The sequence below is a fragment of the Emys orbicularis genome, chromosome 19 (genome assembly GCF_028017835.1).
Source record: "Emys orbicularis isolate rEmyOrb1 chromosome 19, rEmyOrb1.hap1, whole genome shotgun sequence".
Lineage (NCBI taxonomy): Eukaryota > Metazoa > Chordata > Testudines > Emydidae > Emys > Emys orbicularis.
Window position 1 is genome coordinate 3843730 of NC_088701.1, and position 61349 is coordinate 3905078.

The 61349-nt window shown below is 57.3% G+C and overlaps 2 protein-coding genes across 13 annotated transcripts; both read right to left on the reverse strand.

Annotated features, from left to right (window-relative positions):
* Window positions 1–1242: 1242 nt before the first annotated feature.
* Window positions 1243–25134, reverse strand: DENND1C (DENN domain containing 1C). Its single transcript, XM_065419437.1, has 23 exons — window positions 25013–25134; window positions 23698–23762; window positions 20761–20804; window positions 20167–20216; window positions 19187–19306; window positions 18593–18662; window positions 18375–18455; window positions 15679–15774; window positions 15294–15347; window positions 14368–14478; window positions 13818–13918; window positions 13000–13045; window positions 12386–12487; window positions 11649–11774; window positions 10432–10533; window positions 9495–9585; window positions 8739–8779; window positions 6544–6615; window positions 6180–6236; window positions 4092–4226; window positions 3209–3264; window positions 2527–2743; window positions 1243–2037 (listed from the first exon to the last, which is right to left on the reverse strand). The coding sequence occupies exons 1-23, from the start codon at window positions 25027–25029 to the stop codon at window positions 1243–1245; spliced, it is 2649 nt and encodes an 882-aa protein (XP_065275509.1). The 5' UTR covers window positions 25030–25134.
* Window positions 25135–33611: 8477 nt separating this feature from the next.
* Window positions 33612–44699, reverse strand: TUBB4A (tubulin beta 4A class IVa). 12 transcript variants are annotated; one of them, XM_065419702.1, is made up of 5 exons: window positions 44683–44699; window positions 43491–43554; window positions 37092–37200; window positions 36250–36360; window positions 33612–34737 (listed from the first exon to the last, which is right to left on the reverse strand). In XM_065419702.1, exons 2-5 carry the CDS (start codon window positions 43545–43547, stop codon window positions 33680–33682), a joined length of 1335 nt encoding a protein of 444 aa, XP_065275774.1. In that variant the 5' UTR covers window positions 43548–43554; window positions 44683–44699; the 3' UTR covers window positions 33612–33679. The 12 variants fall into 12 exon arrangements, with proteins under 12 accessions (XP_065275774.1, XP_065275765.1, XP_065275775.1 ...); XM_065419693.1 differs by lacking the exon at window positions 44683–44699 and having other exon boundaries at window positions 33612–34639; window positions 34712–34737; window positions 43491–43547; XM_065419703.1 differs by lacking the exon at window positions 44683–44699 and having other exon boundaries at window positions 33612–34039; window positions 34646–34737; window positions 43491–43547.
* Window positions 44700–61349: the final 16650 nt, after the last annotated feature.

The window sequence follows — 61349 nt, forward strand, 5'->3', positions numbered from 1 at the left end:
TGTGAGAGCCGGGAGCAAACGTCACCAGAGTTTGGCCCTTGCCCTTTGAAACTGCCGGAGTTGGGATCTCCCGGCCCCATACCCGCCCCCTGGTCAGTTCCGCCCCCTGCCACGGGGGTCACTCTGCCCAGTTTTGCATGGGCCAGCGGCTGCCCCTTACAACCTCCCTGTTCACCCAGCAGCAGGGGGGCTGGTCGCTGCCTGGGGTCCTGGGGCCCTGTGATAATACAAATCACTGCAGCAGGGGTGGGGCCCTGACATGGGACTAGCTGTTCACAGCTCAGGGTGGGCCCCTGGTTGCAGCTCTTTCCCCACCACCAGCCTTCTAGCCCTCAAATCTCTTCTTCAACTGTGACGCCTGAAGCAGGGCTGGGAGCCCTGTAGGGTTTAGGCTGCCATGGGAATCGATGGGAGTTAGGCACCTCCAGCCCTTTGAGGAGCCGGGCCTCTGACCCAGGGGGTTTAGGTGCCCCTGTTGCTAATCTTACCCCTTTTCTGCACCCAAATATGCAGCAATGTAGTTGAAGCTGTCCCCCGACGCTCGCCTAGAAAGGGAGGCTGGTCCTGCCAGGAAGGCCCTGCCTCAGACCCGCTGGGTGACCTTGGACAAGTCACGTCACCTCTCGTGCCTCAGTTTCCTTAGCTGTAGGAAGCCAGTCCTACAGAGCCATCGAGGAGCAGGAGGCAGGGTTACCTGCCCCTCTGGGTGCTGGCATGGCAGCTTTTTAAGCTGGGTTTATACAGTGTTGTGTTTTCCCTCCTCTGTGCAAATGTAACTTTTATTTTTTTGTAAAATAAACTAATTTTGGGATCAATTAAAAAAAAAGGGGGGGGGGACCGGGGCCCAGGCCCTCTCACCCTTGCTGATGATGCATTTTTGCAGGGGGCGGGATCCGGTCAGCCAAGGGAGGGGAAGCTGCAGATGCCCTCGAGCGCGGAGCCCCAAGGCGGGGAATGGGGAGGCAGCAGGAGGCTGGCTCTGGGGAGCGTTCAGCCCCACGGTGGGACGGCCGATTGAATAGCAACCAGCTGGTGGTTCCACCATAAGCATTTATTCAGAGCCCCCAGCAGGCCGGAGCCAGGGCAGCGTCTCCCCATTGTCCTGAGCCGAGCGGGGCAGTGCAGCTTTTGGGCCTCCTGGAGCAGCTCTGCCCGTAGCTCAGCCTGGGGGGCCCCTGGTGCAACAATGTCCATAGCTCAGCATGGGCCCCCGGGTGCAGCTCTCGCCACGCCGCCAGCCTTCTAGGACTCAAACCTCTTCTTCAGCTCCGATACCTTGGGCAGGGCCGGGGGCTGGGAGGCTTGGTCCAGCTCCGGCCAGGATGAGCTGGGCAGGGTGGCCCCCGCCCCCAGCGGAGGGACCCCGCCCCTGATGTCAGTTTGCCTACAGGCCTTGGCCTGGAACAGAGCCACAGCTGACTGGATCCTAGGGGAGGAGGGGCTATCGGGTGGGAGGTGGGGCTCTGCCCCAGAGGCGGGGCTATCCTGTTTGGGGTGGGGCTCTACCGCAGGGGCGGGGCTATCCTGTTGGGGGAGGGGCTCTGCCTCAGGGGCGGGGCTATCCTGCTTGGGGTGGGGCTCTGCCTCAGGGGCGGGGCTATCCTGCTTGGGGTGGGGCCCTGTAGTGGCTGCTTCAGGGTGGCCTCCTGTCCCCACTTCTTCAGGGGGCCCCAGAGAGCCAGTGGTTGGTGTCAGCTCTGCCCCAGCCCCTCCGCCCCCCAGCTCCTCCTCCCCGAGCTGGAAGGGCTTGTGCCAGGGCACCCTGAGCGTTGCTACCCTCTCAGTTGGCTGGGGAGGGCCCTCCTCATCCTCATTGATCCCACGGTCCCACATCCCGCTCGCCGGGCGCGTGGCCTTGGCGGGCAGCAGCAAAGCATGCTGGGAGTCCCCAGCCTCCTCCTCGGCCAGGGAGGCCTCCTCCGAAGAGGGGGATGCGAACTCCAGGGACGAGTTGTCCTCCTCGGCCAGCAGCCAGCACTCTTGGTCCCGGGCCTGGCACCCGCTCAGGTTCTCCTCACTGGGGTTCGTGTGCCTCAGCTGGAAGGGACAAGGAGCCAGGGTTGGTGCAGCAAGGGGCAGGGAGAGAGACCTAGGCTGGAGAGGGAGGGGCTAGAGAAGAGGGGCGGAGTTAGGGGAGGGGCTAGGAGAGGAAAAGTTGGGGAGGCAGTGGAATCAGGCAGCAGGGTCAGACAGGGATGGGGCAGAATCAGGAGGGAGAGGGGGGCCAAGAGAAAGACTTGGGTGGAGAGAAGTGGGGTGGCATGCAGGTGCACAGGGACATGTCCATGGGGGAGGGGCAGCCCAGAGAGATGCCTGTGGGGGAGGGGCAGCACAGGGAGGTGCCCGCGGGGGAGGGGCAGCACAGGGCGGCGCCCGGGGCAACACAGGAAGGTGCGTGGGGGGGAGGGGCACCACAGGGAGGTGCCCGCAGGGGAGGGGCGACACAGGGAGGTGCACAGGGGAGGGGCAGCGCCCGGGGCGACACAGGGAGGTGCGCGGCGGGGGGGGGGGGGGCGGGGAGCTCACCCTGGTGTAGCAGCTGCCCTCCTCCAGGTTGCAGAAGTCCAGGCTGCGGGTCCCGTAGAGCAGCCCCCGTCCACTGGGCGCCGCCAGGCTCAGCGTCTCGAAGATCTCGCCCAGCAGGTCAATCTCGCCCGTCTCCAGGAAGCTCTTGTCCATCTCCCCCCCATCAGGGATGGCATCGGGGCCTGGGGGAGCCTTGTGGCCTTCTGCCGGGGCATCCCTGAGACACATGGGGGAAGGGGGGGCTGGGCATTCATGTTACAGCCATGTGTGGAAACTGACATACAGAAAACATGGCAACAAGCTCGTGCACGAACATGACATCACATGTGGCAACACGCATGTCAACCGCCATGGGAACACAGCATCACGTCACACTCTCAGCCTGTGCCAGTACGCATGGAAATGAACACGTGGAATAGGCATGTCAGCCGTCACGCGTGGCCCAAGTGCCAACACACAGGCCCACCCACACACGTGACACACATGCTCATGTATTGAAGCTGGCCACCCACGCGGCCGTCTGCGTCAAAAGCCCCACGGAAAGTGGCAGGTGTGAAGCTGACCGCACGTGCCAGCACGCGTGTAAACACGCATGCCCTGCAGCCCACACCCCAGGCCATCTCTGCGCTCCCCCCAATATCTGCACTCCTCCCAGCCAGAGCCCCCCCCCACCCCCCGTTACCTCTGGGCCTCCAGCTCCATCCCGCTGCAGCGTTTATTGGGTCGCAGGGGTCGGGACTGCAAGGAAACACGGGTCAAAGTGGTGGATCCCCCTGCTCACCCCTGGGCAGTGCAACACCAAGCCCCTCCAGCATGAGGGGGTTGCTGGGGCCAGGACCTCCCTGCCCCCCAGGCCTTTCCCTGCCCACCGTTCCCTGATCTGTGCCAGCCTCCCCCCACGCTGGGCTAGGGTCGTTATCCAGGGCCACAGGTGAAGGAGGTGGGGAGGAAAGGCCCACAGCCAGGCAGAGCTCACCTTGCGCCCCCCCCCCCCAGATGCTACTCAGATGAGTAAGGGCTATCTGGGCGGGGGGAGCGATTCACTTCCCAAACTACCTGCTACGGGTTCCAGATGTTTCACATCTGCATGAGGATTACCCGCATGCTGCCGTTATTCCCACCAGATGTTCCACATCTGGGGAGCTGGACTATTTGTGCATGTTACCCGTGCCGGAGGTTCCACATCCAGGTGAGGCTTATCTGCATACCCCCATTATTCCCTCCAGATGTGTCACATCTGCATTAACTGCATACCCTCTTTACTCCCTTCCAGATGTTCCACATCTGCATTAATTGCATACTCCCATTATTCCCTCCAGATGTACCACATCTGCATTAACTGCGTACCCTGTTTCTTCCCTTCCAGATGCTTCACATTTGCATGAGGATTACCCGCATGCTGTTATTCCCACCAGATGTTGCACATCTGCACCGGGATCCACACCCCACCATTATTTCCTTCCCGATGTTCCACATCTGTGGGAGGACTATCTGTGCGTCCCCACCCCTGTCCAGATGCCCCCCCCCCTGGCCCCACCCCCTACAGAGGTTTCGCAGTCTCTGACCTTCCCGAAGTGCTGGGTGATGGGCAGCCGGCTTTGCAGGCACTCGGACTGGGTGCTCCGGGGCAGGATGGGGCCTGAGAGCTGGTCGCACTTCAGGGAGCCGCCTCGCTGCAGGGCTGAAGCCTGGCCCAAGTCCTGGAGGGGGGAACGAGGGCCGGGCAGGAGGACGGTGAGCAGACTCCCAGGCAAGGCTCATAGACTTATAGACTTTAAGGTCAGAAGGGACCATTATGATCTTCTAGGCTGACCTCCTGCACAACGCAGGCCACAGAAACTCACCCACCCACTGCTGTAACAAACCCCTAACCTATGTCTGAGCTATTGAAGTCCTCAACTTGTGGTTTAAAGCCTTCAAGGTGCAGAGAATCCTCCAGCAAGTGATCAGTGCCCCATGCTGCAGAGGAAGGCGAAAACCCCCCAGGGCCGCTGCCAATCTGCCCTGGAAGAAAATTCCTTCCCGACCCCAAATATGGCCATCAGCTAAACCCTGAGCATGTGGGCAAGACTCACCAGCCAGACACCCAGGAAAGAATTCTCTGTAGTAACTCAGATCCCACCCTATCTAACATCCCATCACAGGCCATTGGGCATATTTACCGCTAATGGTCAAAGATCAATTAATTGCCAAAATTAGGCCATCCCATCATACCATCTCTTCCATAAACTTATCAAGCTTAGTCTTGAAGCCAGATATGTCTTTTGCCCCCACTGCTCCCCTTGGAAGGCTGTTCCAGAACTTCACTCCTCTGATGGTTAGAAACCTTCGTCTAATTTCAAGTCTAAACTTCCTAATGTCCAGTTTATATCCACTTGTTCTTGTGTCCACATTGGTACTGAGCTTAAATAATTCCTCTCCCTCCCTGGTATTTATCCTTCTGATGTATTTATATAGAGCAATCGTATCTCCCCTTAGCCTTCTTTTGGTTGGGCTAAACAAGCCAAGCTCTTTGAGTCTCCTTTCATAAGACAGGTTTTCCATTCCTCGGATCATCCTAGTAGCCCTTCTCTCTACCTGTTCCAGTTTGAATTCATCCTTCTTAAACATGGGAGACCAGAACTGCCCACAATATTCCAGATGAGGTCTCACCAGTGCCTTGTATAATGGTACTAACACCTCCTTATCTCTACTGGAAAGACCTCGCCTGATGCATCCCAAGACCGCATTAGCTTTTTTCACAGCCGAAGAGTGACAGAGAAGAGCCAGGGCCAGCTTCCCCCATCTGATCTAGAGGGCGCCGTCCTAGAGGAGCTCGGTCTCAGTGGCCAACAAGGGGGGGCTGGTCTGGGGGTGACATGGAGGCCCAGCCCACTGGCAACTGGGTGGCAGTAAATGCCCCCACATGGCGAGGTGCTCTTGGCCACTGCTGACATGGGAGATGGGGCGGGATTCGAACCTGTGGCTTTGGAGCTCCAAACCCCAGTGCTATTAATAGGGGCTTCACGACATTTCAATCGGCCAGCTAGCCCGGCAGGTGAGGGCAAAGGTCACTGGGGTGGGGGCACATCTGGAGCTCAATGCATTTCGGGGGGGGGCATCACCCTATCCCTGTGGGACGAGGGCAGGAAGTAGACGGGCTACGCGAGGCCCCCATCCCAGCACCTCCCCAATCATCTCCGGAGCCTCAGCCCAAGGGAGTCCTGCTGCCAGGAGTTGCTGGCTCTAACCCCCTTGGACCAAGAGGTCTTCTTCTGCAGACCCTCAAGGGGGATCTCCAAGCAGAGCGTCATGGGGACTCCAGGTAGAATCTGCCCTGGCAGAAGACTAGAAAGTTTCCTTGGCCAGCTTACGATCTCTTATTACCCCTGATCCGAACCCTTAGCCCCCCTGTTGTCTCCTAACCCTTTCTCATCTACTACCTCAGACCTGAACCCCATTCACAATCTACTACCCTTAACCCTCCTTATGACCTGCCACTTCTAGCTCCTGCCCCACCCAATCCCCCAGGAAGCAGCTGACCAGAGGGGAGCTGGGGGGAGGGGGAATTTCCTCAGCAAGGGGGAATCCCTGGCTCCGAGTTGGGGGTTGGGGGTGGGGAGGCTGGGCGGGATCCCCCAGCCCAAAGAGGATTGGTGCAGTAGGAATCTTACCCTGTACCTCAAGCGACTTCGCATCTCCTTCAGCCTGTCTCGGGCATGGCTCTTGGCCTAGAGGAGAGAAGAAAGAGGGGTGACCAGGCAGGAGGCCATTCCTGGCTCTTTATGGTGTTATACAACTGTCCACTCAGAGATCCTGGCACAGACACATGACTGCATCCCCCTGGAAACCCCCCCCACAGAGACATGACTGCATCCCCCTGCGATACCCCAGCCCCGGGAATCCCCCGCACCGAGCCACGACTGCATCCCCCTGCGATACCTCTGCCCCCGGGAACTCCCCCCCACACGGCTAAGATCCGCCTGCTATCAGAGCCCAGTGAACAGGGAAGACCGTGTAGCCAGTTGGTGACCTTACGTATTTGTACATATTCCTGACGGCTGGGTTTGTCTTGCTCTTCATAGTGTGGATCAGGGCCCCTCCGCCTTTCTGGCAAGACAAAGCACAGAGACATTGCTTTGGAGCGACCCCTGTAGGCCCCTGGTGCCTCCTGCAGTCCTTTGCTTTGTCTTTCCCCCTGACACAAGTAACCTGACCTTCCTGCCACTAGAGGGAGCCTGTGGGTGACTACAGTTGCGGCAGGAGTCACCAGGTGGCGCTGTCGCACACAATCTTTCTCTTAGCAGCGTTCAAGACACGCCGCATTGTTGCTAGTTTTGCAATGGTTTTTTCTCCGGTGGGAGCTGTTGCAAGCAGTGGGGGGTTGTTCTCTTCCATGGTCCTCCTAACTAGAATCAGCTGGAGGCCGGTGCTGTGACATGTGGTCTCAGCAGGCGAGCGAACGGTCAGTCATGGGAAGACACACACTGCGCATGGCAGTTAATTTGGGGGCCGTGCTAAGGTCCGGGGAGCAGGAGCTGGGACAGCAGCTGGACAGTTTGCTCCATCTTGGTCTCTGACTGGCATCGATTCTTGAGGCAGCGTTGCACCCTGGGCAGGGAGTTTTGCAATGGGCTGGGATTCCTGAACGAGGGGATCGGCCTGCGTGCAGCTGGTGACACCTCTGTTCCAAGACTGGTGTATAGAGTGTAAATAAACTAGTTGCAAATATGCCCAGACTCCATATCACTGATTTCTCCTCCAATTGGAAGCTGGCATGTCAGGTGTTCGGCATCTGCTACCTCTCAAGAGAGAGGCAACCGTAGAACATAATATTGTCAGTGCATCTAAGCCACTGATGGCCCCTAAGGAGAAAGGAAGAACTTAGGGCTTGACCTTCTGTCACGGAGTTGGGGGAGACACCCCCGGCTTCCTGCGATTCACAGCCAGGCAGTAAAACAGAAGGTTTATTAGATGACAGGAACACAGTCCACAGACAGGTCTTGCAGGTACAGACAACAGGAGCCCCTCAGTCAGGTCCATCTGTCTGGCCTCCCCTCCATTTTCCCAGCCAGCTCCAAACTGAAACTCTCCAGCCCCTCCTCTCCCTTTGTCTCTTTCCCAGGCCAGGAGATAACCTGATCTCTTTGTTCTTCAACACCTTTAGTTGGCACCTTTGCAGGGGAGGGACCCAGGCCATTAGTTGCCAGGAGACAGGGTGTCGGCCATTCTCTGTACAGACACCATCACACTGGCCCCCTAGGGCTCTGCAACAATCACACACCCCTAGACACTCGAGAAATGCATAGGGGAAACTGAGGCACCCACACAGCACTCAGGGAAAACATTAAGAACATTCCGACTTCGTCACATCTCTATCCCACTTCGTCACAGCTTCTCAATCCACTATGGACACTCCAATGACTTCTGTGGAGCCGCTCCTGATTTAACACTAATGGGATCAGAATCAAGCTACTAATTCGGAGGTGGTGTGTTAGGAAGCACGTGTAAGTTACACGCCCGGGGAGTTAATTTACACCGCGCGCAGTAAATTAAAGTAGGGGAGCAGCTACTTTCGGTCACCTCTTCTGTGACTTATTCACCTGCTCTTTCCCAGCCCGCAGGATAGCGGGGGTTAGATCTTGGCCCCTCTGTTGTCAATGGGTCCGTCCTTTCATGGTGTAAAATGCATCAGTTGAACCTCAAATCTAATTCCCCCTGACATCAATTGCAAAATTCCCCTTGATTTCCAGGGGGGTCTGGATTTGGGCCCAGTTTGACCCATTTACTGACAGGGAACTTAACATGTTGCCTCGGAATAATTTGGCCCTTTGCCGCTAGCCGGCAAACTAGAAGCTGCAGGTAATACTTAATGCAGCTAGGTTGGCATCATCACCATTTTACAGAGGGGGCAAACTGAGGCACAGAAAGGGGCAGTGACTCCCCCCAATCCCCCAGGTTATATTGCAAGTTAGTGGCAGGGTTGAATAGAACCCAGGTGTCCGGGCTCCCACTCCCCTCCCAGAGTTAGGAATGGAACTCAGGAGCACTAAATCCCAGCCCCTCTGCTCTAGCCACTACACCCCACTCCCCTCCCAGAGCTGGGGATAGAACCCAGGAGTCCTGGTTCTCAGTCCTGCACTCACACCACTTCACAAGTCTCTCCAGTGGACCTCACAAGCTGCTACCAGGCCTCGCTACCCCGTACACAGATCAAGCAGGCAGCTCCATACCTTGAGGCTCTCCACCCACAGCTGGTACGACCTCAGGTTACCTGCACGGGGACATGAAAGGGACAGATGTAAATTCCCAGGCCATTAGTGACTCAGGGCCCTAGGTGGGGTCCTTACCCCGCCCCCCCCCCCCCCCCCGAGCCTGACCCCCGCCCTGGTGAGGAGGTGAATATTGCCAGGCTGGCCCTACCATCACTGCCAAACCCCGGTGAATTCTGGGGGAACCCTGGGTGGCACCACCGTTAAAGGGTCACATCTGTGGGTGTAACCCACACACCTCCTGGGCGTGGTGTTCTGTCCCATCTAGTGGCACCGAGACCACTTAGAGAGAGAGAGAGAAAATGAGTCTGCTACAGCCTTAGCTAACAGCCAGTGGGCTTTTAGCTCATGCGGTAGAGCAGGGGTTCTCAAACTGGGGTCAGGACCCCTCAGGGGGTCATGAGGTTTTTACATGGGGGGGGGTTGTGAGCTGTCAACCTCCACCCCAAACCCGCTTGCCTCCAGCATTTATAATGGTGTTAAATATATTAAAAAGTGTGTAATTTATTGTGTGGGGGGGTCGCACTCAGAGGCTTGCTGTGTGAAATGGGTCGCCAGTAAAAAAGTTTGAGACCCCCTGAGGTAGAGGCTCATGCACTAAGCTCCAGAGATCCCTGGTTCGATCCCACCCGCTGACGGTCGCTGTATACACACTGGGGGCACTGCGCCTCTATTGCTCCCTGGGGGAGGTGCGGTCAGTGGCTGCACCCTCCTTACCCGCCGCCAACCCGCTGTTGGTGATTTCCTGCTCAAACACATCCGAAAAGCCCACGCCGGCGTTCAGCTTCTCCAGGCGCTCGTCGATGAACTGAAAAGTGGGTGGCGCGGGGGAGAAGCGGGTGCAAGGGGAGTCGGGGAGAGCGCACAGAGCACATGGAGAAGGGGGAACCATTAGAGGGGAGCATGTGGGGCAGATGGAGAGGGGGGGACCATTAGAAAGGAGCAAGGGGGCCAGATGGAGGGGAGAACCATTAGAGGAGAGCACATGGCAGGGACAGTGGGGGGACCATTAGATGGGAGTATGGGGGGCAGATAGAGAAGGGGAACCATTAGAGAGGAGTACGGGGCAGATGGAGAAGGTGGAACCATTAGAGAGAGCACACGGCAGGGGCAGATGGGGGAATGATTAGAGGAGAGCATGGGGGGGGCAGATGGGGGGAAACCATTAGAGGGGAGCATGGGGGGGCAGATGGAGAGGGGGAAACCATTAGAGGGAGCATGGGGGGGGGCAGATGAAGAGGGGGGAACCATTAGAGGGGAGCATGGGGGGGCAGATGGAGAGGGGGGGAACCATTAGAGGGGACATTACAGGGAGAGCACATGATACAGTGGGAGCATAAATTATTATGAGGGCCATGGGGGGAGAGAGCGGCCATTCGTTAATGGCTTTTGTGGTGATGTGACACCTTAAAGCCCTAGAAAATATGACCCGGGATGGGGTGGCCCAACCAACCCCCCATCCCAGGCCCCCTCCGCCCCTCAAACTCTCCTAGATGCACCCCTCACCCCTCCAGGAGAGAAGGTCACACACATGGGGAGGGGGCTGGGCACATCATTCCCACTGGACGGGGGCTGCCAATGTACCTGGGGGTCTCAGATCCAGGCCTCAGAATTCCTGGGCCCCCCACCCCCAGGCCGAGGCTCCCCCCTTTACCTGTTTGAAGAGCTGCAGGTGCACGGCGTTGTGCAGGAACTCCCGCATGGTGCTGGACTTGTGGTTGAGGAAGGACTCTTGGCAGAACGAGATGGGCTGGCCCTGGGGGAGGAGGGCACAAAGAGGGTGAATGGGAGGGGGGAGGTTGGGGCCCAGCTCAGAGACACTGGCTCTGTGCCCCGCTCTGCGGGGGGAGGGAGGTCTGGAGTGGGGCCCCAGATCGGGAAAGCCAGGTTGCTCTAGGCACTGGGGATTGGCAGCTAGCCCAAAGCACCTAAGGGCAATGACCTAAGGGGGGGAGGGATAGCTCAGTGGTTTGAGCATTGGCCTGCTAAACCTAGGGTTGTGAGTTCAATCCTTGAGGTGACCACTTAGGGATCTGGGGCAAGATCAGTACTTGATCCTGCTAGTGAAGGCAGGGGGCTGGACTCGATGACCTTTCAAGGTCCCTTCCAGTTCTAGGAGATGGGAATCTATGAATAAACCATGGGGTAGTTACTGGGCCAGCCGGGCGCTTCAGCTGCCCTGGATGGTTCCTCAGCGTTTCTGGAGAACTCACCCCCCCCCCCCCAGAGCAGCTGCTTTGCAACATAAAATCCTTGGGGGTCACTCAGGGCTAGCGCCTCCCCCTGCACAGAGAAACCCACAGCGGCCACTGGATTTCCAGGGAATCCTCCCCGGGAGGGGGGCATTAGAGGGACACAGAAGGGGGAGGGTTTGGGGGTTTCCCCTACCGATCCTGGGGATCCCTGAGCAAGGAAACCCCCCAACGGGGAGAAGACAGACACTTAGAAGTGCTCTATGCTACTCTGCCGGCCTCCCCGCCCATGGCAGCACGGCTGCTTACAGGTGTGCAGACACTCGCATGGTGGGGCCTGGAAAAAAGGGGGAACTCATGGGCTGCCATACAGAGAAGGGGGAACCCTTGGAGGGGAACGCATGGGACACGGACCATCTTCTTGTTCGGTGTCTGTACAGTGCCTGGCACAATGGGGTCCTGCCCTTGACTGGAATTTCCTGGTGCTACCGTGATACACCTAATATACAGCAACTAGCACAACGGGGTCCTGGCCCAGTATTGGGGGTCCCAGATACCAATAATAAATGTCTAGCCACAAGGGGGAGACATTGAGCCCCCGACTCTATCCTATCTTACGCTTCATGTTCTCCCGCCCTGTGAGCTGCCCTCAATGGGCGGGGAGGGAAGCCAGCCTCACCGGGGTGCAAAGCAGCGCGTCGCGGTAGCCGCCGAAGAGCAGCGCCTGGGCTCGGAGGAAGGCTCGGGCCACCCCGTCGCCAGTGGTGGCCGACTGCTTCTTCAGCTGGAGCTTCAGCAGAGACACCTGGGAGAGGAGGGACCCACATGAGCGAGGTTGGGGAGGGGCAGCTGTGTGATCCAGGCCCTAGACCCCAGGGGGCTTTGGGGTACACTCAGGCCGAGATGGACCCCTGGATTAGATGGGAGAGTCCATGAGAGCGGGGAGGGAGGGAGATCCCACAGCGTCCGGCAGATCACGCTCCTCCCATCTCCTGGGGTCCCTCTGGAAAGGGACGGAAGGATCTGTCCATGGGATCTCCAGAGATCACGTTGCCACTAGAGAAGGAAGACGACTTCCATCTCTGGCTGGGGAACCTCCTTCCTCACGCAGCCAAAGGGCATCGTCTGCACTGGGGCTGAGATCTCCGGGCTGCCAAGCCACGAGATGCCGGGGGGAGTGGAGAGACCCCCCCATACCCAGGGTGTTAGGAGGGGGCATAGAACAGGAGAGAAGGGGGCTCTGGGGAGATCCAGGCCACAGGGTGACAGCTTTGGATGCAGCCCAGCGTGGGGCCTGCCAAGGATCATGGAGGTTGAATGTGGGGGTCACCTTCAGGGCGGGAGCAGGGGGAGGGTTTCACCCAGCTGCTTGTGCTGGAGACAGGGGACGGCAGCAGGGGACGGGTGGGGACTGACCACGTCGCTTGGGAGATTCTCCAGGTCCTGGAAGGGTGACTCCAGCGTGTTGGTGTCGATGTTGAGGATCACGACGTCCTCCAGGGCCTTGTCCCGCACCCTCTGCCAGGAGAGGACACATCCAGAGGGGAAGGGGCTGGAGCTGGAGCCGGCCTCGGCGCTCAGCACCTCCCCACCAGGCAGCCAGGCTTGCCGTCCACCGGCGACCTCAGGCCACCAGGACGGCCCTTCCCCCAGGGAAACCCGCTCCGGCAGGCAACCCACAAGGGGCACCCGGCTTCACTCCAGCTCCGGGACCCCCAGCCGCTCCTTGCAGATGGCAGCTTTGACACGAGATCCAAATTAAACATCCAGGGGATCGGACCCACCCCCTGTGCAAAGGCTGAGTAAATCCCCCCCATGAAGCTGTGGGACCCCTTTCTCCACACAAGCCCGCCCCCCTCCCCCAGTCCCCGATCTCCTCCTGGGAACGGATGGAGCTCCCCCCTGCATCCTGGGGGTTCCCCCGCATTCAGGCCTCCTGCAGCCCCAGCTTGCACTGGGACTCACCCCCCTTCCCAGCCTGCAGTGCAGGCTGCACTCCCCAGGGGGCGCCGGGGAGGGGCAGGACTCACCTCCATGAGGCTGGAGTGGACACCGATGAGGTAGGGCATAGGGGCGCTGCGGGAAGGGAGGGAGGCTGATGAGACGCAGACAAATGAAGCATAAACTGCCCAGCCCCGGTAGCACCTTTGCCTCAAAGCAGAGACTATAGGGCTCAATGCACGAGATCAGCCCCCCAAAACTCGCTCCCTATAGCACAGTGCCCCCAAGCGCCACCCCGGAACACTGGGGCCGGCACAGACCATGAGGGGAGAGCGCCCCCTACAGAGCCCCCACCCCGCTCCCTGCAGCACAGCGCCCCCTAGTGCCAGTCTGGGGTACTGGGGCCAACACTGACCGCGAGGGGAGAGCGCCCCCTACAGAGCCCCACCCCGCTCCCTGCAGCACAGCGCCCCCTAGTGCCAGTCTGGGGTACTGGGGCCAACACTGACCGCGAGGGGAGAGCGCCCCCTACAGAGTCCCCACTCTGCTCCCTGCAGCACAGCGCCCCCCTAGTGCCAGTCTAGGGCACTGGGCCAGCACTGACCGCCAGGGGAGAGCGCCCCCTACAGATCCCCCACCCCGCTCCCTGCAGCACAGCGCCCCCTAGTGCCAGTCTGGGGTACTGGGGCCAACACTGACCATGAGGGGAGAGCGCCCCCTACAGAGTCCCCACTCTGCTCCCTGCAGCACAGCGCCCCCTAGTGCCAGTCTAGGGCACTGGAACCAGCACTGACCACAAGGGGAGAGCGCCCCCTCCCACCTCCCTGAAGCATGCTGGTGGTCCCCCCTCCAAGAGTCGACCTGGCCCGCTCCTGCTCAGCCCACCAGAGGCTGCCCGTGCCCTTACCAGCAGTAGTCGAGCAGGTGTGGGGGCAGCGTGGGGATGTAGATGTGCTGCCAGTACATGGGGTAGAGCATGGCGGAGGAGGCCTGGACGCAGGCTGTGAGCTGGGGACAGACACACACACAGCCTTAGACTCTGCTCCAGTGGGGGGAGAGGGGGCAACGAGCCAGGGGGGGAACGGAGAGACCTGGGGGAGGCAGGAGCCTGAAGAAATGCCCCGTGTTGGTGGCTGGGGGGGGGGGGGGTCACAAGTCCTGGCCCTGGGCCGTAGCGGGCTGTGTGCGTGGGCCAGGGCACCTCCCCCTGACCAACCCCCCCAGGGCCCCTGCCAAGGCATGTCCCCGCACCCCCACTGCATGCATGTGTCAGGGCACATCCTCACCCCCCCTCTTCATGCTTGTGCCAGGGCACATCCTCAACCCCCTCCTTCATGCATGTGCCAGGGCACATCCTCACCCCCCCTCTTCATGCTTGTGCCAGGGCACATCCCTGCAACCCCCCCAGTGGGCGTGTGCCCGTGCACAGCTGAGTGCCCCCCCCCGGCACCCCTCACCGTGCTGAGCTTGCGGGAGGTGAGCAGGATGCGCCGCTCGTAAAGCATGCTCCCGTACAGCTGCAGCATGTTGGGCACATCCACGGCCACCACGAACTCCGTCAGGTTCCTCTGCGGGCAGAGGCCGGGGCAGAAGTTAGAGATGCCAGGCTCCCCCCTCTTCCCCGGCTACCCCTTCATCCCATCTCCCCCTCTGTCCTTCCCGCCGCAGTGCACTCCCCCCTTCAACACAATGCGTGCCCCTCTCCCTCCTGCAGTGCGGTGTGCTCTCCCCTCCCCCACTCTGCAGTGTACTGCACTTTCCTCCTCCCCCCTTTGCAGCGCAGTGAGCACCTGCTCCCCCTCCTGCAGCACAGTGCACTCTCCCGCTCCTGCAGTGTAGTGTGCTCTGCCACTCCCCTCATTCTGCAGTGAAGTGCACTCTCCCCCTCCTGCAGTGTAGTGTGCTCTTCCACTCCCACCATTCTGCAGTGAAGTGTGCTCTCTCCCTCCTGCAGTGCACTGCACTTTCCCCCTCCCGTCTCTGCAGTGAAGTGAGCACCCGCTCCCCCTCCTGCAGCACAGTGCACTCTCCCCCTCCTGCAGCGCAGTGCACTCTCCCCCTCCTGCAGTGTAGTGTGCTCTTCCACTCCCACCATTCTGCAGTGCAGTGAGCTCTCCCCCTCCTGCAGTGTAGTGTGCTCTCCCCTCTCCCCACTCTGCAGCACACTGTGCTCTCCCCCTCGGTCCCCTGCCCACCCCACCCTGCCGCGCAGCGTAGTGCACCCCCTCCTCTCCCTGCACTGCTCACGTTCAGTCTCCCTGCAGTGTTATCCCCCCAACCCCACTCAGTACCAGGGCACCTCCTCATTCCACTGCCTCTGCTCTTCGCACCCCTGAATCAGCCCCCAAACCCGCCCATCCCGGTAGGGGGCGCAGGGACTTACGCTCTCTGGGATGGTAGGCAGGCTGCCGAGGTCCGGGGCAATGAAGTAGGAGGGCTGTAATGGAGAGGGGGGGTGGCGTTAGCACGGCCCCCGCCACCGGGGGGGCCGTGCTGCGGAGTTAGTGCTGTTCATCCAAGCCACACAGGGTTAATCATCGTTAAGCTCGTAATTAGTTGGCGGCTGAGTTTGCTCCCCTGGTTAGAGAGGGGAGAAGATTCGGGGGTCCTCTTCTTCCAGGTGCACAGTTTGCCCCTCCTCCCCAGGTGCCACCAGTTAGGGGTGATCATACTGCCCGGCGGGGGGGGGGAACCATGCACTGTCAGGGATCGCTCGGTTAGTCGGCACACTCCGGCTGGTTAAAATCGGGCGGAGTTTTCCGACTCACCGACTCGGTCCCGCCTGCCGGATCCCGGCTCCGGTCTCTGTGTCGGCCATTCAAAAAGCTGCCGGTGCTTATTCTCAGTTTGTTCAACTTCTGGTCCTTGCGGGACAATGAGGGGATAAAAATATAGAGACGCGCGTGCGCATCACCAGCAGGACAACCGTGCACCTTAGCGTGATGAGCGGGCTTGGTTGGTGGGGTCCGGAGGATTAAGAGATTTTAATGCCAAAATGCCATAAAACTTCCCCCAAATAATTCCCAGATCAGACCTTTTAGAAAAACAAGCAATAAGAACATGAGCCATGGTCCATCTAGCCCAGTATCCTGTCTCCGACAGTGGCCAGAGATTCAGGGGGAGTGTACAAAACAGGACAATTTTGGAGAAATACACCCCTGTCGTCCCCTCCTGATTTCTGGGAGTCAGATTTAGGGTCACCCCAAGCATGGGGTTACATAGAATATCAGGGTTAGAAGGGACCTCAGGAGGTCATCTAGTCCAACCCACTGCTCAAAGCAGGGCCAATCCCCAGACAGATTTTTGCCCCCAATCCCTAAGAGGCCCCCTCAAGGATTGAATGCACAACCCTGCGTTTAGCAGGCCAAGGTGTAAACCACTGAGCTATCCCTCCCATCCCTGACCTTGGCTAATAGTCGTTGATGGACCTATCCTCCATGAACTTCTCTAGTTCCTTTTGAAACCCAGTTATGCTTGTGGCCACCACAACATCCCAAGGCAGTGAGTTCCACCGGTTAATTGTGCGTTGCATGGAAAAAATACTTCCTCTTGCTTGGACTAAATCTGCTGCCTGTTCATTTCATCGCGTGACCCCTGGTTTTTGTATTGTGGGAAAAGCTAAATATCAGTTCTCCATTCACTTGTTTCCACACATGTACGCCTTATTTCCAGTCTGAACCTGGCTAGCCTCAACTCCCGGGCACTGGATCTTGTTAGCCCTTTTGCCCCTAGATTGAAGAGCCATGATTTTTCAATGGAAAATTGGGTTTTCGACTAAATGGATTCCCCGCTCCCCCCCAGAAAGCATCTGCTTCCTCTGGAAAGTGTCGCTATCTTGTCAAAATACCCCAAACTGAAATATTTTGGCCCCAAACCAAAATATGTCAACTCAAAACGGCACCTTGGTGTCTTGTGGAAGTTGTAGTTTGGGTATCTCGTGCTACCGTTCTCCACTGTAGGAAGGACTCTGTGGTTTGACTACACCTCCCAGGATGCACCACAGCCAGGGACTCCTAGGTCACACCCCTGCCCTTCACTACGCAGGGAGAAGGTGGGTTTCAGAGTAGCAGCCGTGTTAGTCTGTATCCGCAAAAAGAACAGGAGTACTTGTGGCACCTTAGAGACTAACAAATTTATTAGAGCATAAGCTTTCGTGGGCTACAACCCGTGGTGCATCCTGGGAGATGTAGTCCAACCAGGGAGCTGGCCCATAGAGAATGGGTGCATGAGGCACTTGAACTACAACTCCCACAAGGCCCCTCAGCACTAGTTTGAATTGAAATATTTTGGTTTTCGGCCAAAAAGTCGAATATTTTCGGCAGAAAACTTTAGAGGAAAAGCTAAAAAGTTTCGATTGGTAAAATTTTGCTAAGGGGGGGAAAAAAATCAGCAACTTACTTTCCAAGTAGCTGCAAGTTTTACCCTGCTCCAAAGCTGAGCCAAACAGAAGGTGGGAATCCCAGAATCCGGGTGTTCAATTCCCACCTCTCCAGAGTCTGGCATGGGCCAGATCTCATCCCCCCAGTCCATATTCTCCCCCAGGGGATCTGGTTCAAAATCACCATCCTCCCTGTAGGTGCCTCTCTCTTCACAGCTCATCTCAGCTCTGCCTCAGTACCACAGACGTAGGGCCCTCCCAAATTCACAGCCGTGAAAAATGAGTCACGGACCGTGAAATCTGGTCTCCCCCAAGAAATTTGGCTATTGTAGGGGGGTCGCGGTATTGCCACCCTTGCTTCTGCGCTGCCTTCAGAACTGGGTGGCCAGAGTGAAGTCTGTTGGCCAGGAGCCCAGCTCTGAAGGCAGCGCCCCACCATCAGCAGCACAGAAGTGAGGGGGAAGGGCTGGTCTACAGGTGGGTGACCATCCAGGGCATCATGCTTGGGGATGGAGGGGCACTATACCCTTCCCCCCCCACGCACACACACACAGAGCCAGTCCAAGGCCCCTTTAACCCTTGAGCATTGGCCCGGAGCCAGGGAGGGCCAGGGTTGGGGGTACCCCAGGTGGGGGCTCCTACCGTGCACTAGTCTCCAGTTGCTAGTCCTGGCCTGGCTGGGGAAGGACCAGACTTCCTCTTCCCCTGCATGGACCACTCCCGGGGCCAGGTCAGACCCACCTATGGGAACCCCTCCCCTGCCCCTGACTGTAGGAAGCTCCGCGGCTGCTGGCTGGGAACCCAGCTCTGAAGGCAGCGCTGCCCCCAGCAGCAGCTCAGAAGTGAGGGTGGCAACCCCCTACAATAGCCTTGCGACCCCCACCACAACCACTTCTGGGTCGGGACCCCCACGATTTTAACACCACGAAATTTCAGATTTACATATCGGAAACCGTTACATTGACGATCCTGCGACCGTGAAATTTACAAAAATGGATCATGAATTTGGTAGCGCCCTATACAGATGGATCATGGACCGGGAGGGAAGGCAGCGCCCCTAGTGAGAGAGACTGAGCTGATACTTACAAATTCTAGGTTCACGGGGCTGTTCAGCTGGGGCACCGGGTGGCAATAGAGGGCGGAGAGGAGCTCGGTCAGTTCATTCAGCTGATGGGGAGAGAGGAAAGATGAAACGGATCTGTCCAAATGGAGCTGGGGTCGAGGGAGTGACAAGATGACCAGGACGTAGCGAGACTGGGGGGTGGAGGTAGCCACCGAAAAGGACCCACGAGTCCTAGGCTCACCTGCTCCTTGGCTAAATGGTCGGCAATGTTGTTGAGGATCTTGTAGAAAACTTCAAACCACGGCAGGTAACTAAAAAAAGGAGAAGCCGGGGGACAGTTTATTGTCTGTGTTATGGTAGCCACTAGGCGACCCATCCTGCCAGGCGCTGAACAGACCCCGAGTGAGAGAGAGTCTGTGCCCCAAAGAGCTCAGGGTCTGAAGAGACAAAGGAAGGGCCGTTCCTCCTGAGGTACAGAGCGATGAAGTGACTGAGATGCAGCTGCTTCTGGGGTGGGGCGCAAGGGCTGTTTATACAGGGATCCTTTGCTCAGTGCTGAGATGCGGCCGCCTCTGGGGTGGGGCGCGGGGGCTGTTTATACAGGGATCCTTCGCCCGGTGCTGAGTGAAGAAGAACCCTAAATCCAGGGTTCCACTGGAACAGAAGCAATTGACGGAGCAGGAATTTGGGGGCTGATATATTGGCCGGGATCGTAGTTTTATATCTGCTCTGAAATACGCAGCCTGGTGTCCCCTAGTGTGCCTAACACTAACAGGGAGGGGAGAGCGCCCCCTGGCGGAGCCCCCACCCCATGCCCAGCCGCACGGTGCGGTACCTGAGGATGCAGAGGCAGGTCCGGAAGCCCCCGGCCAGGCGGCAGAACCCGAAGCGCTGGTTCCCCTCCAGGTCGGTCAGGGCGAAGGTGAAGTTCTGCACCACAGAGCTCTCTTTTACCCTGCGGGGGCAGGGGGGGCAGCCGGTGAGACCGATGGGAGAGGAGGAAGCTAATGGCCGACCCCAGCCCCCTGCCATCTGGCCTAGGCCAAAGCATCGGGCATTGGTGACAGGAACTTTCCCAGGACAACACCCAGAGCGGGGGGGGGGGGGGGGGGGGGGAAGGGGGGGGTTGGGAGCCAGGACTCCTGGGTTCTACCCCCAGCTCTGGGAGGGGAGTGGGGTCTAGTGGTTAGAGCCGGGGGCTGGGAGCCAGGACTCCTGGGTTCCATCCCTGGCTCTGGGAGAGGAGTGGGACCTAGTGCTTAGACCTGGGGGCTGGGAGCCAGGACTCCTGGGTTCTCTCCCCAGCTCTGGGAGGGAAGTGGGGTCTAATGGTTCGAATACCACTGCTGGGCCCAACCATGGTGCATTGGGCTCACTGGGCCCGATCCTGCCAGGTGCTTAGCACCTTCCTCTCCCTTTTATCCTCCTTCCGAGGGGGGGGGGGGGGGGAGGCTGGCCCTCAGCCCTCACTGCTTTCTGCATTAGACACCGCCCAGGCGACGCCTATGACCTGACCCCGGCTACATTCCCCCGAGAGCCATGAGCCACTGGCCGCAGGGTGGAACGGCTGGTGTCCCCAAGGGAAGTTCAAGCACCTGATCAGATTGGTCCGAATGCCACTGGATCAAGATGCCTCCAGGCTTCACCACAGCTGCCCCCCGCCCCCACCAGCCCAGATTGGACAGGGGCAATTGGGCCTCATGGGATGGCTTTCAGCTGGGACCATGCCTTATTTATTGGGCGGAGGAGACCCCAGGACAGATCTCACCCCCCGTGCACACGCACAAACCGACGTGCACCCGCGCAGCCGTGTACCTCTCTATGTCGAAGGGGAAGCAGAATTTGGGCAGCATCTGGATGGATTCCTGGAGAAGGCAAGGTGAAAATTACACATACCCCCCTGAGTGCAGAGATCACAGGGACCCAGCACACCAGGGTGGGGGCGAAGGCCAGATCGTCTTTATTTCCCGTCGGCTCTTTGCCCCCGTCTGGAGGGAAAATCCCCTAGGACCAAAAAGCCCCATCAAACACCCCAGCCCTTGCAACAGACGAGAAGCCAGGACTGAGTTGCGAGGAATTTAAGGGGGATTCTTTTGACCCAGGCTACTGGACGCAGACAGCCCCTGTGGTTCTTGCTGGTTTAATCCGCAGACAGGCCCATGAGTCTGATCTGGGATGGCAGGGCTACATGGGCCCATGGGTCTGAGCAAGGGGGGAGAGAGCAGGCTATGATCTCTGGGCAGGGGGGATCCTGGGTTAGATGGGCATTGGGCAGATTAAGCCCAGATCCATGGCTCCGGGCCCACACACCAGCCTGACCCCAACGCACGGTGGGGTGAGCGGCTGATGCTCAACTGGCCCAGGGGAAACATGGCACTTGGCAGAGGGGCGCAGAAGCGAGGCACAGACCTGGTCATCGAACTCCTCCGGGAACTGCCTCAGCACCTGGGGGTCTGTGGGGAAAGCAGAGATAGAGCCGCATGACACCCCTGCCCCCCAGACCCCCAAGCCCCTGCCAACGCTCCCTGAGCCCCACAACCTCCCTCACCAGTGGGGAGTAGGGAGAGGAAGTGACTTGTCCAAAGACAGTGGCAGAGCCAGGAATAGAACCAGGGAGTCCTGGCTCTCCCACTCTAATCACTAGACCCCACTCCCCTCCCAGAGCCAGGAATAGAACCCAGGAGTCTTGGCTCTCAGCTCCCCCTAAACCCCCAACCATTTCATAAAGGCCACCAATCAGCACCACTGGATGGTAATGACTTTAGGATACTACTAGAGTGGCCTGGATTTGAACTTGTAACCCAGAGAGGAAATGCCCCGTCTCCCTGCCAGTCTCCCTGCCCAGGGAACAGAGCAGAGCTGGCACCCCCTAGAGGAGAGCAGCTCCACATCTCATCCCGCCCCCGCACCCAACCAGTCCCACCAGCTAAGAGCAGGGAAAGGTCCCGTATGCCATTCCCCAACCTCCTGGAGCCAACCAGGCCTCCAGAACCACCACCCTTGAGAAGAAAGGCCCTGTAGCTAGTGCGGCAGGGAGGCGGGATACCAGGCTGGGTGGGCCCATGGGTCTGACTGGGGTAACAGGGGGGAGGGATACCAGGCTAGACGGGCCCATGGGTCTGACTGGGGTACCAGAGGGGTGGGAAACCAGGCTGGGTGGGCCCATGGGTCTGACTGGGGTAACAGGGGGGAGGGATACCAGGCTAGATGGGCCCATGGGTCTGACTGGGGTATCAGGGGGGTGGGAAACCAGGCTGGGTGGGCCCATGGGTCTGACTGGGGTACCAGGGGGGCGGGATACCAGGCTAGATGGGCCCATGGGTCTGACTGGGGTAACAGGGGGGCGGGATACCAGGCTGGGTGGGCCCATGGGTCTGACTGGGGTACCAGACTAGGTGGGCCCACTGCTCGGAGCTGCTTGGGCCATGGGGGTAGGACACTGGAGGGGACTCAGGCTGGGAGTGGCCGTCCCAGCAGCTGGGGCCTGTTTGGTTCTGAAGGTCCAAGGAGGCGCGTGATGCACACAGGTCCCTGGGGGAGCCGTGGGCTCGGGGGACGTCGGTCTCTGCACCTGGATTCTTTAGTGGACCATCCCCCACCCCCAGAGCAGCCTCCCACTGAGACATGCTAGCTGCCTCCACCTCCCGCCTCGCCACTTCCTGTGGCTGCTGAGAGCGGCCCAGACGGAAGGGCCCTTCGGCTCTGCGTGGGGGTGGGGGGCGCACCTCTGAACCCCGGCCTTGCCCTGGCCTTGGAGCCGGCTCCCTCCCCCCGCAGGAGGATGGGGAAGGGGTTTCTGATTTCCCAGGACCTCACAGTGACCCCCACTGTGAGCCGGGCTCTAATGCCTGACAGGCTGTTTATACAGCAATTCTTCACCCAGTGCCAAGATGCAACCACCTCTGGGGTACCGTGTGGCAGCTGTTTACCTAGGGATCCCTTGCCTGGTGCTGAGATGCAGCCACCTCTGGGGGGGAGTGCGGGGGCTTTTTACACAGGGATCCCTGCCCGGTGCTGAGATACAGCCACTTTGGGGGTGGGACACAGGGGGCTGGTTATACAAGGATCCCTCACCCGGCGCTGAGATGCAGCTGCCTCTGGGGTGGGACGCAGGGGGTTGTTTACACAGGGATCCCTCGCCTGGTGCTAAGAGGCAGCCACCTCTGGAGTGGGACGCAGGGGGCTGTTTACACAGGGATCCTTCGCCCGGCGCTGAGGGGCAGCCATTTCTGGGGTAGGATGCAAGGGCTGTTGAACAGCCAGCTATAGCAGTTTAGGACAGGAAGTGAATAACAGTTTCCAGGGCAAGAAAACTGCAGGAGGATGTAGGGAGGCAGAACAGAATAATCTACAGACAGGATGTGGGATAAACACCTCAGCTCTTGCACACACAACACACACACACACCGTGCTAGGGAAACTATCAACTCTATCACCACACTGGGGCAGTGGGGCCCACAGGGACTGCAAGGGGACGGCGCCCCCTACTGAGCCCCCCAACCCAATTCCTGCAGCATCCTGCCCTCCAAGCACCATGCTGGGGTTATAGTGACTCCAAGGGACGTACGCCCCCCCCCCCACTGTTCCCCTGCCACCCAGCAGCACCCCCAGGACTCTCATCCTACCACGGGCTTTGCTGGACCCTGCTTGGCTCAGGGGAAATCCCAACCCGAGGTCAGACAGCTGGAGGCTCTTCGTGTCTCCCCGGAACTGCAGATGCCAAACCCATCCCAAATGCTGTCCTTCGTGACGACAACCCCACATAAACGCCATGGGACGGCCCTTATTTCCGGGGGTCTTTAGGCTCACAGAGCAATGGAAGAGACGCAACCACAACTGCTCTAACCACTAGACCCCACTCCTAGGAAAGAACCCAGGAGTCCTGACTCTCAGTCCCCTCCCCTGCCCCCACTTAGACAGCTACACTCCAGAACCCTCCCAGAGCTAGGATAGAACCCTGGCGTCCTGACTCCCACAGCCACCCTCTGCTCTAACCATTAGACATCACGCCCCTCCTGGAGTTGGAAATAGAACCCAGGAGTCCTGGCTCTGAGCACCACCCCGTTCAATTCCCCTCCCAGAGCTGGGGATAGAGCCCAGGAATTTTGACTCCCAGCCCCCCTGCTCTAACCATGAGCCCCTGAGGATAGAACCCAGGAGTCCTGACTGCCAGATCCACTTTTAGCCCCAGGGAAGGTAGGCTGGATTTGAACCAACGACCTGAAGTTAAGACTCCTGTGTCCATTTGCCTCAGCCCTTCCCTTTGCATCCCACCCCCCCATGAACACAGATAAACCCCACACAACCCGCCCGCCCCGGCGCTGGCCTCTGGGCTCAGGGACTTACCGTCATCTGCAGATGTGGGGCAGGCTGCCTCGAAGAACAAATCAAATGTCTTCTGGGGATTTTCCCTGGTGGGGGGAGAAGAAAGGAACCTATAGCCACTGGCCAGGCTAATGACTGAGAACGCACACAGCTCAGTGCACAGGTAGCTGTCACAGGACCATGCCGATTTGCTCAGCAAGCTTAGGCCTGTATGCACTGGGGCGCTGGGGGGAAACCCTTTCAGGAAGGGCCCAATTTAGGCTGCTCAGACTTCTTGTCTCCTGGGGGGGGACACACGACTTTTAATGCACAGGCCAGGCACAGCTGGGGGTTGGGCACCCCTTAGGGGGACCTGGCTAAGGACCCCGGCGATGGATCCAGACTCCACATGGAATGGGAACCCCTCATATGGAGATAAGGCACATTACTGAGAGCTGGGACCCCTGGCTTCTAGGCCCAGCTCTGGGAGGGGAGTTGGGTGTAGTGGTGGTGGGGGGGAGGGGTTGGGATTCTGGACTCTTGTGTTCTAATTCACTCCTGCTCTGCCCCGACTGCCGGAGTGACTTGGGAAAGTCACTCCCTTTCTCTGGGCCTCAGTTTCCCCCCGTAAGAGGGGGCCGTTAACGCTGACCCGCCTCTCTGAGGTTAGGCTGAATTCATCCGTAAGCAGGATGAATCTTTGGCTAGAAGAAGCCAAAGGACAGCAACAGGATTAGCTGACACAGCTCCACAAGTGGGCTAAAAAACCACCCCTGATGCGCCCCATAATCCTGCCTAGAGGATGGAGGAGAACTCCCCTCCCAACTGCGGACGACCCCCACCCCTGGCTCCCGCAGTCCTGCCCAGGAGAACCCAGGGCTGCTCACCTGCCTGGCTAGCTCAAACCTGGGCACGGTTGCCCGGCTGCTGAACAGCGCTGGAAAGAGATGGACCCCAAAGCTGGCACAGCCCAGCCTGCAGCAGGGCCAGCACCCTGCCAAGCTAGGGATCCCTGACCCTGCCACCCCTTTGCAGCGGCCAGTTCTCCATGGCGTCCACCCGCCCGAGCCTCCAACCCACCGAAGGGAGAAATCTTCCATCCCCTCAGTCTCACTCCCTTCGTGGGGGCCTGAGGCATTGAACCCAGCGAAGACGGGGTGTCTTAAAGGGGTTCCGTCTGCCCCCCTCGGTGTCCGCTCAGGATCAAAGGTCAATTTCACTTTCTCCACTGATCAGGTAACGATCCAGCAGGTGCGAGGCTGGGGGGGGGGCTCCTCTGAGGGGGCTGAAAATCCCTTCTGCTAAAGCCCAGGCCCTGCGTGAGGTCGGCGCCCAGAGAAAATCAAAGGGGTCTTACTTTATCCGTGAGCCCATGATTCTCACTGCTCATTCCCCGTCACGGTCTCATCCCAGGCTGGCTGCCTCCCACGGGGGTGGTGCCCGCGGCACCTCTGGAGGGTAGATTTCAAGGCCGGGTTGGGTATTAAAAAAAAACAAGAAAAAAAACTCTCTCTCCTTTTTTTTTTTTTTTTTACGGTGCATCTACAAAAATATGAAAAAATCGCTCTCCTGTTGCTTCAGAGCTTCCTGTGTGGCTTTTCGTTAGAGGAAGTCTGAGCGCCGTGACACCCAATGGGGGCCCGGCAGGCTGGGGCGGCTGGGGGGAGGGTGCATTGTGTCGCCTGATGGGGAGGCAGGGAGGTCCAGGTTTGCCCTTGTTGTAGGCGGCGTCTCTGATATGTTGCCCTGCTCGCCGAAGCCCCGGCCGCAGATCGCAGCAGATCCCACGTGCTGAGCAGGCCGGGGCATTGCAGGGGGCACTCGCCACCACTCTAGTCAATGCTGGCACTAGGGGGCGCTGTGCTCCTGGGAGTGTGGTGGGGAACTCAGTGGAGGGCGGTCTCCTCTGGCAGTCAGCGCAGATCCCAATGCCCCAGTGTGGCACTAGGGGGCGCTGTGCTGCAGGGTGGGGTGGGGCCAGTAGGGGGTTCTTTCCGCCTTAGTGCCGACTCCGGTTCCCACCACTAGAGGGCGCTGTGCTGCAGGGTGGGGGGGGTCAGTAGGGGGTTCTCTCCCCCTTAGTGCCGACTCTGGTTTCCAGCACTAGGGGGCGCTGTGCTGCAGGGTGGGGGTGGGTCATTAGGGGGTTCTTTCCCCCTTAGTGCCGACTCCGGTTCCCAGCACTAGGGGGCGCTGTGCTGCAGGGTGGGGGTGGGTCACTAGGGGGTTCTTTCCCCCTTAGTGCCGACTCAGGTTCCCAGCACTAGGGGGCGCTGTGCTGCAGGGTGGGGGGGGTCACTAGGGGGTTCTTTCCCCCTTAGTGCCGACTCCGGTTCCCAGCACTAGGGGGCGCTGTGCTGCAGGGTGGGGGTGGGTCAGTAGGGGTTTCTTTCCCCCTTAGTGCCGACTCCGGTTCCCAGCACTAGGGGGCGCTGTGCTGCAGGGTGGGGGTGGGTCACTAGGGGGTTCTTTCCCCCTTAGTGCTGACTCCGGTGTCCCAGCACTAGGGGGCGCTGTGCGGCAGGAAACAGTGTGTGGGGCTCCGTGGGAGGCGCTCTCCCCTCTCAATCAGTGCTGACGGCAATGCGGGGGGGGCACTAGGGGGCGCTGTGCTGCAGGGAATGGAGTGGGGGGCTCTGCAGGGGGCGCTCTCGCCTCCGAGCAATGATGACCCCAATGACCCCTCGCTCACTTTCAAATTCTCATGGAGAGAAGGCAGCAGGTAATTTTTACCTCCATGTGGGAAGAGGCGCAGGGGGTTCTGTCGCTCGTTGTGCCGGTGAATAACACCACCTAGCTCTTTCCCTCCGTAGCTCTCAAAGGACGTCAGGTCAGTATCATCACCCCTGTCTGACGGGTGGGGAAACTGAGGCACAAAGTGGTGGATGCCCAAGGTCCTCCAGCGGGCCAGGGGCAGAGTCAGGAATCCAACCCAGGCCTCCTGAGTCCCCGTCGGATGCTCTAGCCACTAGGCCGTACGGCCTCGAAACACATTGAAAGCGGCACTGACTCGAGGATGGAGCTGTGCCAGTCTCTCCGCCCGGAGGCGGGCGTACAGCCGGAGGAACCCCTCCCTTCCCCGTCTGCAGGTCAGCAGACGGCTGGTATGACATGCAGGTCTGGACGGACATCTGGGGCGAGCTGACCGTACAGTGTATGGGAGCCCGATCCTGCTCAGAGCATGTGGGAACAGAGGAGTTCCCCCCAACCATAGCTTAGCCCCCCACAGCTCAGTCCCTAGGCCCCTGGTAGGGCCCCCACAAACAATTCTGCAGGCAACTCGGGGTTAATTTAAAGGGACACTACCTTTTACACCTACTTCTGTTTGGGACACTAGCCCGGTCAGTTTCACTTTCTGTGCCTAGACAGCAAATTCATTTCCTGGATTATTTGTGGCCTAGTGGTTAGAGCAGGGGGGCCTGGGAGTCAGGACTCCTGGGTTCTCTCCCCAGCTCTGGGTGGGGAGAGGGTGGTTAGAGCAGAGGAGCTGGGGGTGGTGTCTCATGGTTAGAGCAGGAAGACGGGGAATCAGGACTCCTGTGTTTTATTTCCAGCTCTGGAAGGAGAGGTGGGTCTAGTGGTTAGAGCGTGGCGGGGGGGGGGGGGGGGAGGGCTGGGAGTCAGGACTCCAGGGTTCTCTCCCCAGCTCTGGGAGGGGAGAGGGGTCTAGTGGAGGGGGGCTGGGAGTCAGGACTCCAGGGTTCTCTCCCCAGCTCTGGGAGGGGAGAGGGGTCTAGTGGAGGGGAGCTGGGAGTCAGGACTCCAGGGTTCTCTCCCCAGTCTGGGTGAGGAACAGGGTCTAGTGGTGAGGTAAGAGAATCAGGACTCCAGGGTTCGAGCCATTTACAGGGCAATATGCAGGCCCCAGTCCACCCAGGCCCTATTGACTTAAATGGGACCTCGGCCTGTGTGGAGTTCACTGGGGCCTGAGGTCTGGTGCACCCTGGGCTTGATCCAAAGCTGTAGCTGGACCGTTACAGTCCCCTCATGCGGACACAGTTTACGATGCCCTGACGCAGCTTAGCCGGGAGCCCTTGTGCCGAGACTGGAACCCAGGAGTCCTGGGCATCAAACCTGGTGAGCTGCAATGGGGAAGTTAGGCTATCGTGGTGTAGAGGGGTCGGCACAAGTGGCTGCACTCCCAGTGCTGACAAGACAGCAGACGAGGGATCCTCAACCTTCACCATAGCACGCAGGATCCCTCTCTGAAGGACACCCTAGCCCCTTTTAGCTGGGATCTAGGGTGGGGGGGGGGGTTGCGAAATCTGGGATAAGAACCCCCACATTAGATCATCTGACACATGCAGAAATGGGATTTTTCCAGTGTTGCGAACTCTGGCAAGATCTGCTGTTTTTTCTTAAAGCCCCAGCTCCCGGAGTCACGTGAATGTGGGGGAAAGTACATTTCTAGCCCTCTCACTCATTGAGAAAAGTTTTCAAATGCCACTTGAGTATGACCTAAATAAAATAGAACCCAGAGGTCCTGACTCCCTGCGTTAACCTGCTGCCCCCACTCCCCTCCCGGCACCGGGAATAGAACCCAGGAGTCCTGACTCCCTGCGCTGCCCCCAGACCCCTCCCGGCACCAGGAATAGAACCCAGGGGTCCTGACTCCCTGCGCTGCCCCCATACCTCTCCCGGCACCGGGAATAGAACCCAGGGGTCCTGACTCCCTGCACTGCCCCCATACCCCTCCCGGCACCGGGAATAGAACCCAGGAGTCCTGATCATCCACTAACCACTAAACCCAACTCCCCTCCCAAAGCCAGGACTAGAACCCGGAGTCCCAGCCCACCCTGCTCTAACCCACTACCCCCCACTCCTCTCTCCGAGCTGAGAACTGAACCCAGGAGTCCTGATTCTCACCCCCACCAGACCCCCAGCTATGGGCCGTCTCCCAGCTGCAGAGAACCAGTCATTCCACCACCACCCTCTTCCTGGTTGTCCTGAAACAACCCCTGAGGATCAGCCCACCCGCGCCTGGGCCCCTTTGCACTGAATCGCATAGCAGCAGGGGAGGGGGGGAATCTGTGCTGCAGGTGGGTCACGTGCCCCCCCCCCCCGAGTGTATGGGGGGGGGGGTGCCTTTGCAATCAGCCAGATCCTGTGCGCATGGCTGATTGCATGGAGACCCTGCCATGGAGACAAATGCCACTTTGTTCTGCGGCTGGGCGAGGCCTGGCGCTGACCTCATTCGCTGCGGCTGGCGGGGGGGGTGCGGGGGGGGGGAAGAGCTGGCTCCCTGCAGCACTCCCCTCCCCCCTCAATATGACACTGACCTAGATTGATCTACCAGCGCCATTCACACCCCCATCCCTTCCATGCCCGAGCCAGCTGTCTGCAGAGAGATGCCTCCGGTGCCCACGCTGCACCTGTGTGTGATGTACCTCGCCTGGTGATCGGTGTGAGACATGCGCCCGTGTCTGTGCGTGGCACCCAGGCGCTGTGTGTGTGAGACGTGTTTTGGGCCAGAGCGGTGTGTCTGGGGCATACATGTCAGTATCATGTGGGGCACGGCTGTTGTGCCCCTGTGGGGGATTGGAGCATGTGCTTTCTCTGTGCGTGTGATGGGTGTGTTTGTGCGTCGCACCTGTGTGTGATGGGCATTGTGTGTCCGGGTGGTACCTGTATGTGGTGTGTGTTTAGTACCGGGGCCTGAGGGGGGGGTTGTGTCTGAGCGCTGTTTCGGTGATGGGTGTAGGGTGTTAGTGTGTGTCGGTGGTGTATATGTGTGACTCTTTCTGTGTGTGTGTGTGTGTGTGAGTAGGTTGGTGGGGTGTGTGCGTCCCCCTTTCTCTAATCACTAGACGCCACTTCCCTTCCAGAGCTGGGATTAGAACACAGCAGTTCAAGAATCCCAATCCCTCCCACCAACTGCCAGACCCCTTTCGCGCCCCTCAGCTGGGTTAGAACCCAAGAGACCTGACGCCCAGCCCCTCTGCTCTAACCACTAGACATCACTCCCCTCTCAGAGCTAGGAATGGAACTGAGGAGTCCTGATTCCCAGCCCCGTCCCACCCGCTCTAACCACTAGACCCCACTCCCCTGCCAGAGTTGGGAACAGAACCCAGGAGTCCTGACTCCCAGCCCCCCTGCTGTAATCTCTATCAACCTGTGGGTCCGCAGACTATGTCTAAGATTTCCAAAGGGGTCCGCACCTCCATCCAACATTTTGTAGGGGTCTGTAAATGAAAAAAGATTGAAAACCATTGCTCTAGGCCTCATGCCCCTCCCAGAGCTGGGGAGAGAACCCAGGAGTCCTGGCTCCCAGCCCCCCTGCTCTAACCACTAGACCCCACTCCCCTCCCAGAGTTGGGAGCAGAACCCAGGAGTCCTGACTCCCCGTCCACTGCTTTAATCACTACACAGCTAACTTTCCAGAGGCGGCCCGTAAAGACAGTCAGCGGCTACAAAGCTGTGACGGGGCTGGGGACACATATTGGGGGGCCGTGGACACTAGTTAATGCCCGACAGCAGCACAAAGCATCTAAACTCGGTACGTGTGTGTGAGCTCCAAAGGGGAGTGCAGGTCATGGGAACATTGGCTGAACATCAGGGCCTGGGAGAGTTTGTGGCTGGTTGCACAATCCCCACCTGATTAGCGACGTGGCGGGCGGAAACAGAGTCATGCAATGCGCTCCAAGCTGGGCGTTTCGTTCTCACATGCGTCTAGGAACAAAGGCCTTCATCCTCAAAGCTAGTGAGGTGTCTAAGTCCCCTGGGTCTCACTGGGAGTTAGGCACCTAAATACATTTGAGGATTTGAGCCAAAATCTCCTCTCCTGGCTCCGACAATTATTTATTCGTATTGTGGGGGCGCCTGGGGGCCTCAGGCAAAGATCAAGGTGCCCATCGCATGAGGTGCTGGACCAACGCAGAGCAAACGTGTGCTAGAAAGGAGGAGAATCAGGGTGAAGACCGTGTGGCCTGGCGTTTCTGGGCTAAGACCCAGCCTTGTCTGGTGAATTACAATAGAGTTGAAAGGTCCCGTTAGAGCTGGGGGAAACTCGGGGAGTTTTCTGCTGGGTGAGAAGTTCCAGCAGCTTTCCTCCGGAATGGGCGGTTTCCTGCCAAATTTCCTTTGGGAATGGACCATTCGTAGATCCGAAACGCAGGCCTGAATGCATTCCTGAGTGAACCGGGGCAGAGCTTTTAGAAAAACGTCCAGTCTTGATTCAAAAATTGCCAGGAACGGAGATTTTGCCCCGGCCCTTTTAGGTTGTTCCCATAGTTCATTCCCTGCCGGTTAAAATATCGGCCTTATTTCCAGTTGGGATTTGTCTGAGATTGTCGCCCCTTAACCTGCTCTGTGTTAAACTGAATAGATCCTGCTCCTGTCTGTTTTCCAATCTTTTCATCCTTCTCATGGCTCTTAGTCAGAAAACTTTCAACCAGGACAAGGACTCAGCTGAGCAGACACACAGCGAGAGACAGTCCCTGCCCCCGCTGAGCTCAGGGCCCCATTGTGCCAGGCGCTGCATGGACACAGCGAGAGACAGTCCCTGGCCCAGCTGAGATCAGGGCCCCGTTGTGCCAGGCGCTGTACGGACACAGCGAGAGACAGTCCCTGCCCCAGCTGAGATCAGGGCCCCATTGTGCCAGGCGCTGCACGGACACAGCGAGAGAGTCTGTTTGCGATCATTAAACACACACTCACACACACAGGTGAGGCCTAGGTGCTTATAGCCCGCTGCTCACAGCCCGCTGCTCTGGGTGGCTTTTGATGACTTAGGACACAGTGAGCCGTGCCCTAGAGCTCACCACCTATTTAAAGGGATGCGGCCCCGTTCCTTGTTGCTACACGGTCCCTGCCCCAAAAATGTACAGTCTAACTAGACTCAGGCTGCCAGGGGAGACTGAATGACAGAGGAGGGACGTGCTGTGCCCCCGGTCACAAGGCAGGCCCAGAACCCAGGTGTCCTGACTGTTAGAGCAGGGCCCTATTTAGCCCATGCTGCTTCTGGACAGCTGCTAGCTCACCCCTAGAAACTGTCACCTTTCTTCTCCTTCTGCTGCAATGCACAGCTTGGCTGGAAGGCAACATGGTCCAGTGGGTAGGGGGTTGAACTGTGTTAAGGTCACCTGGGTTCTAGCCCCACTGACCTGAGGTGAGTTACTTCACCCTTCTGGGCATCAGTTTCCCCCGGCACCCTGAGTTTATTTAGACTGTAAACTCTTGTCCATGCAGTGCCTGGCACAACAGGGCCCTGATCCCAGTCGGGGTCTGTGCAGCACCTGGCACAATGCGGGGCCCTGATCTCAGCTGGGGCCACCTTGTTCTTTTCCCCAATCCAGGCTGCGTCACTGACCCCATAGCCTATCCCCTGGTGGACAGAACCTGTCCCTCCACTCCTAAGCCCCACGGTTCTCCCTGCCTCCCTCCGCCTGGAACAGGTGTGCCGCAGTCCTGGGGCCACCCTAACCCAGCCTTCTGCACCCCATGCCAGTGGGGCTCTACCATGACCACAGGGGATGGAGGTCCCCTGGAGCCTGCAAGACAGGTCAGTTCCCTGCTCTACCAGACTCCATGTGATCTTGAACCATCCTCCATTCACCAAGGGGGAGAGGGATAGCTCAGTGGTTTGAGCATTGGCCTGCTAAACCCAGGGTTGTGAGTTCAATCCTTGAGGGGGCCACTTAAGGATCTGGGGCAAAATCAGTACTTGGTCATAAGGCAGGTGAAGGCAGGGGGCTGGACTCGACTCAATGACCTTTCAGGGTCCATTCCAGCTCTATGAGATAGGTGTATCTCCATATACACCATAGTGATAGCTTCAGAGCACCCATGGGTGCTATTTGGCCCACCCATTAGGATGGCATTGAAGCACCTAAGAGAACATGGTCCAGCGGTTAGTGCTGCAGCATGAGTAAGTCTATGAGGGACAACAACCCAGACTTTGTGAAAGTGGAGTTGAGTCCACAGCCTTGGTTCCATCCACCTCCCACCCTACAGAACGGGGGCTCATGTTGTTGACTGAAGCCAAGAAGGCCAGACATGACCATTATGCAGAGAGGGAGGTGAAAATTGGCTTTCCCATCCCATAGGGAATGTTGGAGATTAAAAAGATTCCCATTGCACAGGAGGAGGAAAATCAGGACCTTTGATGTTTTCTGCACACACAAAAAAAAACCCAAAGACCCTCCCCCCAGAAGAGTCCATAGCTTGGCCCTGTCTCACCCGCATCTCTGGGGAGCGCACTACGATCTCTTGAAGGTCTTGATATGGACAAATCAGCATATTCCAACCAAAAATGGAAGTCCAAACCTTCCCCACCACCTCTGGGTATTTATTAATTGCATTCTATCAATCCAGAAGTGCTGTGATCCTTCACTCGAATATAGGCCCCCCGCAGCCCCCAAGCATCCTGTAGTGTGCCCATTTGTGGGTGATCTTTGCGAGAAAGAGGCCAGCATGCTTGCACTTGAATATTATTTAATATTTTATTGTGGAAACATACAGACAAACTGTTTCGAAAGCAGAAAGATCTCGGGCGGGGGATTAGGATTAGGGGGGATTCCCACCCTGGAGATCAATTCCTCACCCTGCCCCTTCCCACAACCCCCCCCCCCTCCATGAGTTCCATGATCCTCTAGTTTTATTTTAAGCCCAGCACAACAACAAACAAAAAATAACAGAGCAGGTGACGAGTTAGTGCATACTCATCTCTGGAAAGAAAGAGAGAAATCACATGACGTGAAGACAGAATTCACTGCAGGAGAGCTGTGTTTCTGGAGGGTGAGATGCGGAGGATGAAAAGGGAAGAGACTGACAGTGTTTTTACCTAGACCTATTACCACTTGCTGCCATTCCCAAACAAGGCCGACAAACCCTCCCACTGCTACACCGACACCTTGAACTTCCCCAACCTACCAGTAGGGGGCAGGGTTTGCACCAAGCTCTTATCTGTTTCTAGCTGGGTGGAGAACGTTCAAGCCTATGCCAGCAGGGGCAACGTGGTCCATTGGTTCAGTAGGACTGGTGGGCACAAGGTGCGTGTGTCAGGGGACAGAGGGAATGGGAAGGTCTATGCCACTTCTTCCTCTGCTTCCTCTTCGAACTCGCCTTCCTCAGCCGTGGCGTCCTGGTACTGCTGGTACTCGGAGACCAGGTCGTTCATGTTGCTCTCCGCCTCGGTGAACTCCATCTCGTCCATGCCCTCGCCCGTGTACCAGTGGAGGAAAGCCTTGCGGCGGAACATGGCAGTGAACTGCTCCGAGATGCGCTTGAAGAGCTCCTGGATGGCCGTGCTGTTGCCAATGAAGGTGGCGGCCATCTTGAGCCCACGGGGTGGGATGTCGCACACGGCCGTCTTGACGTTGTTGGGGATCCACTCCACGAAGTAGCTGCTGTTCTTGTTCTGCACGTTCAGCATCTGCTCGTCCACCTCCTTCATGGACATGCGGCCGCGGAAGACGGCCGCCACCGTCAGGTAGCGCCCGTGGCGGGGGTCACAGGCGGCCATCATGTTCTTGGCGTCAAACATCTGCTGGGTCAGCTCCGGCACGGTCAAGGCCCGGTACTGCTGGCTGCCGCGGCTGGTCAAGGGGGCAAAGCCGGGCATGAAGAAGTGGAGGCGAGGGAAGGGCACCATGTTGACAGCCAGTTTACGGAGGTCGGCGTTGAGCTGCCCGGGGAAACGGAGGCAGGTGGTGACGCCGCTCATGGTGGCCGAGACCAGGTGGTTGAGGTCGCCGTAGGTGGGGGTGGTGAGCTTGAGGGTGCGGAAGCAGATGTCGTACAGGGCCTCGTTGTCGATGCAGTAAGTCTCGTCCGTGTTCTCCACCAACTGGTGGACAGACAGGGTGGCGTTGTAGGGCTCCACCACCGTGTCCGAGACCTTGGGCGACGGCACCACACTGAAGGTGTTCATGATGCGGTCGGGGTACTCCTCCCGGATCTTGCTGATCAGCAGCGTGCCCATGCCCGAGCCGGTGCCGCCGCCCAGCGAGTGGGTCAGCTGGAAGCCCTGCAGGCAGTCACAGCTCTCTGCCTCCTTCCTCACCACATCCAGCACCGAATCCACCAGCTCGGCCCCCTCCGTGTAGTGCCCCTTGGCCCAGTTGTTACCAGCTCCGCTCTGACCTAGGCAGCAAGGAAGGTGGGGAGGGGGGTCTAGTTACATTCCTGGAGCACTAAGGGTTGCATGGCTTGGGGGGATGGGAGTTTCCACCCTCTACCAAGCCAACCCTAGATAGGAGGACATGGTCTCCGTTGAAGGCCACTGTGTTGAGTTTAGCAGATCTCATCCCTGGTGGCTTTATGGCTGATACCAGGGCTGAGTTCCACCAAACTCAACACATGGGCCACCCGGACAGCTCTTTGTGTGCACACACTGCCAGACACAACCAGCCCCTTCAGCAGGCTGGGGCAGAGGACCAAGGAGACTGGATTGCCCGTGACAGGACAGGAAGGAAGCACACAGACTGGCGGGGAGCCGGGGGACACAGCACCCCCACCTGGTGCTGCAGCCTCACAACTGCGCACTAACTTCTCCAGCCAAGACTGGCTCTGGTGTTTCAACTTGGGCACCCCAAAGAGGCCCAATTCAGACAGCACCAAGCACCCACCCGCTGGAGCTCCAGCCCCTTCAGGGCGCCACAAAGGTTGGGCCTGCCGAAAAAGTACCGAAGTTTAAGATACTGCCCCTTTCCCATGACTTCAGCTGCTTAGCTGGGTCGGGGTAGCCCAGCCTCTCGCTAGCCCCATCTGGGCCTCATCCCCTACTCAGAAGCCTGGGCATGTCACTGGAGACCTGGGGTAACCCTGCAGCTTTCAGATCCTGCACCATCTGGTCCTGCATGGATGGGATCCAGACACTGGCAAAAATCCATAGTTGAATGAATCAGCCAACGCCTTGGGGCTCTACAATTCCTTCCTGAAGATGCAGGTGGTGTAGGTGGGGGTTGTTAATTAAAGTGCCTTGCCCAGTAATTAAAAGCAATTCACACATGCTCTGAGCTTCTTCAGCAAGTTCTACCCCACCCAGGTCCCTTGGGAGAGATTGTCTCTTCTCTGGGGAGGAAGTCGGTTTTCTGAGAACCCGGGAGTCCTGGCTTCCCCCTGCCCCCAGCCACTGCTCTCACCACTAGGCTACGCTGCTGTCCAGAACCAGCACAAGAACCCAAGGGGTCAAGCGGGAGAGGGACAGGGGGGTGGTACCCCAAGCCCCACCTATAATCCAAGCCCCACTTTTCCTAACCATCTCCTTGTCGCCCCTTCTTGGTGGGGACGGGGAGCGCAGGGACAGCAGCCATCACCCACCACCTGGGAGACAAGAGGCTGAGTTGGGAATAGACTGGCCGCCCCATCCCGCCTTGTGGGGGGGAAGTCAGTCTCCTCCATGGGTAGCTCGTGGGGTCAGGTTCATTAAGCTACCCTCTAGGGACTCCCATTGTCCCTGAAACACAGGTCCCACTGAGAGGGACCCCCCTGCCAAGCGGTGGAGGAACTAGCCAATTCTAGATGGAGCTATTTGGGGAAGAAACATGCAGGGGACCTCAGCTCTTCCTGCATTGATGGGGACCCTGGACCCTAACCCCCCCCCCCCCGCCCCTCCCGCCCGTGACCCCAGTTCCTCAGTGCTGCCCACCTTACCGAAAACAAAGTTGTCAGGCCTGAAGATCTGCCCAAAAGGACCAGATCGGACAGAGTCCATGGTCCCGGGTTCCAGGTCCACCAGGACTGCCCTGGGCACGTACTTCCCACCTGGGGTGGGGAAGAGAGAGAGATCAGACGCTTTCAGGAGGCCGGGTTGTGTCACCCATCTGCCCTGGGAGCGTCTAGCTGGTGGGTGGGGCCAAGCCCCGAGTTCCGGGATTGCCTCAGTAGGCCAAAGCCCAAGGTGTGTGTATTGGGGGGGGGGGTTCCTCTCCTCCCCAAGCAATGGATTGCTACAGATGCAGCCAGAACAGCTGCTGAGACCCCCCCCCCCCCAAACTCTCCACTGCGGGCGGGTGCCGCCAGCGATTTGCTTCTCACTTTGAAAACATCGCTGTGTGTCAGAGACTCAAAACCGACGAGGAAAGCTCATTTGGCCTCGTATCCACCCCCACAAAACCTGGGCACCAGCTATTTGACGAGGAGAGGAAACGAAGCACTCGAGTGATCTGATAGGTCATAGCAGGGGAGAGAACCCAGGAGTCCAGCTTCCCAGCCCCCCTGCTGTGACCACTGGACCCCACTCCCCTCCCAGAGCTGGGGATAGGACCCAGGAGTCCTGACTCCCTGGTCCCATGTTCCACCCACTAGGGTGCACTCCCACCAGGCCACCTCCCTCCCAGCGGGACATAAAGCTTCCTGGCTAGTTCCTTTGTTAAAGCACCCACCGGGAAGCCATATGTTAAGAGGGGAGATCCCTCTAGACCCACCATTCACAGACAGGTTGCGGTTAGAGACCCCCACCCCCACAATTCCACCCACCCCTCTGGACTCTGTACCTGAAGCCTCATTGTAATAAACGTTGATCCTCTCCAGCTGCAGGTCGCTGTCTCCATGGTAGGTACCAGTGGGGTCTATGCCATGCTCATCGCTGATGACTTCCCAGAACTGCGGGGAGGAAGGGGTTAAAAAAGTTACATAATCAAACCCTTCCGCAAGCAGTTGCAGCCTGGATCTAGCCTAGCAGCGGGGCTCGCTGCAGAGAAACCCACCCAAGCTTATGCAACACTAACTCGCCACAAGAGAGACGAATTCCTTCCTGACCACCAGCTGGTGACTGGATTGTGCCCTGAAGCATGATCATTAAACCTGCTCTAGCCAGGTCTGCCTCAGCTTGATAGCTGCTGCAGCAGCCCCCCTCCTCTGTGAGAAGGTGGAACTAGATACCGGTCAGATCATCCCCTTCTCTCCCCCCCCCCCCCCCGCCCGCCGAGTTATTAGCATCTGCCTGCCTCAGATCCTTTTAGGAAAACTGATCGAATGCCTGGGTCTATGGCACCTTCATTGTAAGGAGCGTATTGTATTTGCTTTCAATGGTCTCTGCACCTCAGTCGGGGAGATGAGAGTGTAATTTATTTATCAAGCTGTCATCCTAGCTAGGCTAACCGCAGGTGGCATTTGCACCAGTTACAAGGCGGTTTTATCTGTCACTTTCCACAAGCTGGGTTAGTACTTCACTCAGAACCAGCTTGCTGGGGGGGAAAAAGGGGATGGGGTGGAGAAATTGGCTTACCCCATCTCCCCAGGACAAGTGTCTGACTTATTTAAAATTCCGGAAGTACTAAAGACCTCAAACCCAAGGAAATCGGGGCTCCAACTGGGCTAGGGTACGTACGTACACACACACACACACACACACACACACACACACACACACACACACTTACAAGCTAGAACAGACACTGTAGAGAAAGGGTTATCTCCCTTACATACAGATGGGGAAACTGAGGCAGAGAGAGAGCTTAAGGGCCATGTTTTCAAGGGAGTTTAGAGCTAGATTTTTCAAGGGCTCTGCTCCCATTTAGGGTGCTTAAAATCCAGACTGTCAGGAGAATTCACCGCCCATCACGGTTGGGTTTTGAGAACTCAGAGAACTGGCTTCAGTTCCCGTCTCTCATCCCAGCCCACCACGGAGCCATCTCTGCCTTTTCATTGCCAGGGAGGGATGCGAGACTGTCTGAGCTGGTCGGTTTCAGGCCATCTCTGGAAGATGGTTTGCGAGCACGCTCCCCTGGGTTCTTGGGATTTGGTCAGTCGTGGAACAGGGCCCCTGGAAGTGTTGGTCTATCATACAGTTGGGTGCTTGGGTTAAGCACCTGTGAACCCAGGGGAATTTGCAGGGTACTGGGACATCCCGCAGACTAGGGCAACAGATTGCATTGGTGCCACTCTCTAGCACCACGCAGCTGTCCAGGGCCTCCTGGAAGGTACAAGCTCCCCTTTTGTGGCATCAGCTTAAAATACAGTAGTTTTCAACTGGCTGACACCCCCGCTACAATAAAGGGATCAACCCACCTGCACTCTCAGGCAGAACTGGAGGGAGGGTGGAGGACCCAGGACTCTGTCCTGGCTCCCCCGCTTCTCTCACCACTAGAATAGTCCCAGCTCAAGAATCCAGGAGTCCAACTCCCAGTCCCAGTCTCTAGCCATGAAACCCAGTTTCCTCCCAGTTAGGAGAGCAGTACCCAGGAATCCGGATTCTCAGCCCCGCCCCCTTCTCTAGCTCCCCTCCCGGAGCCAGGTATAGAACCCAGCCATCCGACCACACTTTCCCCCCCTCCCTCTAGTCACTAGACCCCACACTCTTCTCTGGGGGGGAGGGGGGGGCTAGAACCCAGGAGTCCTGCCTCCCAGCTGCCCCTCCCCCTCAGACAATCAGGTCTGTGTATGTGGCGGGGGAGAGAGAAGACATTGCAACGTTCAAGTCAAAAGAAATCGGCATGGATTTAACACCCGTCTATTGTCCAGCAGATTTACACACACACACACACACACACACACACACACACACACCACACACACCCACACACACCCCCCCCCCCGGCTGCCATTCTGCAGCATGGCTCTAAAATGGAGCCGCCTCTTTCGATCTCGCCACCATGATGCTGCTGCAGCAGGTTCTATTTATACCCGGGGCTGGCTACATGGGAGGAAGTGGGGGTGGGCAGCAAGGAATCCGCAAAGGCAGAACCCGGAGGGGGGGGGGGGGGGAGTAAAGCAAAGAAGCAGACACCCCCACACACCCCTTAAAAAACCCCAAGGCCAGCAGGCACCCCCTCCCTTCCTCTGCCTGGCCGTAGCGCTGTCACTTACCCCTCTGCCCCCCCCCACGTGCTACAGGAAGGGGTGCCGCCCCCTGCCAGCACCCCTAGATCCAGGAATAGAACCCAGGCATCCTACCCTCCCCCAGGCACTAGACCCCACACTGGAGTGGAGGCTAGAACCAAGGAGGGATGGGGATGAAGATCTGGGGGTGGGGGTCTCTACAATTTCCCCCCCTCTGTGCTTCAGATTTTAGAAGACTGCAAGTCTCCCCTATATTTCAGGGGTCTGAGAACCTGGCTGGCTGAAATTGGGGTGTGAGGAGGCAGCAGGGCCCTTCCCTCGAATTGAGGGTTGGATCCCAGCTGGCCAGAGTTGGGGAACATTTCAGGGGGCCAAGGATGCAACAAAAAGGGAGGGAGCTGTTCTGGTGCCTGGCTTCACCCCTCAATTTCCGGGGTTCCGTTCCCTGCTGGTGGACAGGGTTGGGAAGGAGAATTGGTATCTTGTGCGGGGAGGGGGGTTGCACAGGAGGAACTGAACCCCTAAAAACAAGGGGTGAAACAAGCCATTGAGCTAGTTTGAGCCTCCCTCCAGGGGACAGCCCCCCTCCCATCCAGATTCCACTGAACACCCCTCCCCCCACCAGCACCAGCAGGGATCCAAAAATAATCCACCAACCCCCCCCATCCCCATGCAGATTCCTTCCCCCTGCACCAGCCCTGGCCTGACAGGTTCGGCTTTTTAAAGCGACAGGCAACTGAAAGGGGGCGGGGGAGGGGCAGTGCCAGCCCCCTTTGCAGAGGGGCCTGTAACCGCAGGGGCCCGAGCTTTGGTCAGTCTGCAGGAGGCAGTGGGAACATGAGCCCTGTGCCCATTACCACCCAGGGCCAGGCTTCCCATAGCCACACTGGGCAGAATCCCCCCCGCCCCATAAACATCAGCTGCCCCCCTGCACCATGGCTTTGCTATGGGTGAGCCAACAACAGGCAAGGCAACTACCCCTCCCCCCTCCAGACAGTCCAAGGACAACTCCCCCCCCCCCCCAGCCTACAGGGAAGGCTGGAATTGGGGTGTCACAGTGTAAACAGACAAAGCGATTGCTTAGGGCCCCGAGCAGCTCAAGGGGGGCCCCCCCATTTGCTATTATTTTCATAAGAACATGCCTGTTTTAGTGTTGGGGGGCCCCCAAAATATTCCTGCTTATGGCCCCCCCCCCCAAAGGGCTAGCACCACCACTGGGTGTCTCTTTCCCGGTTTTGGTTAAAAGCCTTCGGATCCCAGGGGCAGACAGATGTTTGGGGAAAATGCAATCCGAGTGGGCTGGATCTGCACCCCCAAAGCCATCCTAGCAACACCCGCCAGCAGCCTTAGCCAGGGGGTGGTGTGTGTGTGGGTGGGGGGCTGGGGACGTCAGGCAAGCAGGGCTGCCAGGGGCTTTTAGGTTGACCCTGCAGATCAAGTGTCTATTAGGAGAACAGAGGCGATCCTAGGACACCTCCTGCCTTCCTCCCTCCCAGTGCAGATGGAGCAGCCGGACGCCCCAGCCACTGTGCACCATTGCCAGCGTCCCCACCTGAAGAAGAGGTGACATGGCCCGCATCAGGATGCACCCCACTTCCACTGGCAGCAGGACAAGTCCGCCCCACCTGGTGACTTGGCCTGATGCTCTGGGCCGGCCCCCGCCACCTATGGCGGCATGAGCCAACGCCGGCCAGCGTCTGGCCTAGCCACCAGGCCATCCCCGCACAGGGCCTGGCAGGACAGATAGAGAAACTCAGGCCCGAGGCCAGCCACTGTTCTGAACGCCTGGGAGAACTCCCTGTTCGAGGGCGTCACCAGCTCACAGCTGCCTTGTAGGGCTAGATCCGCCCTCTCCAACCAGGGCTCCAGGCTCCCACTTTTTGACCTTTGTCCCATGGACTCAGCGCTCTGCAATCCCCACCCGGCCCGGGAAGCTGCCCTTTGAGCTAGGCCATGGCAGGTTAATTACTCTGGTTCTGAGATATATTTTATTCCCACCAACCCCGTAACAAAGGATTTACGATGCTGATGCAATGCCAGGCAGGCAAGGTACCAGCTCAGCAGATAAGGCCCCCCAAGTGCATGCTGGGAAGGCTCCCGCCTTAAGAGAAAGTGCCGCTTCTGGATCAGTCATGCAGCTACCCCAGCATCAGGCAGGGAGCGAACCAGCTCCCAGCAGTTCTGCCTTTGAGAGGAGATTCATTGCTGACTAGGGCTGGGAGGGGCTCTCCCCCACGGTGACCCATTGCCTCCTCTTCGAGGCACAGCTGGGCTGTTTGCTCCCCAATGCTCACAACTTTATGCCCTCAGCTCCCACCCCAAAACCAGCAGCATCTGGACATGCCAGACGCCACGGGGACATCACTATGCCAGAACTGGCAAGATTCCCCCAGGGTGGCTCTGGCACTTGCTGCCAGCAAGCTACCCCGCTTCCCACCAGAGCTCAGCATTTTGATCCAAGGCGCCCCGGGCTTGCCACGCCGGGGGACCTGGCTTCTATTCGGACAGCCGGAGACGAGGGTGGGAAGATTGCAGGGTTTGAATACCCCAGCTGGAGGATGTGGAGAGAGACAAGCGGACCAGGACTCCAACCTAGACAGGGGCTATGGGCTGGAGTGGAGCCCATTTAACAGGTGCAACCGGCAATACAGCCAAGGTCCTGATCAGAGACAGCCACACCAATTCTTTCAGATTCACTCCACATTTATACCAAGGTGGCACCTCTCCACGGAGAGAGGGACCTGGTACAGGTTTGGTGCTTTGCCATCCCAGCCCCTTGCCACTCCAGCATGGGGCGACCAGGCCAATAAAGAGAAATGGGCCTTTCTGCCAACGTGTGCAGCGACAGGGGGGGGAAGGAAGCCGCCATATGTTGTCTAGCATCAAACTGTACCTGTCAGGCTTTCCTTTACGAGGTCTGGCAGGGGAAGCTCGGGCCAGAGCCACAGGGAGCCGCATCCTTGTTTCTAGCCCCTCTGGGATGGGTGGGTCGCTCAGGCGTTTGAGAGGAGCAGCTTCCCCAAGGGAAAGGCTCGGCATTATTCCCGCATTGCTCAGATCTCCTTCCCCTGCCTGGCAGCGGAGCAGATGGGCCGGCACATCCCTGCCTGGCCTGGCATCTCACCGCCACCCGATCCTGCACCCCACTCCTGCCCTGGCGGTGACTAATTCACCCTGTTCTCTGGTGAATCACCGGCTGGGTGTAGGAAGAGCCAGCCACGCAGATCCGGGGCCCAGCAGCAGGAGAAGCCATGTTCATCCCTGGTCTCATGCCACTGCAAGAGACCCACCCTGCCCCGCTGCCCCTGCATGGGGCAAACAGAGGGGGAAGCCAGGGGCTATTGTAAGAGGCTAGAGACCCTCTGGACTGATGCCACAGAAGAAGAGACAGGTCAAGGCTCCCGCCCCTCCCCACAGGCGCTCCCTGCAAAAGGCAGCTTTCCCTGAAGGGAGCCATTGTGACTGGACGCAGGGCAGCCTTTCCATCCAGCCGCATTCATGCGGCAATGGCAGATTTCTCCCCCAACCCCCCCTAGCCCACGGATCTTCGCCTGCAGTGGGGGGAAAACGCTGCATTTTCGTCCTGGGTGGGTGGGGAAGGGCTGGCCCCTGGCTATCTCAGCCCGCCCTGTGGATCCGCAACTATTTCAGGGACGGGGGGGCTGGGAGCCAGCCCTTCTGCCCACTCCCCTCACTGCAGCAAACAGCTGCTCGGCGTGTCTTTCTCCAGGCAGGCGGGATCGGGGCACAGAAAGGACTTGGGGTGGGCAAGGGGGGGGTACCCCAGCCAGACCCCCCCCCCACATACACACCCCAGAGTGAGCACAGAATTACAAGCTGTCCGATCAGGTTACCAGCCTCAAGCGCCTGGTAAGGGGGCTCCCCAATCAGCAGGGCACTGACAGGGGTGGGGGGTCGCACTGGGCTTGGGACCCTGGCAGGGAAATCCAAACCAGTGGGTAAAGGGGGTGACCCAGAGCCCTTACCCGCCCCAGCAGGGTCAGGGCTGAGATCCTGCGGACCCCCCCCCCCTTCCCACCACCCCAGCTCCCACCTAGGGGTCCCGATCCCCAGCGGCCTTCCTGCCCCCACCCCCAGGGCCCCGCCCTGACCTTGGCCCCGATCTGGTTGCCGCATTGCCCGGCCTGTAGGTGCACGATCTCCCGCATGGTCTCGCTCTGTCTGCGGTTCTTCCTTTAATCCTTCAGCGGCCTCGCATGCGCCTTTAAATGGAGCCCGGGGGAGACGGGGAGGGGCTGGACAGCCAGAGCCGATGCGCAATTTGCGCATGGGCCGGAGCTGCCTGGCTGCTCCCCCCACGCGTGATACACCTCGCTGCGCGCGCCCCCCACGGATGCACCCCGGCTACTTCTCCCCCCAGAAGCACCCTGCACCCACGCGTGCATCGGGGCGCCCGTGCTCCTGTAACCGGTGTCTTTAACCCCTCCTGTGCCCTGCATTCCTCTCCATGCATCCTGTGTCCCTAAAAGCTTCTGAGTTCCCAGGCCCTGCCTTCAGCACCCCAAACTGCCCCAGCACTCTCACCTGCACCCCCATGCATGGTCTGCAAACTCTACCAGCCTGCTGCACCTTGCCCCCCCAAATTCTCCATACCCTCAACTTCAGCACCACCTGCATCCCCTTGCCCTGCACCCCATCTCAGCACCCCCCACCCAATAACCCCATGCACTCTGCATCCCCAGCCTGGGCTCACCCAAGACTCCACCCATCCTGGAAGAAAGATGTGCTCTGCTCACCCCACAGATGAATGTGGGGTTTATTAAGTTTTCCTTGGGATTTACTGAAGGGGGGTGGGGGTCTGCGGTGTGAGGGGGAAGAGAGGTGGAAAAAAGTGGGGGAGCTCCTATAATGCTATAAGGCTGAGATAGAAAACAGGGTGCAGGGGGGTGCCAAGCAGGAAAGATGGGGTGCAGGGGGTGCCAAGCAGGAAAGATGGGGTGTTCTAGAGTAACAGAGCAGGGTGGAGCACAGGGAAAGTAGGCCAAAAGTACCAGGTTTCCCTGAGTACTGCGCTCTGGAGGGAAGTGATACGTCCCAGGGGAACAGCCCAAGTGCTGGGACTGGATGTATCCTGCCCAAGTGAGGAAGCAGCATCCTGCCCGCTAGGGAGTGCTGATGACTCCGCTCCTTCACCATTAGCGTTGCCAGATAGATCAGACCAGGAAGGGGCCCATCTAGGCCAGTACCTGGCCACCTGTTGCTCCAGATTAGGGGATAGGTTCATCTAGATCGGCCTCACCTGTGTGGGGGAGAGGAACTGGTGCCCCTTAGAGGCGAAACAACAAGGAGTCTTTGTGGCACCTTAGAGACTAACAAATTTATTTGGGCATAAACTTTCGTGGGCTAGAACCCACTTCATCGGATGCATGGAGTGGAAAATACAGTAGGAAGATGTATCTATAGCAGTACATGAAAAGATGGGAGTTGCCTTACCCAGTGGGGGGGGGGGTCGAGACAAATCAATTAAAGTGGGCTATTATCAACAGGAGGAAAAAATCACTTTTGAAGTGATAATCAGGGTGGCTCATTTCAAACAGTTAACAAGAAGGTGTGAGTACCAGTAGGGGCAAATTAGCATGGGGAAATTAGATTTTTTTCAATTCTTGTAGTGACCCATCCACTCCCAGTCTTTATTCAGGTCTGAATCTTTTCATGTACTGCTATATATCTTCCTATTGTATTTTCCACTCCATGCATCCGATGAAGTGGGTTTTAGCCCATGAAAGCTTATGCCCAAATAAATGTGTTAGTCTCTAAGGTGCCACAAGGACTCCTCGTTGTTTTTGCTGACACAGACTAAGACGGCTACCACTCTGAAAGGCCCTGAAAGGCTACTTATAGGAGAAAGGCCCCAGATCCCATTCCCAGCCCCCCTGAGCCAGCCAGTCCCCCACCCAGAATCTAGATCAGAGCTGGTGCCCCCTATAGGGGAAAGGCCCCAGATCCCATTCCCAATCCCCCTGAGTCAACCAATCCCCTGCCCAGAATCTAGATCAGAGCCAGTGTCCCCTACAGGGGAAAGACCCCCAGCCAATCCCCCCAACCTGGGGCTGGAGCTGAGCCAGGACCCCCTAGAGGGGAAGGCCTCTCATGCCTTTATGTGGGTGGAAATTAAAGGCTAAACCACACAGCTTCAAATGATTACAGCTGTACTCCAGCACCATCCTCGGCCTTGTTGCTACAAACGAGCCCTTGCTTTGCCTCCGGGTGTTAAATTGTGGGAGTTTCCCCTCTTGATTACCCTGCGCACCCCAAGTGGAAGCCTCAGAAAACATAGCTGAGTGACCGTATACGTTAAAACCAGACAAATATGGCAGCATTAGAATTGCTCGGTGCCTTCGCAGCTCTGAGGGTACTAGTTGTGACAGTCTGTACCCCTATGTTCACCCCTTTCATAGACAGGTGATGAATTTTGTACAAAGTATGCCTCGTGAGGTATCATCTGAAAACTCATAATTTGCTGAGCATTATTGTATTGATGAAATATGTGTGGCAGCATTGGGTGTAAAGATGTAGTGTTCCACTGTAGGAGACTACTGAGGCCATGTCTACACTAACAAGCTTCCGGTGGCACAGCTGTATTGTGTAGCCGTGTTATGCCCATGGGAGAGAGCTCTCCCATTGACATCATAAATACAACTCAACGAGTGGGAGAGCGTCTCCCGCCGACATAGCACTGTGCACATGAGCCCTTATGCCGGCAAAACTTATGTCACTCAGGGGGGTGGTTTTTTCACAATCCTGAGCGAAAAAAGTTTTGCCGACATAAGTGCTAGTGTAGACGTGGCCTAAGACAGGTTCCAAGCAAGGACAAACCAGTTCCCTAGAGACAAAAGCTGGCCCAGGCCTCAGCCTGGTGTCAATGAAATCCAGTGGACCATCACCTAGTTAAGTGGCCATTCTTTGGCAGGAAAGAGTGTGTGAGCACCAAAATCTACATCTGGACAAAGAAACAGCTGGGAGTTCCCCTCCACTCAGGCTTTCTGTCTCATGAACCCCAGCTGGAGTGTTGTTAAGAGGAGAAAGCAATCCGCCCAAATTATCTGTTTACCAGTGGTGTAGAAAAGAAGGGGTATTGGACTGGGGGAGATCCTGCCTGAAAGAGTCAGCCAGTTTGAGTACAGCTGTTGTAATGGACGGTGAGAGAGTTCTTTGCTTGGTTAAGTTTGGTATTAGCTGCGTTTCACCTTTTATTTCTTTGTAACCGATCCTGACTTCCATGCCTCATTGCTTGTAATCCCTTAAAATCTCTCTCTCTGTAGTCAATACATTTGTTTTGCTGTGTTATCTAAACCAGTGTGTTTGGATTGAAGTGTTTGGGGAAACGCCATTTGGGAGAACAGGATTTGGGCAAGTCTTTTTCTATTGATAAATGATGGATTTTCTGTGAGCTCGTGTTGTCCTGGAGGGTGCTGGGCAGTGCAAGATACACATTTCTGGGGGAAAGTCTGGGCCTGGGAGTTTGCTGGTGTTGCCTTGCTGTGTAACTCACAAGTGGCTGGCTAGAGCACTCATACAGAATCGCAGGGAGTGATTTACATGCTGGCGGCTGGGTGTGAGCAGACCAGGAGTGGCAGCGAAGCTGTGTAAAAGGCCCCCCAGATTGGAGAATTGAGAGAACCCAACAATCCAAATCATACCCTGGGTAATGGGACACCAATTCACCAGAAATGGGGTCTTCTGATCCCTGTAGGATCCCCAGGCTACCCCCCTGCTGCCAGTCTAGTGCATGCTGGGAACTGGCCACCCCCCAGTGCGTGGTGCCCCCTCTAGTCATATTCACCCCAGTGCATGCTGGGAACTGGCCATCCCACAGTGCATGGTGCCCCCTCTAGTCACATTCACCCCAGTGCATGCTGGGAATTGCCCACCCCATAGAGCCTGGTACCCTTACAGCCTGTTCACTCCAGTGCATTCTGGGACTCCAAGTGCATGCTGGGAATCTCTCATACCACAATGCACAGAGCCCACTGTATCCAGGGTGCTGAAACCAACGGGGCAGCCGGTGTTCTGGGGTGGGGTGGGGGGTACTGGACCGGCTGGCGAGGGCAGCTGTGAGGGGATGTGCAGTGCAGGTGTTGCAGGCTTTGGTTTCTCACAGCCCCTCCTGGCTACTGTAGATGGGGCCAGGGCCTCTGGGCTTATTTGGGCTGGATGGAGAAAGGCAGCTGGATTGGAATCTTAGCACTAAGGCCCCTCAGGACAGCTCCCTCACCTACCCCAAACCAGCCCCCCCACATCTGCCCCAACCACCCGGGGCAGCTGCCTCCAACCCACCCCAAACTATCTCACCTGCCCCAACCACCCAGGACAGCCCCCCTCCCCCACATCTGTCCCAACCACCCGGGGCAGCTGCCTCCGACCCACCCCAAACTATCCCACCTGCCCCAACCACCCGGTGATACCAGTCAGCTCTGTGTTTTTGGGGAACCAGGGCGCAGTATCCAGCCTGTCTGACTCATGAAGGACACCCCCCTCCCCACCTCTGCTTGAACCAAAACCGATCAGAGAAAAGACTTGCAGAGAGCAATGAAGGGCGTTGGGAGACGCACCTAGACCCCTCCTGACAAGGGTGACAAGATTAAGACATCTCCATTAGCATACAGAATGGAGAGCAGAGACCACTCCCCTCGCCTCATCTGCATGAAAGATGGGACAGGGAGACATCTCAGTTTGCACACAGAATGGAGAACAGAGAACCGCACTGAACTCTAGGACTGGAAAAAGCAGGGAAGCACTGCATCATGGGAATCTCTGCTCCAGATGTTAATGAACGTACGCCTGCCCACACCCAGCTCAGCAGTGATCAGACCAATTCTAGTAAGGAATCCTTGATTGATATCCAAAATACTGAAGCTGCCTAGTTGCATTGTGAGCTCCCTGGAAGAAAACACCACCCATAGCCAAGAGCATTCAGCTCCTATTGTCTAGCCTAAAGAAAACCCTTGAGTCCTCAGCTTACCTATAAACAAATCTAGTGTTCTCCCTTGAACCATTGTATCTTCTCAACAAAAATCCCTACTCACCCTCCAGTCAGGGTTCTGATGCTTAGATCCAAACTAGGCATCAGTTCCACTGGGACTCCATCTTCTCCTGACTGATTGTGCTGGGGACTCTGCCTGTCTCCTGCCCTCAGGACCCTGAGCGACCACCATCACCTGGGAACCCTGACCAGTTCAAGCTTCAGGGAGCGGTGAGATCCCCTCCCCCCTTCTCTGTTTTCCTTTCTACCTTAGGTATCAACCTTTAATAATGTATGTTATGTTGGTTTAGTCCTCCTGGTGTAGTTATCACTATTATTCAATAAATAACTTTTATGGTTAAGTTGGTTGCTTCTCTCTCTCTCTTGCTGAACTTTACTCTTTTGTGTTTTTTTGCTGAGCGGCAGAGGGTCAGCCTCACTGCCCCCCCCCCCTTGAGCCTCCTGCCTGGGACCCCACCCGTCAGCTGTGTGCGGGGTTCTCCATGGGGCTGCCATGATTGGCAAGATGCCCCCTGCCGCTGGGGTAGGGCAGAAGGGGGCTGGGAGCCCAGGAGCTTAGCCCAGTTCCCTCGCCTACCTCCCCTTCCATCGCCCCCTTTCCCCCCCATCCCCTGCTTTCACCAGCCCCTCCCCTAGTCACGTGCTCCTCTCTTGTTCCCGTCCATTCTGCCTTCACCCTCCTTGTTGACCTTTCTCGCTCCTTCCTCCACTTGCCCTCTTTTACACCCCCCATCCCCTGCCCCCCGTGCCTTGGCCCTCTACCAAGTCCCCTTTGCACTTGTTCATGCTAAGTGGAAAGCTGGCTCAAAGAGGGATGGGCAGGGATGGGAGGGGGCCCCCTGGGTTTTTTTGTGAGGTGGGGGGCACAGGGGAAGATGTTGGCTGCATTTCCCCCCCCACACACAATTGTCTCAGGGCCTGGGACACAATCTACCTTTGCTCTCTGCTTGGGCCTGGAGGTGGCGTTCTGCTCCCAGATAGCACGTTTTGACGGGCTGTCCTTGAGGCCTCCCCAGGCACGGAGGGGACATCCTGGCCTCTCTCCTCCCACCTCAGCAGGTCCAGCCAGGGAACTATTGTATAGATGCCAGCTGGGGTAAGCCCCCCCCCCCGCCCCCCGCCTGTTGCACCGGGCGCTGCCCAGACACAGTGACAGCCCATCCCTGCCCGGGGGGTGCCGGTGTCTCCCTGGTGCCAGTGACCGATGCACAGCTCTGTCCGGTTGCTTTGCGTCCAATGGGCCCCTTGCTCAGCCATTAGCACCTGCGCTAAGAGCCACAGTGGCTGGGTTCAGCCCTGCCCGGGGGCGATGGGGCATGACCCTGTGTGGGGGCTTGTGGGATGGGGACCCAGGTTAGGGCAGGATGCAACAGGTGGCGAGAACAGGGCAGTGGGAGGCTGAGGGTTACCAGCCCCAGCTCTGAGCTCCCCGGAGGCCCCGGCTCTGGCCTACTCCTTTCCCTAGAGATCTCTCTCACACGGGAGTGTTTGGGGCGGGTTCCCAGTCAGCCCCCCTCCCCCCCCAGTGGCTCTAGTGGGGGTGCCCAGCAGGAGCTAGGTGGGGGGGCAGTTATTTCTGGTTCTAGCCACAAGAATCTGAGATTGGTTTGGGAAGAGCCAGATGGGGTTGGGGGGTGGGGGTCCAGTCCCCTCCTAGTGTTTGGAAGAGGTTGCAGAGCTGATGCTGGGGATGCCTTAGCCACCGTTCTCCCCCCAGACCTGTGGGTCACCTGAATCAGGACAGGTTGTGTTTACAAAGCTACTTGGCTGCAACATGAGCACTGGTTCTGCAGGGCCCACACCAGGGTTGCACTGTCCCCTGCTGGGCTCCCCTCAGCTGAGCCCTGCTGCATTCGTTCCACCTCTGGCTCAGGGGTTAACTTTGGCTAGGGACCTCGCGCCACCTAGTGGGCATCGAGCTGTTGCGACACCCCGGGGTGAGCCAGGACTTTTTCAAGGCCTGGGTCATTTATTAAGATGGGAGATTCTCTGGGATAATTCATGATTAATTAGTATTAATTACTGTTGACGAATGGAGTATTAATAGTAATTAGTGAGGCCCACTCTCCCCAGGCACTACAAACAGCATGATGGATACGTAGAAGTCTATGAGGATAGCTAGCTAGCTAGGTGCGTATAGGGATAGATAGGTAGGTAAATAGATGGGTGTGTATAGAGATGGATGGATGAAGGTATATAGGGATAGATAGATAGTGTAACAAGCCTTGTGGGTAGGGGGGAAGCGGTAGATGTGGTATATCTTGACTTTAGTAAAGCTTTTGATACTATCTCGCATGACCTTCTCATAAACAAACCAGGGAAATACAACCGAGATAGAGCTACTATATGGTGGGTGCAAAACTGGTTGGAAAACCGTTCCCAGAGAGTAGTTATCAGTGGTTCACAGTCATGCCGGAAGGACATAACGAGTGGGGTCTCGCAGGGATCGGTTCTGGGTCCAGTTCTGTTCAATATCTTCCTCAATGATTTAGATAATGGCATAGAGAGTACACTTATAAAGTTTGCGGACGATACCAAGCTGGGAGGGGCTGCAAGTGCTTTGGAGGATCGGATTGAAATTCAAAATGATCTGGACAAACTGGAGAAATGGTCTGAAGTAAATAGGATGAAATTCAATAAGGACAAATGCAAAGAACTCCACTTAGGAAGGAATAATCAGTTGCACACGCACAAACTGGGCAAGGACTGCCTAGGAAGGAGTACGGCAGAAAGGGATCTGGGGGTCATAGTGGATCACAAGCTAAATATGAGTCAACAGTGTAACGCTGTTGCAAAAAAAGCAATCATCATTCTGGGATGTGTTAGCAGGAGTGTTGTGAGCACGACACGAGAAGTAATTCTTCCGCTCTACTCTACGCTCATTAGGCCTCAACCAGGGCTGGCCTTACCCTCAGGTGCCAGACTGTGGAGGGACACCACTAGGAGCCAGAGTGTAGAAAATTGTGTCTGCTGCTGGGGCATATGTATTCTCTCTGCTCGAGGTGCACAGAGATGGTGGAGGGCCGTGCTGGAGGAAGGAGGGCACAAGAGACATAACAGGCAGGCAGGAGAAAAGGGGAGAGGGAATAACAGAAAGCAGCCGGAGCTGCAGGGAGAGAGAGGAGGAGGACTCTGTACTTCTCTGGCACCCCCAGGAGCCTGGACTGATTCACACCAGATTCTCAGGGAGCTTCCTGTTTCCTGCTGCTTCCCTGAACCCACTTGAGGAGAACAGGCAGTCAACTGAAGTAGTAGGAGCCAGTTAGGCCCTTAAGACGCTGATATCGTCCCTCACTCAGGCCCTGCTACCAGCCTGCTTATTTGTCCACTTCAATTGAGTGTTGAGAGCCACTATAGCTGGCACCGAACAGCAGTCATGAGTGAATGAAGAAAACGCCCCTCTGGGGCAGCATTCAGAAAAAGAAAGAAAGCAAAGGAAGCGTTTCTATCTAAGCAGGAAGGAGCTCTCCTGAGATACATAGACACAAATGTTCACGGTGAGCCTTCCGGCCCCAGTGAGGATGTGAGTGGTGAGGAGATGCCTCATCTTCCAGTTAGTCAGAGTGCAGGTGACCTGGCAGCTACTGCAGCATCCATATCTCCATCTCAAATGGATGGAACCATGCACATTCCTGAAGAAAAGTGTAGATCAGAGAAGAGTGTGGTGGAGGCGCAAGAAACAGCTGCTGCTGAGTTTAGTTCCTTACGTCTAGATGATCCAGGACTGTGGACCCACTTGAGCAGTAGCCTGAGGGAGTTCCTTGTACTGCACGGGCCACAGCAAGTGAAAAACTTCATGTTCCCCAAAGACAATGGAAATAGAAGTTTCCATCCAACACATTACTGGCGTGAAATCCCCAATGGTGACAAAGTGGAGAGGCCATGGCTTATGTTCATGGCTCAAAAACCCAGAATGCTGCATACTGTTTTTGTTGCAAACTCTTCCAGTCTAATGTTCCAGCCACATTGGGTTCTACAGGAACAAAGGACTGGAAAAATCTGGCTAGAAATCTGGCATGCCATGAGAAGGCAGCAAATCACCAGAGAGCATTCCATAGGTGGAAAGAGCTTGAGATGAGACTAAGGTTAAAGGCCAACATAGATGATCAGCATCAAGAGAAGATTGCATCAGAGTCTCTTTACTGGCAAAATGTTCTGAAAAGGCTCATTACCATTGTGAGAATGCTTGCTACCCAAAACCTAGCACTGCGTGGTACTTCAGATCAGCTGTACATGCCAAACAATGGAAACTTCCTTAAAATTGTGGAGCTGATGGCTGAGTTTGATGCTGTACTCCAGGAGCATCTAAGAAGAGTCACCACCCAAGAAATGTACACGCACCACTACCTTGGAAAAACAATTCAAAATGAGATCATACAGTTACTGGCAATAAAAGTCAAACAGAGGATTGTGGCAGATCTGAAGTCAGCAAGATATGACTCTGTTATTCTGGACTACACACCTGACATCAGCCATACGGAACAAATTACTTTATGGTGCGTTTTGTAACAACAACAGAACCTAGTGAAAATATCCCTGCAATGGTGACTGTCAGAGAGCTGTGACGGGTTGGATTACAGAAACCCCCTTGGGGCTGCCAACTGATGTGCCAAGACTACTTTTGCCCCTGCTTTCCCTGCCAGCTTGGGACTCCAGCACCCTGTCTTGTTGAGCCAGACATGTCAGTCTGCTTCAACACCGACCCGGAGTCTGAATCACGTGCCCCAAAGCTGCAGACTTAACTGAAAGCAACTTAAGAAGTGTTTCTGTTTTTAACACTCAGATGCTTAACTCCCAATGGGGTCGAAGCCCCAAATAAATTTGTTTTACCCTGTATAAAGCTTATACAGGGTAAATTCATAAATTGTTTGCCCTTTATAACACTGATAGAGAGAGAGATGCACAGCTGTTTGCCCCCCAGGTATTAATACACACTTTGGATTAATTAATAAGTAAAAAATGTTTTTATTAAATACAGAAAGTAGGATTTAAGTGGTTCCAAGTAGTAGCAGACAGAACAAAGTGAATTACCAAGCAAAATAAAATAGAACACGCAAGTTTAAGCCTAGTACAGTAATAAAACTGAATACAGATAAAATCTCACCCTCAGAGATGTTTTTTTTTAAACAACAACTTATTAATAGACTGGCTGCCTTCCTAGTCTGGGCAGAATCCTTTCCCCTGGTACAGCCCTTGTTCCAGCTCAGGTGGTAGCTAGGGGATTTCTCATGTTGGCGCCCCCTTTGTTCTGTTCCACCCACTTATATATCTTTTGCATAAGGCGGGAATCCTTTGTCCCTCTGGGTTCCCACCCCTCCTTCTCAATGGAAAAGCACCAGGTTAAAGATGGATTCCAGTTCAGGTGACATGATCACATGTCACTGTAAGACCCCAAGCCTTCATTCCTCCCAGCCTGACTCACAGGAAGGCTGCCTGCAACCAGAGCCATCCACAGTCAATTGTCCTGGTTGATGGGAGCCATCAAGATTCCAAACCACCATTAATGGCCCACACTTTGCATAATTACAATAGGCCCTTAGAGTGATATTTCATATTTCTAGTTTCAGATACAAGAGTGGTACATTTATACAAATAGGATGACCACACGTAGATTATAAGCTTTGTAATGATACCTTACAAGAGACCTTTTGCATGAAGCATATTCCAGTTACATTATATTCACGCTCATCAGCATACTTTCATAAAATCATATAGAGTGCAACGTCACAAGAGTCAGTTGAAGAACGTTTCATGCAGCTCAAGGAACACCGCAGTATATTTGGGATGTTGTATGATATTCCGAAACTCCTGACTGTACCTGAAGAAGACCTACGCCAGCAATGCAGGGCACTGGAGACAGTGTTGACACATGATGACATGCGCGATATTGATGCGAGTGATTTAGGTGATGAACTGAAAGCCCTTTCAAGATACATTTCAGCAGGATCAACTCCAAAGGCTGTTCTGGAATATCTGTGCACAAATAAGATGACCACCCTCTTTCCAAATGCTTTGGTTGCTCTGCGCATACTTCTAACACTTCCTGTAACCGTTGCCAGTGGACAACGCAGCTTCTCCAAGCTGAAGTTAATAAAAACACATCTACGCTCCACAATGACACAGGAGAGGCCGGTCGGCCTTGCAACCATCTCAATAGAGCAGAGGTGGGCAAACTACAGCCTGTGGGCCACATCCGGCCCACGGGACCATCCTGCCCAGCCCCTGAGCTCCCGGCCGGGGAAGCTAGCCCCCGGCCCCTCCCCCACAGCCACGCCGTCGCATGGGCAGCGCTCTGGGCGGCAGGGTTGCGTGCTCCTGCTGAGCAATGCGGCAGCGTGTCTGGCTCCCGCCGGGCGGCGCAGCTGCCAGGCATGCTGCTCTGAGCGGCATGGTAAGGGGGCCGGTGCTGGGGGGTTGGATAAGGGGCGGAGGTTGGGGGAGGCAGTCAGGGGACGGGGATTGGATAAGCATGGGAGTCCCAGGGGGCCTGTCAGGGGGCTGGGGTGTGGCTAGGGGTCAGGGGATGGGGAACAGGGGGGTTGAATAGGCGTGGGGTCCCGGGGGACCTGTAAGGGGGCGGGGGTGTGGATAGGGGCCAGTCAGGGGACAGGGAGCAGGGGGTTGGATAAACACGGGAGTCCCAGGGGGGCTGTCAGGGGGCGTGGATAGGTGTCAGGGGGCAATCAGGGGACTAGGAGCAGGGTGGTTGGATAAGGGGTGGGATCCCAGGGGGCGGTTGGTCCTGGGAAGGGGTGGCCAGGGGACAAGGAGCAGAGGGGGTTGGATGGGTCGGGGGTTCTGAGGGGGGTCAGTCAGGGGGCGGGAAGTGGGAGGGGGCGGATGGGGGCGGGGGCCAGGCTGTTTGGGGAGGCACAGCTTTCCCTACCCGGCCCTCCATACAGTTTTGCAACCCCAAGGTGGCCCTCGGGCCAAAAAGTTTGCCCACCCCTGCAATAGAGCATGAGCTGGCCCAGACTGTGGACCTTCAGGAAACAGTTCAAATCTTTGCAACCAAGAAGGCACGGAAAGCACCACTTTGATTATTCAAACAGATAAAAATGCCAGTGTTTACTATGCAGACAAGCAAAGTTACATTTGCTGTTCAGGCGTTTGAAAGTTAAGTGTCACTTAACATTTTTGAACAAGGCATTTTAAGTTGTTAGTTCTCCTTTCTTGGGGTAGGTGGCAGAGCAGGACCATGAGAGGAGTAGAACAAGAAGAAGGCAGAATTGAGACCTTTCAACGTTTTGGCCCAAGCGAGGGGGTATGGGGTGTGTCATTTGAGCTCCCCGCCTCAGGTGCCAACATGTTGTGGGCCGGCCCTGGCCTCAACTGGAGTATTGGGTCCAGTTCTGGGTGCCACATTTCAGGAAGGATGTGGACAAATTGGAGAGAGTCCAGAGAAGAGCAACAAAAATGATTAAAGGACTAGAAAACATGAGCTATGAGGGAAGATTGAAAAAATTGGGTTTGTTTCATCTGGAGAAGAGAAGACTGAGGGGGGACATGAGAACAGTTTTCAAATAGATAAAAGGTTGTTACAAGGAGGAGGGAGAAAAACTGTTCTTCTTAACCTCTGAGGATAGGACAAGAAGCAATGGGCTTAAATTGCAGCAAGGGCGGTTTAGGTTGGACATGAGGAAAAACTTCCTATCTGTCAGGGTGGTTAAGCACTGGAATAAATTGCCTAGGGAGGCTGTGGAATCTGGTTGTGGAATCTCCATCATTGGGGATTTTTAAGAGCAGGTTAGACAGACACCTGCCAGGGATGGTCTAGATAATACTTAGTCCTGCCATGAGTGCCGGGGACTGGACTAGATGACTTCTCACGGTCCCTTCCAGTCCTATGATTCTATATCCATGTAGCTCTGGGCAGGGAGCCAGCTGCATTTGCTGTGTTATGGGGCCCTCTAGTGGCGGGGGACGGTTCTACTTTCTTCAATGAGTCTGACCCCAGAGCATTTGTGAAGCAGTATCAAGTGGAGGCCCGACACCACGAGGGGTGTGTGTGTGTGTGATTCCCACAAGGGGCGAGGGGCAGCTGTTGTTGTATGGGGGTCACAACCACTTACAGCCCCCGCCGGGCTTCTGCTGAACGTGTGCGAGCGACGCAGGCTGGGGGTGCTGTCCCCTCGCAGCCAGCGTTGTGCTCACCCCGGCACGGTGCCACAGGGAGTGGGGTGCTCTCCGCGATCAGTCAGGGCTGCCCCATGCCCTGTCACCCACTGACTATATCCAGCCCAGAACAGATCCCAGCTGGCAAGGGGGATGAACCCAGCATCTAAACCAAAGCCCCAGAGCTGCCTGGGGAACAGGGGGTCCAGAACCCCTGACCCTCAGCTCCAGCAGCTCCCAGCTCCCACCACTGCAGTGTCTGCATGGGTCCCCTCACTGGCAGCCACAGTAGGTCCGTTTTCCACTAGGAAGCAGCAGCCCTGTGCCCTGACACACGAAGGCCAGCGGTGATATCCAGCCCCCCTCTCTGGGTAACTTGAGCCCCCTTTGGGGTATTTTTAGGGCTGAGCCATCCTGCCCAAATCTCCGTCTGGCCTTTCAAAGGACAGGTATGAGCCAAGGACCCCCCCCCCGCCCCGCCCAGTGATCTGTCCCCCATCACCTCCAGAGCAGGTACCAGATTCCCCCAGAGGGAGGGGAAGGAGGGGGCAGGGCCCCAGGGAGTGGGGTGATGGCAGGAGCTGTGAGGTGGGCTCCTGGAGGAGGGGGCGAGGCTGGGTTCGGCTGCTGAGGAGGGAGGAGATATTCATATATGGAGAGTCTCAGCTGTTAAGAGGCTTTCAGAGATGGAGGACACACACACACACACACAAGTATCAGAGGGGTAGCCGTGTTAGTCTGAATCTGTAAAAAGCAACAGAGGGTCCTGTGGCATCTTTAAGACTAACAGAAGTATTGGGAGCATAAGCTTTCGTGGGTAAGAACCTCACTTCTTCATCTGAAGAAGTGAGGTTCTTACCCACGAAAGCTTATGCTCCCAATACTTCTGTTAGTCTTAAAGGTGCCACAGGACCCTCTGTTGCTTTTTACACACACACACTCTCTCTCTCTCTCTCTGCAATACCATTTGCTGCCAGGAGGTGGTGCTCTAGGCCTTGCTAATCTCTCCCACTAGCATAAAGCCTGCAGAGTAAACCGCCCCCCCGACCTCTCCCTGCCCCCCCCCCCCCCCCAATTCTCTCCCTTCTTATTTGGTTCGGCCAGTTCTTGCCACCTCAGGGACCCGGGTCTGAGTTGCCCAGCTACATGTGGGTGTTGGGGGGGGGGGGGGGGCCAGAAGGGTTGGGAGTTGAAGAGGCTGGCAGAGGCTCCTAGCCATATGGCACCAATCCAGGAGAGCAGCAGCCCAGTCTAGCCAATGCTGACTATGAAGAGGAACGTAGGGGAGGATCTCCGTTAGACACTAGCACTACAAATCCAGCTCCCCAGGCCCTCTCCCGGGAGACAGGAAGGCCGGCCTGGGCTGACCCTCTCCCTGGATCCAAACAATCCAGATCACCAGGGGAGTTCATCCCAGGCAGGACACATCCTGCAGCCACCCCACTCCCCCCCAGAGCCGCTGGCTGGCCAGATTCTGTTGAGGCTGCTGGGCACAAGGCCCGACCCCCATGCTGCTGGGAGGCTCAGCAGGTCATCACGAGGGGTCGCCCTGTGACGCGGCTGGCACAATTTGAACTCCCATTCCTACAGAGTGGTGGGGAAATACCCCAGCTTATTCCCCTGTGCAGCGTCGCTGTGCTCTGTTACCAGCTGCCGGGCCCTGCCCCAGAGGTGGCTGCATTTCAGCGCTGGGTGAGCCATCCCCATGCAGTGTTGCGGTGCGGCTGTGAAACAACTGGCCTACCCCACCCCAGAGGCGGGCGCATTCCAGTAGGGCCGCGCAGGTAGGGTTTGGGCTCCCCGGGCCGCGAGATATGCCCCGGGGACAAGGCTGAAGTGCCCCCTTTGCCCCCGCCCAGCGCTGCAGCCTCCCTCCAGGCCTGGTCGCCCGCCAGGCTGGGAAGTGACTGTTTCTCTTCAGAGCCAGTGAGTTACACAATGGGAAAAACAAGCAGGAAATTAATATCCAGCCCATCGCAGCAGCTGCCCTGGGGCTGGGCGCACAAGTACGCCGGGGACGGCCGCATATGGTGAACGCACGCACACACCAGCACGGGGGGGCGCACACACACAAAACTGCAGGCAGACATGTGCCCCCCCATACCCTAGCCAGCAGGGGGCAGTGGAGACACAACCTCTGCCCCCAGCTCCAATCCCATTGCAGGACTTTTACCCGCCCTCTCCCCGCACTGAGCCCCACCGGGGGCTGCTGCCAGGGCTCCATTCTCAAACCTCCGCCCTCAGCCGTTTGCAGGTTGGTTCCTTTCTCCCAGGACAAGCCCCGACAGGATTCTGGTAGAGCAGGGAGGGCTGGGCCAACCCAGCCATCTGCTGCATGTTGGAGTCAGGCCAGGAGCTGGTAAACTGGGGGGGTTGGGGGAGGTCATAACCCAGGGCCCTAAAGGCACAAGTCAGGTGAGTGATGGGATTGATGGTCACAACACCATTCAGCCCGTCCCTGCTCCACCCGCTAGACCCCACTCCCCTCCCAGAGCTGATGCTAAAACCCAGGCAGCCTGACTCCTAGTCCAGTGCCTTCCTCGCAGGCCTTTGCTCCTGTGCCCCAGGTGGTATTTGGTACTGAGCCACCCTGGTCTATTAACGTGCCCCTTTCTGAGGGCCTGGGGTGTCCCCGGCCAGGCTTGAGGGCGAGGGGCTGTGCCCTGCCGAGGGAATCGATCCAACCACCCAGCCCTGCTTTGTACCTGTTCCCTCGCTCCTCAAATATTAGCTTGAAAACACCTGGCACAACCACATGGCAGTGCATGGCTGGGCACGTCTCCGACCCCCGCACCATGGGAGCTTCCCCCCTTCCCTTTTCTCCCAGCTGATGAGCCCCACGCTAACAGCTGGACCTCGTTAAGGACAGCTGGAACCGCGGGCCTTCCCCCCCCTCTCTGTTCCCCAGCTGTTGGCTGGTGCAAAGCTCCCTCCCCTTCATTGCATCTGCCAGAATTGGGTCAGTCCCCGTGGCCGCTGTTTATCTTGGGCCGAGCGGGAGGTATCAGGACTCTTTCCACCCTGGATATATCCCCAAGGGGGGTCAATTGCACTCACGTCAATTGCTCACGTCAATTGCATCGGTTTGGGGTCCAGAGTGCTGGGCCGTTTTACTCCCACCCCCGTCCAGGAACCCATCCAGAGCTGGCTGCTAGCCTGGGGGAAGGGCGAGGGGGCAGGCTCCCATTTTCCCTTCGCAAAGGCCACATTTCTAATCCTGGCTGTCGTTACTGGAGTGTTTCTGTTGTTACAGTGGGAGCCCTGGGCGCGGGGGGAGGGGGCATCACTGCACATTGTCTTCCAAGTTCTTAGCGTGCGAGCAAGTGGTCTGTCCTTGAAGACATGCCGTGGTGTTTGATGCATGTTCTTAGGGGGCAGGGGTAGTGGCAAGCAGTGGAGGAGTTTGCTCCAAAGCCAAATTCTTCATAAGTCAGTCAGGTCAGGTCTGGTGCTTCTTACCCTGCTAGCGGCTTCTTGATTGAAGCTGCTGGCAACATGGTGGCAGTAGTGGGATTAGAACCCATGTCTCCTTAGCAGCTCTTAGCAACCATCTCCCCTCCTGCTCATAAACCTGCTGGATCCATGGGGAAGCCACAGCCATGGTTTGCCTGATACAATGAGGTTGAGAGAGAGAGAGAGAGTGTGTCCCCCCGTCCCCTCCAGGGGAGCCAGACTGACTCCCTCTTCCACATGCATCCAGGGACTGCCAGAAACGCTAGGAGCCACAGTGTGGATTCACAGAATGGGCCATGTGGTCTAGTGATTGGAGCAGGGGAGACCGGGAGTCAGGACTCCTAGGTTCTATCACCAGCTCTGGGGTAAGGAGTGGGGATTAGTGCTTAGAGCAAGAGACAGTCAAGACTTTGTTCAGTGCCCTACTGTGTGACTTTGGTCAGGTCACAGCCTCTCCCTGTACCTCAGTTTCCCCCTGGTGTAAAACCGGCTCATTATCCCTTATCTCCAGGGCTGGTCGTGCGGCTTTGCTTGGTTACCCCGTCTGCCCTGGGGCTCCGAAGGAGCAGATATGGTTCCCGCTATTGTTCCCCTGAGCCTAGCGCTGGGAGTCACACAGCCCCTGTTCCCACTGGGGTATAAAGGAGTCATTCATGGCAGCTTTGAAAGGAACTCGCAGCCCTCCCCCAAGAGGCTGTTGTGAAAGTCGGAGGCAGGAGACAGACAGGGGCCTGCCTGGATTCCCCCTGGGGATTTCTTTATTGGGCCTGCTGATACCAATCCTGAATTCCTCAAAAGGCCAAAACACTTGATGAACTATGCAGGGACTGCTTGGCCCAGCTCTGAGATGCAGCCAGCTCTGGGGTGAGGCCTGGCAGCTGGTTAACAGCACCACTGCCCAGAGTGTTCCCTATGGAGCCACCATTCCTGTCCCTGCCCCACAACACCCCCTAGGGCATGGGGGAGGCACTAAGATCCCCCACCCCCCTGAGTAGGGGCACTGTTGGCCTTTTTGGGTCTCCTTAGCTTACAGGCTCCAGTCACACAGGCCTTGCTGGTGCCACATCCAGGGCCAGCCGGGCTGCAGTAGCTGCCTGTGGGCCTGCCTTGGGCCTGATCCTCCCCTCTCCTGTGCCCAGCTGGCGAGCTCAGCTCATCTAGGCCAGGCCCTCCTGCTGGCCCCCAACCCCATCGGCCCAGCCCCCCCAGGGCCCAGCTGCAGGGCCGGCTCCCCCATCGCAGCCCCGCTCCCAGGGTCAAGGACTTGCGTGGAATGCCTCCCAGCGCCAGGCCTACCGCAGTGTCCAGAGCCACTCGGACAGGACGGGGCCAGGCGGAGCGACGGAGCCACTTCCCTAGCGGGAGAACGAAGCCGTGTCTTTCTCTGGGGTTGGGACCG

Excerpts from the sequence above, each read along its gene's own strand:
- DENND1C (XM_065419437.1), bottom strand. Across the intron at positions 18,456-18,592 it reads ACCATTTAGCCAAGGAGCAG|CTGAATGAACTGACCGAGCT; the intron begins GTGAGCCTAGGA and ends TCTCCCCATCAG. Across the intron at positions 13,046-13,817 it reads CACCTGCTCGACTACTGCTG|CGCCCCTATGCCCTACCTCA; the intron begins GTAAGGGCACGG and ends CCCTTCCCGCAG.
- TUBB4A (XM_065419691.1), bottom strand. The coding sequence starts at position 43,547 with ATGCGGGAGATCGTGCACCTACAGGCCGGGCAATGCGGCAACCAGATC. Across the intron at positions 37,201-43,490 it reads GCAACCAGATCGGGGCCAAG|TTCTGGGAAGTCATCAGCGA; the intron begins GTCAGGGCGGGG and ends TCCTCCCCGCAG. Across the intron at positions 36,361-37,070 it reads TACAGAGTCCAGAGGGGTGG|GTGGGAAGTACGTGCCCAGG; the intron begins GTGGAATTGTGG and ends TCCCCACCCCAG.